Here is a 63,116-nt window from a genome sequence, read left to right on the forward strand (position 1 = left end):
AAAACTGTTTCAACAAATTTAGACCTTAGAATGAAGGCCTTACATTCAGAAACCATTCCCACCTCATAATTTAAAATTTTTAATTTATTACCAAGACGTGATTCATGAGGAATTCTTTTTTTTACTTTTTTATTGATTTTTACAGAACAAGGAAGGGAGAGGAAGAGAGAAAGAGAAACATCAGTGTGAGAAAGGAACACTGATCAGCTGCCTCCTTCATGCCCCCTACTGGGGATCAAGCTCACAACCTGGGCATGTGCCCCAATGGGGAATCGAACCAGCAACCTTTGGGTGTGCTGGACAACACCCAACCAACTGAACCACACTGGCCAGGTCTCATGAGGAATTCTTGATATAAAAAAAAATTTTAGGAATTTTTGTGATTATTGGTTTGTTCGAGGCATACTCTTCCACTGATTTTTAATAGTCTCCCACAAAAATCTCATGTTTCAGTAGTTTTTAAAATATGTTTTTATTGATTTGAGAGAGAGAGGTAGGGAGAGAGAGAGAAACATCAATGTGAGAGAGAAACATCGATTGGTTGCTTTTCATATGTGCCCCGACCAGGGATGAAACCCATAACCCGAGTATGTGCCCTGACTGGGAATCGAACTGGAAACCTTTTGGTACATGAGAAAAACTCACTTAGCTGAGCCACACCAGCCAGAGCTTGTGTTCCAGTATTTTCATAGAGTAAAAAGAAATTAAACTGAACTTTCAAAACAAAATTCCAACTACATTTGAAACTGTCTTTGTCCATAAAATTACAAAGCATTATATGAAGTCAATGGATCCTTAAGACTCTTAGGCTAACATGGAACAACATGAGAAAGTCTATACACCATGACATTTTTTTTAATCCTCATCCGAGGATATTTTTACATTTATCTTCAGATAAAGCAAAAGGGAGAGACGGAGGAAGGGAGAGAGAGAGAGAAACATCAGTGTGAGACACATTGACTGGTTGCCACCTGCACAACCTCAACCAGGGCCGGGGACAAACCACAACCGAGGTATGTGCCCATGGCTGTAATCGAACCCGGGACTCTTTGGTCCACGGGCTGATGCTCTAACCAGTGAACAAAACCAGCCAGGGCTGCCTTGGCATTTTAAAGGTGATGCCCATAGATCAATGGAAGAGAACAGAGAACCCGGAAATAGACCCAAGACATTATGTTCAAGTAATATTTGACAAAGGTGGCAAGAATATACAATGGAGTAAAGACAGCCTCTTTTAATAAACGGTGTTGGGAAAATTGGACAGCTACATGCAAAAAAAATGAAAGTAGACCACCAACTTACACCATATACAACAATAAACTCAAAATTGATAAAAGACTTAAATGTGACTCATGAATCCATAAAAATCCTAGAAGAAAATGTAGGCAACAAAATTTCAGACATCATATGCAGCAGAATTTTCACTGATACAATGCCTAAGGCAAGAGAAACAAAGGAAAAAAATAATACATGGACTACATCAACTTAAAAGCTCTGCACAGCAAAAGAAACAACCATCAAATGGAAAGGGAACCCACTATATGGGACAGCATAACTGCCAACGATACATCAGATAAGGGGTTAATTTCCAAAATATATGGAGTACTCATACAACGCAACAAAAGGAAGGCAAAGAATCCAATTTAAAAATGGGCAGAGGACCTAAATAGACACCTCTCCAAACAGGACATACAAATGGCCAAGAGACATATGAAAAAAATGCTCAACATCACTAATTATCAGAGAGATGCAAATTAAAATGATTATGAGGTATCACCTCACACCTGCCAGAATGGCCGCCATCAACAAATCATCAAACAACAAGTGCTGGTGAGGATGTGGAGAAAAGGGGACTCTAGTACACTGCTGGTGGGCATGCAGACTGGTGCAGCCACTATGGAAAACAATATGGTATTTCCTCAAAAAATTAAAAATGGAACTGCCATTTGACCCAGTGATCCCACTTCTAGAACTATATCCTAAGAAGCCCGAAACACCAATCAGAAAGAATATATGTACCCCTATGTTCATAGCAGCACTATTTACAATTGCTAAGATCTGGAAACAAGTGTCCATCAATAGATGAGTGAATAAAAGAGCTGTGGTACATATACACAATGGAACACTATGCAGCTGTAAGAAAAAAAGATCTCTTATCCTTTGAGACCTGGAGGGACCTGGAGAGTATTATGCTAAGCAAAATAAGCCAATCAAAGAAAGACAAATACCACATGATCTCACTTATTTGTGGAATATAACAAATAAAATAAGGTGATAAACAAAATAGACCCAGAGACATAGAAGTAGGTTTCAGACTGACAAACTTCAGAGGAGGGAGGAGGGGGGAGGAAAGAGATAAACCAAAGAACTTACGCATATAAGCATAACCAGTGGACACAGACAACAATGCTGGGTTGGGGTGGGAATGGGAGGAGGGTGTCAATGGGGGGAAAAGGAGAAACATCAGTAACAAAAATAAATTAAATAAATAAATCTGTGATATGCACATTTCAAAAAAAAGAAAAAGAAATAATAAATAATGGTAATGCCCATTAATCGTAGACTAGAAGCTCTGAGACTGAAGACATTTCTGAGAGAGCTTATGTGTAATTTTACTTACCTGATGGCATTGTGTGGAAAAGGTCTCCACAAACAGAAAGAAATCTTTATTGTTACCATCTTAGCAATATCAGCCCAACAAGAATTTCAAGGATTTCCTAGGTAAAGTAGTTCAGTACTTTTGATTTAAAAGCTCAGTCTAGTGCAAGAAAAGTCTAGAAAGAAATGTGTTGCTGTGAGAAAATTACAACCATGAATTATTAACGTTTGAAAGATCGCTTTCTTCTCAGTTGTTTTGTGATGGGTTTAAAAGTAGTTTTCAATGGAGCTGTGTTAGGATCTCATAATGCCACAAAGAAACTCGCTGAGCAGAGACAGGAGGGAAAGAAACCTAACCAGTTTCTGAAACATTAAAAAAAAAATACACTTCACATTAACCAGACTGTAAAGGGTTTTTGCATGTGATAGAATGAACAGAATGGGGAGGAAAAGGATCATCTTTCCAAAAGCAGAACAAACCCATGATTAGCATTACCATATCAAGCCAAAATGATCAATTCACCCAATTTGTGAATTCCTCGTTTCTTTCCAGGTTTAGCAGTTTCTGTGTCTGCTCAGGCTAAAATTGTGCTTCTCAAATAAGGAAGCTTGGATCTCCTGAGGTCATCACTGACCTCATTCCACAGGATGATAAATAGTACTCTAAAATTTTGGCCAATGGACCATTGAGGAATTGAGATGGTGTGTCTTTATCATCTTAGACTTGAGTTCCTCCCATGCCCCCTCACACTCCTGAAGCACTAAAGATCTTTTCTAAAGGACAGCAAGTTATTTCTAGGCCCACTTCAGAGCACCTGGGAGGGGCCAGGCACGTGGGTAATATAATAATCCTGGGGGAAAGAGTTTAAGGGAAAAGAGTGAGAAACATCACCTCTACCACACTTCCAACCCTAGATATTTGCCCTCACAGTCCAAAGATTAAACAGATTGCTCTGATCTGGGTTCCCCAGACCCTGTGAGTGCAAGTTCAACCACAAGTAGTTTATGTGGGGGTTGTCCCCAGGAACCAGCCATAGGTGAGTGAGAAAGTGAAATGGAGAAAGGAAGGTAGAAAATACATGGTGTATTATCAAATAAGTTACCATGGTGGGCAACTAGAGCTCAGTCCTACTGGGAAACTCTGAGATGGTATAGAACACACCTCAGAGTTCTCTAATCCAAGGGGCAAAGAAGCGGGGTGTTCATCCACCAATGTCCTGTCCATCAGTGGTTGAGTGCTGCCTCAGGGGCATTAATTCACTGGCACTTCTGGCTTTCTCTGTGTGCACAGTCAAGCATGGTCCAGGTCCACTAACCAAGAAAAAAGAAGCCCTAGGCAGAGTCCCAGGAATTTGCAGTAAGCAGCCTTCAGCATGAGAGATAAGGGCTTAAAAAATGTAGTCAGAGCACCAACACTGTCTGCTGTTCTGAAGGAGAAAAACTAAGATAAAGGTTAAAACAGAGTTCTAGAAAATTTATAGGTGGGGAGGTGGTGGGCAAGGAATTGGGTTCCACTTTACTATCAAAGAATGATCATGTAGGAATTAGTCAGTGAAATGTTCCAGAAGGGAAGAGTAGTATATACACAGGCATGAAGAATGAGAAAGCCTTGCAAGTTGGGGAACACCCAGTTCAGTATGACTGGATTGAGGTAGAAAATGGAGAAAGCAGGGAGGGCCATTAGAAAGAAAAGCAAGAGATGAAGCTTATCAAATGGACAGAAGCATATCGAGAAAGATCTTGATTTTAATACAGTAATTCCCTTGGATTTGTGCAGCATTGGATAAAAGAAAAGTCTAGTGCTTGGAAACAACCCTGTGGACTCAGACCTGGATCCCAATTCTAGGCTCCAGCACTTTCTAGCTGTTGCTACCTGGAACAAGTTGCTAACCCTCAGTAAAATAGGAAAATAATTGTTCCTCTCTCACAGAGTTATTGTAAAGACTAGATAAGGTAATTCATATAAAGATCTTAGCACAGGATCTGACATACAGCAGATCTCAATAAATGTTAGCTGAAAATAAAATCATTCCACTCAATAGATGACAAAAGTGTCATTGTAGTGCAATGGGGAAATGATGGTCTTTTCAGTAAGTGGCAATGGATCAATTTTGTGTCCATATGGAAAATAATTAATCTTGACCCCTACCTCACACCATTTGCAAATATCAATTCCATATGAAAGATGGGTCTAAACTACAAAGAAAAAAACAAAAAAAATTCTAGAACACAGGAGAATATCTTCATGACCGTGGGGTCAGTGAAGAATTTAAGAACATACAAAACACACGAAAAATGTATATACTATTGTGACTCCACTTACATAAAATTCAAAACTAGGGAAATCTGATGGATGTGGATGTCAAAAGAGTAGTTACCTTTGGAAGGGAGATAGTGACTGGTAAAGGGCTGGGGACGGGGGAAGGGTGCGGAATGTTTCAGGATACAGTAATGCTTTATTTCTTGATCTGGGTGATGGTGACATGAGCTGTTCACTGTATGAAAATTAGCCAACCTGTACATTTATGGTTTGTGTACTTTTCTGTAGGAATGTTCAACTTTAATATACAGTTTATGTTAAAACTCAGTGACTAAATATAATTAACTACAGTTCTGGCCGGTTTGGCTCAGCAGTTAGAACGTGGGCCCGTAGAACAAAGGGTCTCGGGTTTGATTCCCAGTCAAGGGCATGTACCTGGGTTGCAGGCTCAATCTCATGCCCTGGACAGGGTTGTTCAGAAGGCAACCAATTGATGTTCTCTCTCTCTCTCTCTCTCTCTCTCTTTCCCTCCCTCCCTTCCACTCTACCTAAAAAATCAATGGAAAATATCTTCTGGTGAGGATTAACAAATAAATAAATAAATAAAATTAACTGCAACCAAAAAGCCAACAACATTAAAATATCTAAGGGGCCCTGGCCGGTTTGGCTCAGCAGTTGGAGCATCGGCCCACAAACTGAAGGGTCGTGAGTTCAATTATAGTCAAGGGCATGTACCTCCGTTGAGGTTCAGTCCCTGGCCCTGGTTGGGGTCGTGTGGGAGGCGCCCAATTGATGTGTCTCTCTCACGTCGTTTCTCTCTCTCTACCCCTCTCCCACTCTATCTGAAAATAAATGGAAAAATATCCTCAGGTTGAGGATTTAAAATAAATAAATAAATAAAATGTCTAAGGATAAACAGCTTGGGTTGAGGCCCATGAAATAATTCCAAAATCTCAGGTTTTAGTGACAGAGAAGCTGGACTTACTTCAAGTTTATGACCATAAATTTCAGAAGGCTCTCAACACTGCCAGGTAATTCCCTTACACTTCCTTACTGCATCCATGTTCCCTCCCTGAGACAACATTAACACCTTCTTTTCTCACATTACCAATACCCTCTCAGCTGATGACCTCACCAGGTACTTCACAGAGGAAATAGATGTAATTGTATAAGAACACCACACCCTACCGCCAACAGTTCACCAGCCTACCTGCCTGTCTGCCCTTATCTTCCATCTTCCCTCCAGTACCCATCCATGGAAGGATACTTCGATCCCTTCCCCTCTCAGCTTCTCAAGGTCTTCCATAATTATCCAGTTCTTTCCCCAGCTTCATCAATTTCCCCTGCTCTGTGAAATCTAGATGTGCCAAAACATCAATACCTATTAAGAAAATCTCCCTTGACACTGTATTCCGCTCCAGCCACTGTTCCATTTCTCCACTTCACTTCAGAGTAAACTCCTGTTCTTTTTTTCATTTTATTTGGCCTTCATCTCCACCCCTTCACTTAAATGGCACCTATCAGGGCCATTAATTGATTACAAGTTATCAAATTCAATGGCCTTATCTCAGTGCTCATCTTACTCTTGGACACATCTGACCAAGTTGATTTCTCCATTCTCGAAACACCTTCTCCTGGTTTCCATCAGACCATACTCTCTCAATTTTCCTTCTAGCTTACTGGTTGCTCTTTCTCAGTCTTTCCCCTCCTCTACTCAACGTCTAAAGTTGGACTGCCCTAGGCTAAGTTCTGGCCCCCTTTTCTTCACTACCTACATTGTTCCTAGCTCCAAGGCTTCGCATACCATCTCTATGAGTATGTCTCCCAGTTCTCTCTCCAGCCTAGACCTCTCTCTTGAGTTCTGAACTCACACATCTAATGGTCTAAGTTTCAAGTCAACAAATAGAAAACTATTGATTATATCTTTCCACAATAAAATATCCACTCTTCCATTAGCCTTACTCATTTCTGGAAATGATACTACACGTTGTTGAAGCCAAAATACAAAAACAAAATAAAACTAGGAGTCATCCACAGTTAGTTCTTTTCTTCTCACACCCTGTACCCAAACCAATTAGTAAATACCGTCAATCTTAATTCCAAAATGAATTGAGAATCTCACCACTTCTCACTGTCTGCACAGTCCTAGTCTTGGCCACCATCACCAGTCACATCCACTGGTTCACCAGCCTTCAGACTTGCCTCCAGAGTGACTTTACTAAAGTATATGTCAAATAATGTTACCCCTGCAAACTGTCCTCCCTCCCCTGCCCTAAGCCTGTCTCAGGGCAACTAGCAGCATTCATCTAAGGATGAAGCAACAGGAAGACTACATGGGGAATGGTGATCCTGGTGAGAAGGCTATACAGGGAGTACGGAGCCACACAGACACCTTCAAAAGGAAAGGAAAGGGAATGTAAGTCACTTCCTTTGAAACTACTCTAGGCCATGAGCACGGCTGCAGGAAGATGCAAAATGTAGCAAATAGAAGCCACTGGTACTCTACCCATAGCCTCTCCCACAGGACCACTGCAGACTTGCCAGTATAAACCCCAGGCTTTTTGCATCTCTCTACCTGGCCTGGGAGCATGCTGAGTCCTATCATAGGGCAGGCCCCAGGAGCCAAGGAATTCATACTCCAGGTCTTACCTTCCGGCAGTCAGCAGTCGGTGAGGGGTGAAAGTTGGTGGATAAATATTCCAGCTTCCTCACTCCTCAGTAGAACACTTCTGAAGTATGTGCTGGATTGAACCGGGCTGCCCACAATGGTATCCAACCTCTTACCATGCATGAGCTTTTCTTCCTACACTGTCCCACTTCTGTACTTCCTCTCTGTGCTTCCTGGGTTGCCCTCTAAATAAACCGCTTACACAGAAACCCTTGTCTCTGCTTCTGCATGTTGCAAAACTCCAATGAAGACACATATTATTGTGCCTTTCCTACCAAACGTAATGCCTTCTATGGCAACAATCAAGAACAAGGCCATCCTAAATTCATAGGAACAAAAGAAGAGGGAGGTTTGAACACAAAGTATGGAGATAACATTTCAGAAGAATTTTTAAATAATAAAATTTTAAGACTATTTATTGGTATATAAATACACACAGAGTATATATTCATCAACTATATGCACACATTAAAAAGTTCTCTTTTCTCCATTAACCAGTAGTTTGTATTCCAAACAGTTAAAAGAACTTGAAAGGACTGTGCCAAATTCCATGTACCTAAGTGCCCACCGCTGCCTCTAAAGAAAGAGGGGAGAAGAGGACACAATCTTCTTCAGCACTGAGTTTCACTTGTGTGAAATCTAATTTAAAGAGCGGCATGTGCCCAGCCAGTGTGGCTCAGTGGTTGAGCATCAACCCATGCACCAAGAGGTCACCAGTTCCATTCCTGTTGGGGCACATGCCCAGGTTGTAAACCCAATCCCCAGTGAGGGGCATGCAGGAAGTGGCCAATCCATGTTCTCTCTCATCAATGTTTCTCTCTCTCTCTCCCTCTTCATTCCTCTCTAAAATCAATAAAGAAAAATTTTTTTAAAAGGAGTGTACACACACACACACACACACACACACACACACACACACACACACACGGGAAATGTATGCACCACTCAACAGTCTGCAAAACTTCCCTCCAGTTCTTTTGAAGTGAAATCACCACTCACCCCAACCGCACTCCCCAGATATCAGCGCGGTTGAAAGTGAAGGGGCTGTCCCTGCTGTGTGGTTTGAGGTAAAAAGGAGGCAGGATTAAAGCGCTCATTTCAAGTCTCAAAAGTAAAATACGACTTGGCCTACGGCAGTCCTAATTCTTTCCAGAACTCATCCCCGGAATTGCCCTTTTAAACAACCAGTCATTAACCCAACTCCGGGTCTTTCATAGCTGCGAAAAACGATCGCGCACATCATTTATTCATTACGCTTATTATTGTTGTTATTGCAAAAAAGCAGCGAATTCCCGGGGTGGGGTTCAAAGGGTTTTATTTGAGTGGGGGCAATGCGTGAGCTGGGTTGCAGGGCAGAAGTTCCAGGGAAGGATGAGGCGAGGGCGCCCCCGCCCCCACACGCTCCGGGCCACCGCGCACCGGCGCAGCTGCTGCAGCAACCCGGGAAGCTTCTTATGTAAGTCAGAGCCGCTGACATCACCTTCGCGCTGAGCTTCGCAGCTGGACTAGGCGCCCGTGGACCCAAGCACCGGCCTAGTGCCCCCGCCCACCTTTGGCTCGTTTCTAAAAGATTCTGCCGCCGCTTGATTTGACCCACCATGCGCCAGGGGACCCACCTGAGCGCTTCTCGGAAAGCAGATGACACAGAAGGACATTTATTGGAAGCCCTAGGGTGTCGCAAGAGTGAAGTTAACCGTTAGTAAAGATGCTTAGGGGTCTTCCATGTGCAAGTGGACTTGAGCGACAGTACCCAGTGGGGGTGGGGGGCGCCTTTGGGATCCCCGGAGGGCAGATGACACAGAGCTATTTAGTAGGAAACCTGTGTTGTTCAGGGCAGAAAAGATACCCGGGAGTCTCGTGGATCTCCCTAGGTCCCGGGACACTCCTCCTTCCACGCCCCTCCCCGCGGCCCCTCGGGGCCACAGGGTGGGAGCAGAGCGCTTTGGAGTTCACTCTAGTAGGCAAGCGGCGCAGTGCTACGTCGCACAGGAGCGCAAGTCACAAGTTCGGGGCTCCTTAGCCCCTGATGTCATGGTAAGAGTGACAAAACCATCACGGCGAAGCAGAAGCCCTAAAAAGACACTCACTACTCCTTGAGCCCCCAAGCATGAGTGGAGGTGGGGTCGGACTACAGGGCTAGGAGCTGGGCCGCTGAAAACCACTTAAGTTGCACCAACCTCCGACCACCCCCGGGGAGGTACAGGGAAGGTGAGTCCCAGAGGTGAATGGCAGACCCCTCTGCCTCCGGTGTTGCCATGAACGCTCCCTTTCAGCCCGCGGCTGCCTTCGAGTTCCGAGGCCGCCCCTTTAACTTTCTCCCCTCCGCGTCTGCATCCCTACACGGGAGTCCAGCTGGAACTCTCTGCGCTGGGAGAATTGGGGTGGGTCCCAGGAGAAGGGAGGGGTGGGGAGGCAAGAGTAAGGTGCAAGCTGCAGTGGGCGCGGCGCCGCGGGGCTGGGATTGCGGCGACCGGGGAGGGCGGAGAGTGCGGCGCAGAAGCGGTGCGCCGGGCGGGAGGCGCGGATACTCACGCACTGCCTCCTGCTTGGGGTCCAGCGTGCCGAGGACGCGCTGCACGCCGCCGAGCTTGCCCTGCAGAGCCCAGACGCGGCGGTGGGTCAGCTGGATGTCGCTCTCGAGCTCTTGGAACAGGCTGCACGCGTGCCGGGCCACATCCGAGAGCTGCCGGAGGACGCGAGCCAGCGCGGCGTTGCTGACCGCGCACAGGTCCAGCATGAGTAGCACGGCCGCGGCCGCCGCCGAGGACGCCTCGCTAGCCGCGGACGCCACCTCCGAGACCCCCGCCGCGCTCTCCTCGCCCGCGGTGGGCGCCTCTCCTTGCGGCGGCTGCGCCTGTTCGGTCGGATCAGGCAAAGGCGGCGGCGGCCCTGAAGGCGCAGGGGGCGCACGGGGAGAATCCTCTGGCCCCGGCTCCACGGCCTCGTCCCGTCGGCTGGGCGGCTGTAGGGGCGGCGGCGGTTCAGTGCTGCCTCCGTTCGAGTCCTCTGCCGGGCCGGGCAGCGGGCGCCGCTGCCGGCACAGCCACTGCGGCTCCACGATCCGCTTGGCGAAAGGCATCCTGTGCAGCCGGGCCGCGACTTTCTGGTCTCCTCAAAGCGCCCCTTGCGAGCTGGGAACCGGGCGCGCCCACCTGGGCGCACAGGGGGCAAGAGTCGGGCAAAGGCTCTCTGGGGCAATCCGGATACGCAGGGGGCTCCTCTGTTCACCTGGCCTCCTCCTCTTCCCCGCCCTCCCCCTAGCAAATCAGTCTACCCAGTCCTCCTCCGGGTGCACCTTTCCCTGGAGAGGATGACAAGCGCGGGGCACAGAAATCCTGGGGTGCGCCTGGGCTCTGCTCACTTGCTTCCAACCCGGGTCGGCTGGCTCAGCTCCATCATTCCAGCACTCGCCGCCGCCGCCGCCCCGGCTGCTGCCGCCGCCACCGCCTATATAAATGGGCGTGTGTGTGAGTGTGTGAGTGTGTGTGTGTATGTATGTGTGTGCGCGCGCGCGTGCGCGCGCGTGTGTGTGTGTGTGTGTGTCTGGGTGGGTGTGAATGTGTGTGTGTGTGTGCGCGCCTCAGTTTGAAAGTACCCGAACACAGGCCTCTCCCCGCGCGCCCTTCGGCCGCTCCTGGGAGCGATTGCACCCAGGCTCTCTCCCTCTCTGGGCTAGGAGGAGGTTTCAGAAAGACGCTTTGAAAACCCGGAGAGCGGAATCCGCCTCCAGCCCGGGCGCAGGAGGCAGCGTGGGGGCGGCGGGGCCGACGCAGGGCGGGGGGAGGCCAGGGCGAGGGGGGCGCAGCGCCCTATGCGGCCGCTGGGAGTCACTGGTGGCCTCGCTGGGCGAGTTCCGGCGCAAAAACACTTCCTCACATCCAAGGGGTTAGCATTGAGACTGTCAGCGTGGCGGGGCGGGGAATCCTCAAGTTAGGGTTGGGGGTGTGGGTAGCGAGCGCAGAGGTGGTGGGGTATTGGGGATGCGGCAGATTTGGCGTGTTGAAGCAAGTTGCTTCCCCGAATTCCAGCTCGGAGTAAGTCCTTTGGGTTCTTAGTGGGAGAAAATCGGGCTGTCCCTAGGAGTGCCCTGGGCTCTGTGAGCGCAGTGAGCCAGCTGGGAAGGATAATCGGGCGTGGGCGCACCCCTGTGCGGCCAGAGTGCCCAGGGTGCTGCTTATATCCACTTCCCAGGCATCGCTAGGCTGTCTGCTCTGGGCCAGGTCTCTACAGAATATCATGAATGAGACCTAAACAACCAATGAGCAAACCCCTCAGAAAACTGCTTGCAAGACTCATTGACATGTTAGGTGAGATATGTAGGACTACCTTTCTGTCACCCTACTGTGCTGATCATACACTGGAATTTTAAAGTTCTCCATCAGAGCGATGATTCACAGAAGAAAGTTTTCCCCTTCAGTTAACTGAAAGGTATAATTTCTAAAAAGCCATATATTTCTATTGCAGCAGGCTGGATGCTGTCAGCCTAAAACCTTTTCTAAAAAGAGTTTGGGAAATGTTAATAAAATACATGCTTTCATCCCTCCAAAAAGAATACTGTAAAAATATATATTTTTTTATTTTAAAGCCACAAGCCAGATCTTGGGAATGCAGCCTTCATTTCATGTGTCTAAAGAGAACATGGGGGGAAAATGTTTTATGGCAACAGTAAAGTCCTCCAGACCTGTGGTGGTGTCTCCTCTCCTCCCTCCCCGACTAAGCGGGAGCCCGCACAGGGCCCCACAATCAGCACTTTGGACTGGCCCACACTTTGGTTATAAAGGCTTCAACAGACCATTCTCTTATTCTACCTAAAAAAGTAAGATTTTTGGCAAGGGAATGTCCTTGTTCATAAAAGATCCAAGCTGGGGATTTGGGGGTAAAGGGTCATGATGTCTGCAAGGTACACATAAATGTTTCACTACCAACAACAATAATAATGATAATGTATATGTACAAAGAGAGAGAAAAAAGAAAATATAGCAAAATGTGCAACATAGCGAGTCTAAGTAAAGGGTATATTGGGATTCATCGAACATTTCTTGCAACTTTAAATTTGGTTTGGTTTCCAAATATAAAGTGAAAGAATATTTTGGAAAAGAATCTTTTAGGAGTTGTTCTTTATCGCACAAATTTAAAAAAAAAAAAAAACTTAGAACTGGCTGTTTTCAAATTTAGTTTTACTTTTTAATATGCTCAAAATTCTGAACATGAGTTCTGCTAGGTAGCCAAGCCACACACTCCTCCCTAAACATAGTGAGGTAAAGAACAAGGAAAGGATATTAAAAGCATCCAGTTAGCAAGTCTTGTAGCAAGTCTGCCCTGCCTCTCACTGCCCCTCACCCAGCACTGTCCTATTAATAGCATTCAAGGGGCCAGTGGAGTGGGCCCAGCTGAACCCTGACATGGGCAATGAGGGGTGTTGAGTTCTCACTCTTAATAGGAGGTTCCAATTATTGGCAAATTCCTTCCTGGGCCTGAGGGCCCCTATCCACCCAGAGAGGTGATTGAAGAGGAGGGGGAGTCCTCCAGGACCAGGAGGTAGAGGATTCCAGGGGGTTATTAAGTTCAATAAAAGGACCCAAAGTGGTCAGCACAGGCCCAAGTCAAAATTTCAAAATGATTCAAAGTACAGTTCAGCTATGTATAAAGAAAAACTCTCTTTGTAATAACATGGACTCCTAATCACATGCTAATAAATCCATTTGGTTCAAAATAAAGTTTGGTTTTGGTTTTTGATCTCCTTTGTTCTCACTGCCCTGCCCCCAACTTTGGTAGTCTCTGGTGACCTAAGGTCACTTTAGGTTTCTTTTTGTTTTGTTTTTAATTTTTGATGACTTTGAAAGACAGCTTCCTTCAGAATAATCAAAAATAAAACTAATACAAATAAACACATACATTGATATGGTTGGTTGATGTTTTCTCAGTTCACTGTAAGGTATGAATAAAGGCACCTTTAAAAATGTGATTGTTATACACCCACAATACTATCTTAATAAGAAATGCATACTAGCTATGCAAGGGCAGCTTCAGGACAGCCTCCTGGCTTCACTGTACCCCTTCCCACTTCAAGCCCCTCCTATGTGGCTTATCCCTGCCCCCACACAAGTATTTTAGTTTGGTTCCTACTTTGTAGAACTGAAATCAACAAATTGTAGCAACCATATGTAATCATGATGGGGTGGATGATTATTCTTTTTAAATTAAATTTATTGGTGTAATATTGGTTAATAACATTATATAATTCATGTGTACAAAATCTTATTGCTGATGAGTTTTCCACAGATCCAGGAGTTGTGCCTTTCTTATTCAAATTCCCGACTGTACCATTTTAGTCTGAGTTTTCCCACAGAAAGCCCTGATGACATCAAAATTGATATCTGAAGCCAGAATTTTATACCTACTTACGTGTGTTGATCTCTCCTGATCATATGCCTCCCCACCTATGCACACACATATTTATTACCTTGAACTTATAGCCAAAATGGAAAGGAAAGGCAGCATTGAAAAATGACCCTATTGCCTAATCCCCAGCAGTCATTCATGCGGCTCAAAGGCCGGCACAATTTTCCCATAAACTCTAATGTTCAGTCAGTATAAACCTTACGCCATTGTAAAATGAATGAAATATCCTGTCTATGTCAGCACGCCCCACAGTTACACTCGCACTCGCTTCAGCCCAGTAGGACTAAGGTCTTTGTTCAAGGAAAAGATTGGCATAGAGAGCACTACAAGGCACTTCTGCCCTCAGCCAGCCAGCCTCCTGCATCCACAGAATGGTATTCAAGTTTCCTCACAAGCAACAAAGCAGAGATCCCTGAAAGATTCTTCACCAAAAATGTCTATTGTGTTTCAAATACCCTAGCATTGATGCTGCACCATCATTATTTCTACTTAAAAATATTTGTTTTGTCTAAGAAATTCCAGGAAATACATGGGCTTGTTAGCATAATCATGTAATTATAGTGATTGAAGTCTCCCTCCACCCAATTGTACCGATTCCTCACTTAATCATTTTAATTCACTCCTAAAAGCCCCGCTACTAAGTAAAAGCTGTTAAATAAAAAAATATTTTCAGTAATTATATTGAAATAAATATGACTATTCCATCCCAACCTAAGTTACTCAAATCATTTCACAGATAGAAAAATATATCAAGTTCACATAAGTAAAAAGTAACAATTTGGAAGTAAATGAATATGGTTTGTCCATAAAATGTAATATCTTCTAATGGAGGTGCAATATACTTGCCAAAGGAAGAGCAGCAGATTTGAGAGTGGGTAGCAATGGCAGGATGGGCAGGGGGGGTACCATTCTTGGGAAACTTGGGAAGTCATATGGTTCATATTCAAGCAGAAAAGTTTTTGGAGCTCATGGTTATCCTATACTCAACTTGCACCCACGAATAAAGTTATAGCACAGAAAACACCTTTAGGGCAAAAATAAAAGCTAAAGACAAGAGAACCATGAAACATATGGGAAGAAGACTTAGCACAGCCAATGGAAGGACTATAGAACTTGTTATTCACCCCTCTCTTCCCCACAACAGGAGACCACCACCTCATCCTCCCCAAGAGGTTCTCCTAAATTTGATGTTAGTTGCTGACCTCTGAGATTCACCAGCTCCCCCTCTCCTTTAGCTTTGCTGGGTCCTGGGAGGAAGTCAGTAGCCCATAGTTGTATACCATCTTGTTGGAGGGAACATGCATTCTTCCAGACCTATGATTCACAGCAAAAACATTATGTCCAAAGCCTGCACGGCTTAGTTTTTGAAACTCAAAAGTCCCATTTCTCCTTAAATTTGGCTTTGTGTACCTGTATTCCCAGGAAACATCAGGGGAAAAATTCATTAGTATCTCAAACAATGAAGCCACAATACAGGTCAGTACAGGCACATGCATATTGACAACTGTCAAGTGTATAGTTTTAAAGGGAAAAAAGACTATATACCACTACTGAAAGTTTTCCTTTGTGTTTTTCTTCCTCAAAAATCCTCACTTAGTCTATCAAGTATGAAGGACAGGGGTTTCTTTCTGCACATTACTGACAGGGAAATGGGCAGAAAAAAAATAATGCTATTAAATGATTTCCCACAATGCCAAAGATTGTGAATGTAAAGATTGTTTCAACCAGCCTTTTTATCTTCTTTCCAAAGAACTGTTGATTACTCATATTGTTTCCAATGGGAGAAAGTTAGACTTCTTTCTTATCTTCAAAAATCTGAGCCTCACATTTTACAACTGAATATAATTTTAAACATGCCAAATCTGGATCTAGTCAGAACTGCAAATACATCAAAATAACTGACAGAGTTAAAGCAGATGGTGATAGCAAACAACAAGGGCATTTCATTCACTTATTCGTTCCTTTGCTTCCGAAACAAACATTTACCGGAAGCTTTATTTACTGAGTGCAAACATTTATTGGGTGCTCAGGCCTCTGTTAGCTGCCAAGGATATAAGCAAAGAAGACATAAACATGTCTCTCAAAGGGTGAAATCTAGGAGAGGAGATAGACATGTAAACAAATAATAGAGAAGAATTAAGTGCTGTTCAGAATCCCAAGATGATTAACACTGTCTGGAATGGGGGTGAGGGGTACAGACTGGAGCAGGGGTTCTGAAAGCAATTCAGGCTGCAGTACTGGTTCTTACAGCCTAGAAATGGGAAAGACTAAAAGCTGAGACCAAGTGTCACCACATGGTTAAAGTAAAACAGACTGGCAAAAACTGAGACCCCCCAACCAGCTGCAAGAGAAGATGTGCTATTGACTAGAATCATTAAATGCCATTTCCAACGTCTTTGAAAAATCCTGAAAACCAGTTGGTAGAAGAAAGAATGTGGAAATTATGTTGCTTTTTTTTTTTAACTGACTTGTAATTTTCACTCTTTGGCAGGGCTCAGTTTATAAAGAGGAAGTGGATTTTTAATATATTTACTATAAAGAAAAGTCTTCAGTTGGGTAAAATGAACCACAGTCTCTAGAGCACATGGCGCTAATAAAGCTAAACTGCCATTCCCCAAGGGTTCATAAGCTCCCCTCCACCAACCTCCCTTTTTTTTTCAACTGCTCAGAATTTGCTCTCCAAGCACCCTTCTGTGATGAAAACACCGGTGCTGGCCTTGACCCAGAGGAAGTGCTTTTGACTGTGGTGGTCCTGAAATAAATCAGCTCTTTTTGAGAGGAATTTGAGGGAGTAAAATCTACAACTCACATTATCAGTCTGGGATTGAGTCCTTGTGAACAGCAGAGGCAGCAAACTTCAAACTTTATCAAGATTGTAATGCTCATTAAGGAAGTGAAATTGAGCCAGATTTGAAGGAAAGCACTGTAGTAATTACAGAGTTATGAAGATTTAAAAGCTATGCGTCTGGGCACGCAGAGCACAACGTGTTTCCTTTGGGTTCAGAGACACCGCAATTACAGGGCTTAAGGGTAGCAAAGCACTGAATTAGAACTCCCCATTAGTTTGATTAATCACTGATGTGAATGCAGGCAGTGGAATTGGCTATGGCTCAGCCTGATTTGTGTCTTTTCCTAGTCTTCCTTCCCCTTTACTCCCTCTATTTCCTTTACAAGATCAGGGGATCCAGGAAGAATACAACCTTTGTATTAATGATAAGAAATTCAATGCAAGAAAGTTAAAGCTTCTTAAAGTTTAATGGTTTCCCTACACTGGTGTTGGCTTTGCCAAGAGTTGTATAATAACTTGTTCTTTCTTCTTCCCAGGCTGTTAAATGGTAATGGTACAACAATGACATGTTAGTAAATCTAATAAGAAACCAGTCAATAATGTATTTTATGTGGGTATAGAACAAGTTAACATCCTCATGGGAAGCTCACTGAGATAATAATATATGATATTGCATTAGATGGGATATAATAAACAAACAAGAAAACAAATGTCTAGCCAATTAGCAATAATGGGCGAGAGTCTGGTTCTTTAGAAGGAACTGTTACCCACTTCTGATCAACTTGACGAACAAATCTACTTGCAGAAATTATTTCTTGATCAGAAAATGGTGTTGCTGGTGTGAGATAAGTATTTTGGGGTCAAGATATTTGACTCAGTGCTTCCATGTCAATACCACCAAACACTACAGCCAATTTTTTTTAATGAATGGGGAACACACAGGCACAAAAGGGTCAACGCACTAATTCAAACCCAGCATGACCACTCGAAAAAAGAACTCCGTAAATGAAAATCCAGAACTCTTGACACAAAGGCACTTTACTGGATGAGACAGCCTTTAAATTATGTGCTGAGATGACCCTTAGTGGGAAAGGTGATTTTGTCAGCGGGAGATTTTTAAATAAAAAATGTCACCAAAATTTACTTATGTGGCCCTTTTCATATTTGCATACGAAGTACAGGGCTCCTGGGATCAAACATGAGACAACCAACCAGCCATGCCTCTTAAATTATTTTTCTGAGGGTATTTTCTTTTTCCACCTCCATTGTAAAGATCCAGGAATAACAGCCCAGTGCACAAAGTAGACATTTTTATTTCTCATCCTGTCTCAGTAGCCTCATAATGTGTTCAATAAGAGTCTGGAAATAATGGAAGCTTCTCCATGGAGAAATACAAGGCTCACCATGAGGAATGAGAGCACCTAGGAGTCTCCTATAGTAACGGTAACACTAGCAGAAACATTGCAGGAGTCTGAATTTCCTACTTAAGAGAAAAATAATTTTAAAAGTGACCATCCTACACACTCACTACTGTACAGATGGGATATCAGGACACTAAGATGAAAATAAACAGCTGTCCAAGAATTTTATTGAAATAAATGGTAAGCAAGGACCTGCATTAGAGGCTCATTTTGACCATGTAGAAACATGTTCAAGTATTTCCTACTGACTTTAGGGAGAACTTCATCCCTGGTTACTAGGAAAGTCATAATAAAAGGATGGGGAAAGTGAAAAACAAAAACAAAAAAGGGATTTGAGTTTTTAAAATTATTTTTCATTTTATTTTAATTTTGCCTTTCTTTGCTCTTGGGATACAGGGTCTTCACTTAGAACCACCTGTACATTTTGTGTAGTTTTGCTACAATAGCAGATACTGTCATTTGCTTACCCGTTGTTTTCTAACAGAATCTCGATTTTGTTTCAGGTGACAATGGCGCCAGTCAATCTGCTAACCTTCCTAGACTCCCTTGCATTCAGGATTGGCCAGATGATACAGTTCTGGATAAAGATGTCTATGTGTATATCTGCTAGTGATTTCTAGGAATATTTTTGCTTTCCCAGTATAGGTGCTGTCTCTTCCTGTTTCTTCCTTCTCCTTCTTTGGCCCTGGAGAATGGACTCGAAGTTGAGATGAAGGGGAAGTTGTATGCCTGTGACATACCTGAAGATAGAAACCTCATGCAAACGGATAAAGCTCCTGGAATACAAGAAAGCAGAGTGCTGTCCCAGATCTGGAATACTCCCCCTCTTCCAGACTTCTTGTATTATGAGAAAAATAACCCCCTATTTGGATCAGCTACTATACATGGAGTCAGATGCAGTTCTAGTAGATAAGTTCCTGGAAAAGTCCAGGAGACAACATCCCTGGGACTTGGTGACACATGCAGTACATGCCTGAGAGAGAAAAGGGGAAGAAGCCCAATTTCTAGGTCCCAAAATTTGATAGGTGATTCACTGGGACAAATAATGTGGGAAAAGACTCTCAGCCACCTCAGAGGCCTGTGAGGTTCTAGAGCTAAGGTGTATGAAATTGCAACCCCCACCCTAGAAAGAGATCAGGACAGATGAGAGACGTTAGCTAAAAGATGCAATGGCTCTCAAAGTCGTCATTTCAATACCTGGGCTGGGTCTTTGTGTAGCTAAAGGAAAGGCCACTAAAGAGCCTGTTCCCATAGGCCCAAAGCTGAACAACTTGAAAGGGAAAAAGTGAACAGAAGAACCTATTGTGATTGTATCATGATGTGAGGTACTAAGTCTACTGTGGGAGAGGGGGTCGTGCAAACCATTGAAGCACTCAAGGAAAAAGCTCTCTTCCTCCTTCTGGAAGTAGACTATGTTGTCTCTGAGAATTCATAGTTGTCCTTGGGCGACCTCTGAAAGTGAGTGTGTGTGTGTGAGAGAGAGAGAGAGAGAGAGAGAGAGAGAGAGAGAGAGAGAGAGAGATCCACACCCACCTAGGCATGCAGATCATGAGGGAGAGTGAATATAATACCACACCCCCCTCGCAAGACTGTGAAGGTATTTGTTTACTAACACACTGGAAGAAAGGTCCTCCTGGGGGAAAAGGGATGTATCCTGGGTGACAGCAGCTCCAGTGAATGAACATTTCCAAAAGGCAAAAGGCAGAGGTGGAAGGAGGGGATTCCACAGAGAGGAGCAGACATAAGGGCAGGGTTGCAAGGATAGGAACTGAGGTGTGCCTCTAAGAGTCCCCTTGTGAAAGCTTAAACTCCCTGAGGGTTCCCAGGGTTTCACATTCTTTCCTTCACATGTGGTTCTTCCTTTCTGATGCTCCTCAAACCTTGAACACAAACTTACAGATCCACAGAACTGGCTGTGTTAGGGAGGAAAGTGAAAGTTGTTACTCCCAATTACCCCTAAAGCTCCCAGATCCTTACATAGGGAACAGCAACTTACCTAAGATAAGGTCCTCCCACATTCCAGACCTGCACCCACTATGAAGTTTGTAGCGCCCCCTGGTGGAGTCAGGAGTAACACACGACTCAGAAAAACCGAGTGATGCAGGTGGACAACTTGAGAATGGATTGGGATTCAATTCTGTACCTTTCCCAAATACTATGGGGAAACAACCCTCAGGAGTAATATGGAAACTTCCATTTGATTTACAGAGGCAAAACACCAGGGACAGTGCCTGCTTCAGAGTTGGCACTCAGTAATTGGGCAGCCACTATGACGATTATGATTATTGAGATTCATTCGCTATAGATATCCTGTGGCCTCAAATGATCTGAAAATAGTTCACAGATTAAGTCCCACAGGCTTAGAACAAGTAGGTTGTAATGTGGAGAGTCCTTAGCCTTTCTTCCCGGCAAGAATATATGTGCTCATGATCGTCACACTTAGACCATAAGTCTGAAGACTCCTGAGGGTTGTGCTTCTTGCTCCAGAAAAGCTCATTCCTTTCACTGTGGCCCCTTTGGTGCTGTTTCCCAAAAGGTCAGCAGGTGTTTTGAAAGGTTCACTATGCATCATGCTAGAGGCCTGAGGAAGCCAAAAGATTCTGCGGAGGTTAGAGAAAAATCAGAGCAAAGTAGAGCCAAAGGGTAGGTGGGGGTGGAGAAGAAAGGAAGATAGGGCCAGACAGGGTCTCAACAGGAAACAGATGGCACATTCAAATGAGGATGATTTGAAGAGAGTTCTTTTACAAAGGGACTAATTACACAATGTCAGCTAGTGGGGAAATGCAGGCACTCAGGGCAAGCAGCAGCAAAGCTGTTACCACCCCTAGGGCTGAAGGGATGAAGGGGAGAGTCACCAGAAGGAGAGAGGCATTTAGGCTTCCTTGAAAGAAGCACTGATCTTAGGTCCATGGACAGAGTCAGTCCAAACAGGGAACTAAGCAGAATAAATATCTGAACCTTACCGTCCTCCTACACTCTGATTTACTTCCAGAATTCTCCACAGTTTGAACCCAACTGGAAGCCTGTGGACAAGGGAACCCTGTTGACATAGTCTACATATATCAAGCAACCCAGCCACACAGCATGCTGGAGAAACATGGAGAAGGGCAAATAGAATATACCTGACACAGTAGGGGAGGGACATCTAAAGATTGGTATTGGTGTGGTTTGATTTTTGTTTGTTGTTTGTTTTATTTTGGTTTTGTCAAGAAAACAAGACCATAGGCCCATTAGCAGAAGGATAGGCTAAGTATAATTATCCCCAAAATGATGATGGGTTTATTTTCACCATTCCAAACTCTTTCTTTCCTCTTGGGGTGAAAGACAGCCACATTTGGAAACAGTTGTGTCTAGGAATAGGAGTAGGAAGAGAAGACTCTAGCAAGAAATAGAGTTTTCCCTGTGGCTGATAACAGGACCACAGGGGACTAGAAAAAGATATAGTGAGGGCATAGGAAAAGGTGCCAGGGGTGAGAGTAGGGCAGAGTGAAGTGCTCATAAAGGAAAAGAAACCTTTGGCAGAGAATAGCACAGAGTAGAAAGTGAGCATACAAAGTGTAGTCAGGGGTCCTTAGTAAATGGCCTCAACCAGGAAATTGGAGGTGGGGGGGCAGGGAATGGGGTCCAGTTGAGACATCACATTTTTCATGGTCCAAGATTCCACTTCTCTTTTCACCCAAGAGAAGTTGTACAGACCTTTTCCTAACACCATAGCACGCGCGCACGGCAAGCACGCGCATATGTGTGTGTGTGTGTGTGTGTGTGTGTGTGTGTGTGTGTTTTCACTTGTCACTAAATGATCAGCATTCAAAGAAATGCTTCTATTTTGGGGTATTACCATCTCTAAAACAAGAGGCAGAAAAGCAGAGGGAGGCAACTAGGGGCTGCATTTAATCTTCTCTAATATCGCAGTACGAAGGAAACTGGGGAATGAAAACATAGTCATTTAGAAAATGGTTGATGAGTCACTGATTGGCACCGGGTGGAGAAAAAGAGAAGTCATTATTCATTCAGAGTATGCCTGGTCTTTTAAAAATAGGCTCCTCACTCTGCTGGAGGGGGCGTCTGGGCTTCAGAGACTGAGAGGATGGTGGCAGAGGGCAAGGGCTGGGATGGAAACTGCCCAAGGCAGGCAGGGCCCTCCTCCTCCATCTAGAATCTAGATGCATCTCAGCCCTTAAAAACTCTCCAGCTTTAAGAAGCAGAAAGACAGATTAATGCCGCCTTGTTCCTCCTGTACCTCATTCTTGAGGCCTTAATAATACTTTTGGGGAAACTTCAGCTTCAGGGGAACCAGGCCAAGTAGAAGAGACGGCACTTTTAGTGACCATAATTTTGCCAACAGACCCAACACTCCATTACTCACAGAGTTTCTTTTTCAGGTCCTGAGCTACACAGGTCTCTTTTCGTCTCCTTGCTTTTGTCCTCTTTGTTGTTCATTAATTGTTCTATAATTGAGTTGGTGGGGTGAGGGGATTCTAATCTGTAAATTAGAATATGGCAAAATTTTTGCTGGAGGAGGAAAATTAAAGTCCTGGGTAAGCAGAGGCTAAAGATTGCCTGGGAATTTTGTTTCTGCATGTGTTGTAGGAGAACAAAACAAAAATCTTGCCTGCTAAGGGTTTTGCTAAGGATACTTCTTGAGCCTGAAAGTGCAGATCTGAGCAACGGCTAAGGAACTGAACCAGAAATAGCTTGATTGGTTTACACTGAGACATGCAGAGAAAAGTATGGATCTAGAAAGTGAGAGATGGTGAAAAGAATGGGCAACTGTTGGGTTGTGATGACATGGGGCTTTGGAGAGCAAGATGAACAAAGAGGAACTTGGTTCTATGTTATAAATTGCTGCTTTACATTTTCTTAATACTACAGGAAAAATGTAGTTTTTCAGTTATTTGGGGCTGTTGCAGTGGTTTCTTCTGAATGTAGCACTGAGCTGAGGTGGATAACAGGGTGGCCTGAATTTATGCGGATTACAAGCTTTGCTTGTATCTCATTTATGCATGCGCATGTACCCCAATCCCACGTACACTTTACAACACATGCACAGCTTTCTTAAATTATATTTTGGCTTGTCACTTACTTGATTAGTTGTCCTTGCTCAAACTGGGATAAATTTACCTACTCAAACTAAAGATGAAAGAGAAAAGTCTGATGCTGGATCTAGTTTCCAAAGAGTAGGCAGATCTGCAAGGCCCAACTTTGTCTCAGTTTGGAATTCTATCCTGAATATTCAGATTTGATATTCAGAATCTTTTCCATTTAAGTCTCTATATTCTTCGAGAAACTACTAAGGGGCTGGAGGTAAAAGAAAGACTCAGTAGACTATGGACTATTGAGAATCCGCAACTACAATTACTTCTTCTACATCATTATTTTAAACATTACTGTGTATACAATAAATAATTGAACTCTTATACTTAGAGGGAGGAGACGGTGGGGAGGAAGGTGAGGCTGGGGCACTTTCTCAGTCTCCTGCTTCCTCTCCAGCAAGAGTCCTGCAGGTTGACTGGGCTGTGGTCTTGCCACCTTCTCTAAACAGCTCCCCAGTTCTGTCCTCTTGCCCCTTTCAGGCCTGATAACAGCTCCCTGCAAATGCTAACCTTGGATCCTGCACTATCCCTTAGCTGGTTTCCTTGAATCCTGTCCACACTTTTGTAACAGATATCTTAACTGAACTTTCCTCAAAATTACCCTGATACAGTGATATGTGAGTGACTCAAGTTTGAGAAGCCAAATGCTATTAAATCATCATAACAACATTTTAAGATGAATATCATTATTCCCATTTAACACAGGAGGAAAGTGCAGCTTAGAGAGTCTAGGTAGGTTAGGCAATGTCACCAAACTATTAAACAGGAGTAGTGGACCAGATGGGAAATCTGGTGTCTGTCTGCTGCTTTAACACTTCACCACACAGCCTGTCAGGTAAACCCAAAGCTGCGCCCATCCTTGCTACTAAACCATCACCTTCTTATAGTTTTTCCAAGTGAAATACAATAGTAACTCTGGCCAACTGTGATCTAAGTGCTCAGGTTTCTTTCTTTGGGCCAAATGTTTCAGAAGGCCCTGTTCTGAATAGTGGCTGGTTATGTATACTTGCATTTATTTTTTTTTATCCTCACCTGAGGACATTTTTTTATTTTTTGTTCAGGTAGAGTGGGAGGGGGAGAGAGGAAGAGAGAGAGAAACATCGATGTGAAAGGGACACATCGAGTGGCTGCCACCCGCACGACCAACCAGGGCCGGGGACAAACTGCAACCGAGGTACATGCCCTTAGCGGGAACCGAACCCGGGTCTCTCGGGACCACAGGCCAACGCTCTAACCGCTGAGCCAAACCGGCCAGGGCTGTATACTTGCATTTAAAACCTCTTTAACTAGCTGGTGGTTTGGGGGTTCGTGGAGGAAAATGATCCCTATATAGTAATCTTTAGGCTCCCACAGAATTGACATTGCTGTAGTTGGCTATGTCCCATTTGGGGTGACAAAAATAAAACATAGAAAGTCCACACCCACTGAAGATTGGCAGAATCCTCAGGTGATTCCAGCCCTTCTGACCCACAAGAGGTCTCATAAAACTTAAGCCAACTAATAATGACTCATGTTGTTCTCTATCTTTCCATAGCTTTCTTTTTTTAATTATTATTTTATTTTATTTTTGTTACAGATGTTTCTCCTTTTTTACCCCATTGGCCACCTCCTCTCCATCCCCCCCACCCCGTCCCCGGCTTTGTTGTCCATGTCCATTGGTTATGCATACATGCATATAGTTCTGTGGTTTATCTCTTCCCACGCCCACCACCCTCTCTTCTGAGGGTTGTCAGTCTATACTCTACTTCCATGTTTCTGGGTCTACCCTATTCCTCATACTGTTATATTCATTATATTCCATATATAAGTGAGATCATGTGGTATTTGTCTTTTTCTGCGTGGCTTGTTTCACTTAGGATAATACTTTCCAGGTCCCTCCATGTCATCTCAAAGGATAAGAGATCTTTCTTTCTTACAGCTGCATAGTACTCCATTGTGTATATGTACCAATGCTTTTTTATCCATTCGTCTACTGATGGACACTTGGGCTGTTTCCAGATCTTAGCTATTGTAAATAGTGCTGCTATGAACAGGGGAGTACATATATTCTTTCTGATTAGTGTTTCAGGCTTCTTAGGGTATATTCCTAGAAGCGGGATCACTGGGTCAAATGGAAGTTCAATTTTCAATTTTTTGAGGTAACACCATAGTGTTTTCCATAGTGGCTGCACCAGTCTGCATTCCCACCAGCAGTGTACTAGAGTCCCCTTTTCTCCACACCCTCACCAACACTTGTTGTTTGAGGATGTGTTGATGGCAGCCATTCTGGCAGATGTGAGGTGATATCTCATAGTCATTTTAATTTGCATCTCTCTGATGATTAGTGATGTTGAGCATTTCTTCATATGTCTCTTGGCCATTTGTATGTCCTGTTTGAAGAGGTGTCTATTCAGCTCCTCTGCCCATTTTTTAATTGGGTTCTTTGTCTTCCTTTTGTTTAGTTGTATGAGTATTCTACATATTTTGGAAATTAACCCCTTATCTGATGTCTCATTGGCAATTATGCTCTCCCATACAGTGGGTTGCCTTCCCATTTTGATGATTGTTTCTTTTGCTGTGAAGAAGCTTTTTAGTTGGATGTAGTCCCACGAGTTCATTTTTTCCTTTGTTTTTGTCGCCTTAGGCGATGTATCATTGAAAATTCTGCTGCGTATGATGTCTGAAATTTTGATGCCTGCATTTTCTTCTACAATTTTTATGGATTCACGGGTCAAATTTAAGTCTTTTATCCATTTTGAATTTATTTTTGTGTACGCTGTAAGTTGATGGTCTAGTTTCTTTTTTTCTTTTTTTTTTGCATGTAGTTGTCCCATTTTCCCAACACCATTTATTAAAGAGGCTGTCTTTACTCCACTGTATGCTCTTGCCAACGTTGTCAAATATTAATTGAGCAAATATTAATTGCCTTGGGTTTATTTCTGGGTTCTCTGTTCTGTTCCACTGGTCTATATGCCTGTTCTTGTGCCAGTACCAAGCTGTTTTGATTACAGTCGCTTTGTAGTATAACCTGATATCTGGTATTGTGATCCCACCTACTTTGTCTTTCTTTTTGAAAATTGCTGTGGCTATTCAGGGACTTTTTTGGTTCCATATAAACTTTTTTTTTAATTTTTTATCCTCACCTGAGGATACTTTTCCATTTTTTGTACAGATAGAGTGGGAGGGAGAGAGAGAGAGAAACATCGACGTGAAGGGACACATCGAGTGGCTGCCACCCGCAGGACCAACCAGGGCCGGGGACAAACTGCAACCGAAGTACGTGCCCTTAGCGGAAACCGAACCCGGGTCTCTCCAGACCGCAGGCCAACGCTCTAACCGCTGAGCCAAACTGTCCAGGGCCATATAAACTTTTGAAGCATTTGTTCTAGTTCTGTGAAATATGTCATTGGTATTTTGATGGGGATTGCATTGAATCTATAGGTTGCTTTGGGTAGTATGGACATTTTAAAGATGTTAATTCTTCCAATCCATGAACAAGGTATGTGCTTCCACTTTTATATATCTTCCTCTATTTCTTTTTTCAATGTCCTGTAGTTTTCTGCAAATAGGTCCTTTACTCCTTTGGTTAAGTTTATTACTAGGTATCTTAATTTTTTTTGCTGCAATGGTAAATGGGATTGTTTTTTCAGTTTCTCTTTCTGTGAGTTCAGCATTGGTGTCTAAGAATGCCGTCGGTTTCTTGATGTTAATTTTGTATCCTGTTACTTTGCCAAATTCATTTATTAAGTCTAGTAGATTTGTGATGGAGTCTTTAGGGTTTTTTATGTATAATATCATGTCATCTGCAAATAATGACAGTTTCACTTCCTCCTTTCCCATTTGGATCCCTTTTATTTTTTCTTCCTGTCTGATTGCTGTGGCTAAGACTTCCAGTACTATGTTAAATCAGAGTGGTGAAAGTGGACATCCCTGTCTTGTTCCTGTTCTTAAGGGAAATGTTTTTAGTTTCTGCCCATTGAGTATGATGTTGGCTGTAGGTCTTTCATATATGGCCTTTATTATGTCGAGATATGATCCCTCTATTCCCACATTGCTGAGTGTTTTTATCAGAAATGGATGCTGGATTTTGTCGAAGGTTTTTTTGGCATCTATTGATATGATCATGTGGTTTTTATTCTTCATTTTGTTTATGTGGTGTATCACATTTATTGATTTGCAAATATTGTACTAGCCGTGCATCCCTGGGATGAATCCCACTTGGTCATGGTGAATAATTTTTTTGATGTATTTGCTAGTATTTTTTTCAGGATTTTGGCATCTATGTTCATCAGGGATAGTGGCCTGTACTTTTCTTTCTTTGTAGTGTCTTTTTCTGGTTTTGGAATTAGAATTATGCTGGCCTCATAGAACGAGTTTGGAAGTCTTCCTTCTTCTTGAATTTTTTGAAATAGTTTGAGGAGAATGGGTGTTAGTTCTTTTTTGAATGTTCGGTAAAACTCCCCCGTGAAGCCATCTGGGCCTGGGTTTTTGTTTGCTGGGAGAGTCTTGATTACCTCTTCAATTTCCTTAGTTATTATTGGTCTGTTCCAGTTTTCTATCTCTTCTGGTCCAGTTTTGGGAGAATGTGCATTTCTAGAAAGTTGTTCATTTTGCATAGATTGTCGAATTTGTTGCCATATAGTTCTTCATTGTAGCTGTTAACAATCTTTTGTATTTCTGTGGTGTCGATTGTTACTTCTCCTCTTTCATTTCTGATTGTGTGTATTTCGGTTCTCTCTCTTTGTTTCTTGGTGAGTCTAGCTAAGGGTCCATCAATCTTGTTTATCTTTTCGAAAAACCAGCTCTTTGTTTCATTGATCCTTTGAATTGTTTTTTTTTTTGTTGCTGTTGTTGTTTTTTTGGTCTCTATGTCATTTATTTCTGCTCTGATCTTTACTATTTCCTTTCTTCTACTTGCTCTGGGGTTTTCTTTTCTTTTTTTCTTTTTTTTTTTTTTATCCTCACTTGAGGATATTTTTTCCATTTTTTGTATAGATAGAGTGGGAGGGAGAGAGAGGAAGGGAGAGACAGACAGAAACATCGACGTGAAGGGACACATCGAGTGGCTGCCACCCGCACGACCAACCAGGGCCGGGGACAAACTGCAACCGAAGTACGTGCCCTTAGCGGGAACCGAACCCGGGTCTCTCCAGACCGCAGGCTGACGCTCTAACTGCTGAGCCAAACTGGCCAGGGCTGGGGTTTTCTTTTTGTTTGCTTTCTAATTCTTTAAGTTGTGAGGTTAGACAGTCAATTAGAAATTTTTCATGTTTCTTGAGGTAGGCCTGTAGTGCTATGAACTTCCCTCTCAGAACTGCTTTCGCTGCATCCCATAGATTTTGTGTTGTTGTGTGTTCATTTTCATTGGTTTCCAGGAAGTTTATAATTTCTTCCTTGATTTCCTCGGTAACCAATTTATTGTTTAATAACATGCTATTTAGCCTCCATGTGTTCACATGTCTTTGCATGTTCTTGTTGCAATTGATTTCTAGTTTCATGCCATTGTGATCTGAGAAGATGCTTGATATGATTTCAATCTTCTTGAACTTGTAGAGATTTAGGTTGTGTCCTATCATGTAGTCTATCTGTGAGAATGTCCCATGTGCACTTGAAAAAAATGTTAATTCTGTAGTTTTGGGGTGTAATTCTCTGTAGATATTTATTAAATCCATTTGGTCTAGTGCTTCATTTAGAGTCTCTCTTTCCTTGCTGATTTTTGGTCTAGAGGATCTATCCCGTGGTGTCAACGGGGTGTTGACGTCCCTTGCTATGAATGTATTGCTGTCGATTTCTCCTTTGAAGTCCTCCAGAAGATTTTTAATATATTTTGGTGCTCCTATATTGGGTGCACATATGTTTACCAAGGTTATATCTTCCTGTTGGTTATATCTTGCTTTCAATATTATGTAGTAGCCTTCTTTGTCTCTAGTTATGGCCTTTATTTTGAAATCTATTTTATCAGATATGAGTATTGCTACCCAAGCTTTTTTTTTGCTTTCTGTTTGCTTGGAAGATTTTTTTCCATCCCTTCACTTTCAGCCTATGTGAGTCTTTTGTTGTGAGGTGGGTCCATAGCTTTTAAAGGTTTAACAAACAATACTACACTTTATATAATAATTTTGGGAGAGAGGAAGACTTAGAGGTAGGAGATACAATTTTTAAAAGAATTTTATGAAGCTTATTTAACTTTTTACGGAGGAAAATCTCAGTGATCTTAGCCTTTTATTTAATGTTTCCTTTTACTTTCTAGGAAGACAACTGTGCTTATAAATTCAAATATTTAATTGTTTTTTAAATAAAAATTATCTTTTAAATAAAAATGATTGTGGCTAAGAGCTTGAACTTAGGCATTAGCAGCCCTGAGACCAACTCCCCAGCTGTGTTATATTAAGCAAGTTTCTTAACTTCTCTGTGTTCTGGGTTCCTAATGTGTAAAATGAGACTAATTATGGTATTTAGTTCATATGGTTATTGATAGAAATAAATGAGCCAATTCATGTAAACCTTTAAATGTTGTGCTTAACATATAGTAAGCACTCAATAATTGCTAATTATTATTACTATGTTGAAGCTTCTATGAAAGGCACTGAGGAAGGTCAAAGATGAAAGAATTTCTGCATGCAAGTGGATTATAATATATTGAGAATAATGAGCATAAACAACTATAATACAAGGCAGAACTAATGGGTAGTCTGATAGAAATAGTGTCATAGCAATACAGAAGATGGAGAAATCATTTCCAGCTTTATTTTCTAGGGGAGGATGCATGACAGAATGCCATTTGATGGACCCTGAAGATGGTTGGGCCTTCGATAGTTAGATAGAAGGGAAAGGTATTTTAGACAGAGGAAACAATGGGGACAAAGGTCCAGAAGAAAGGGGACTAATGTTATGCTCAGGGAAGAGCTCAGCTGGAGCACAATTAGTATTAGGGTTGAAGGGAGACCAATGGACTAGAAGAGTGAACAGGGAATTGAAGGATGAACAGGAGAAAGGCAGAAGATAGGCTGCAGGTTGGTGGGCATGTGGGCATGTAAGAAAATGAAGCCAAAGAATGGAAGGAAAACTAGAATGGAGTCAGAACTCTGTCTTCCTAGTCCTGACTTTCTATTCACTGGGCCATGAGACCTCTGGACTCAGTGTTTTCATTTAGGAATGGGGGTCATTGGACCAGATTATTTCCAAGACCCTTTCCATCTATATCACTGGGAGACTAGTGAGCCATCTTCAGCCTGGGGCAAAATCCAGTAATAAAGTGGCAGGGCTACACTCATGCTAACAATGCCTGGAGTTCAGTGATCATGTCAGCTGTTCTTTATGAATGCTTAAACTCAGGCCACAGCACCCTTCCTTCTACCCAGTTTGGAATGGGACATCCCTTGTGACATCCCTCCTAAGAGAGCTGAAAGTCTATCCTTTCCCACAAAACAGGATGAGAACACTTTACAGAAAGAGGACCTCCTCATCATTTATATTTGAGCAAAAGTAAATGCTGCATGGTTTGGCCTTCGTAGTGATGCAATGAATCAATGGAGACTTGTTCATAAAGCATAATAAAGGCATTTGAAGGACTTCCAATTTCAGTAATGGGAAAATAGTAATATAGACCAACACTCCCATGGAAGACAGATAAAAAAAAAAATACTTAATGGAATATGTATCAATCAAGGTCTAGCCAGGAGACAGAACTGACACTAGTCATTTTAACAAATAATTTAATATAAAGAATTGTTAACTAAGTATAAAGTTATTAATTGGATAATTGAAAAGGCAAAAAGAGAACACTAAAGTTATCACAGAGCTAGAGGCAGCTACTACTTCTGGGGCTGGGGAACAAAGGAAAGAGGTTGGAATTATTAAAACACAGGGGTCCCCAGTCCCACAGGGTTGAGACCCAGACTTCTGAAGATGTGGCATCAACTACTAGGGCTGTTGTTTCCCAGGATAAGAGGGGAACAGGGGTGGGGTGGCAATGAAGTTTATCTGGAGTGTTGGAAAACTGCAAACTGGATTTAACTGCTATTGGAAGGAACTGCTACTGCCAAGGAGCTGTGCTTCTGCTGTGATGTTCATAGGAACAGGAAGCAAACAGAAAGAATGTCCTTCCATCCTCTACAGCTTTCTACTTTATTCTAGTGCCGCCTATTGGCAGAGTCTAATGGCTAACCAGCTTGAAAAGTACAAATCGGTTTGCACAGAAAGTGCTAATTATGTTTACATGGTTGTAAAACAGGTCTCCAAAACTTTTTTATCTTGCATTACTGAACCCCTATATCCATTAAACAACAACTTCCTTTTGCCCCATTTCCCCAAGCCCCTGGTAACCACCATTCTTCTTTCCATATCTATGAATTGGACTTCTTTATGTACCTCATATAAGTGGAATCACACAGTATTTGTCCTTCTTGTAACTGGCTTGTTGTATTTAGCATAATGTCCTCAAGGTTCATACATATTGTAGAATGTAACAGTATTTCTTTCCTTTGTAAGGCTGCATTATATTCCTTTATATGTGTATACCACATTCTGCTTATTCATTCATCCATGGATGGACATTTGTGTTGCTTCCACCTTTTGGCTATTATGAGTAGTGCTGCTATGAATATGAATGTGCAAATAGTTCTTTGAGACCCTGCTTTCAATTCGTTTGGCAATATATACAGAAGTGCAACTTCTGGATCGTATGGTAGTTCTATTTTTAATTGTTTTAGAAACCACCATGCTGGTTTTCATAGCAGTTGCAGCATTTTGCAATCCCACTAACAGTACACAGGGGTTCTAACTTCTCCACCTCACCAACAACACTTGTATTTTCTGGGTTTGTTTGTTTTTTGGATAGTAACTATCCTAATGGGTGTAAGGTGATATGTCATTGTGGTTTTGATATGCATTTCTCTGATTATTAGTGATGCTGAGAATCTTTTCATATGCTTATTGACCATCTATATATCATGTTTGGAGAAATGTCTATTCAAGTCTTTTGTCCATTTTTTAATTGGGTTACTTGATTCTTTGCTTTTGAGTTATAGGTTTTCTTTATATAGTCAAGATGTTAACCCCATACCAAATATATAATTTTATCTTATTCTTTAGGTTGCCTATTCACTCTGTTGATTGTGTACTTTGATGAACAAAAGTTTTAAGTTATTTTCAGTCTAATTTATCTATTTTTGCTTTCATTGACTGTTTTGATATCCAAGAAATCATTGCCAATCTAATGTCATAAACTTTTTCCTCTGTTTTCTTCTAGGAGTTTTATAATTTTGTATGCCACCAGACCATAACTTACCAGTTGTACAGGGCCTTAGAATGCAATGAAAGGCCAAAGGGCCCCAGGGGTAGCTGCAACAAGGACTAAGAGGGTCTAGATACCAGCAATAAGAGCAGTGTGGTAAGGAAGATGGTGGATGACACCTCGGGACAGAAGCACCAGCTCCAACACCCAGGCCCCAAGGCTGCCGTGCCTGCCATCATTCTTATGTTCCTCCAGGAGTCAGTTTTATATGTGAAGTACTGATATAATGAAACTTCAGAGTCTCTCTTGCTCTAAACAGCCTCTCATGCATTCATTCAATCTACATTTACCATGCATCATTGATGTAGGAGACATGGTTCTAAGCACCTTGCATGTTCTAAGTCATTTAATCCTCAGGTGCACTAACTAAGCATGTTCTATGTATCCAGCAAAACTGTACATACTAGACATTAAAGATGACAACTCTATATCCCTCATGCTCAAGGAATTCACCACATAGCCAAAGTCACAAGAGGTTTTTTTCACTTTCATATTTTTCCATCTCCCTCTCTTTCTTATACTCTGGCTTTTCTTTCTCTGACTGATCTTCCATGTAGCTCAACATATGTCAGGCTGTCAACATATGGCATGTTTTGCAAACAGATAAATAGTGGCACATATGCAACCATATATTCCTGGCATGCAGATGCCTCAGCTTGGCTTTGTCAGTCTCAGCATTTGGTAAGTCTCTCTCAGAAATTCCAGAATGTGCTAACCGCCCATGTATCTATCCTCTGACAAGTGGTTAAAATAAGATGTTCCATGTCTTCTTTGGTGCAGAACACTGTCTCCCCGCCCTTTTAATTTGGAGGCATTTAATACCAAAGGCTCTGTCCTTACTCTCGAGTATTTGAGATGTTCTGACCAGAGGTCAAGTTACCCATTAAAGATTCTTTTGTTTTTACACTTGGCAGTGATTCATTATGTCCTCTGTGCCAGTGGATCAGCCCTACTGGGACATGGATGGGCTGTGCTCTAAAAGTGTTAAGTCTATTTTGTCTACTTAAACATAAAAATAAGTCTGTGTAGCAGACTCTGTACACACCCCACCCATGTCTTTCAGCACTCACCATTTCCCTGCATACCAGTCTGAATGCCTGAATCTGCATTTCTTTGAGGACTTTGTCTGTGCATGGACACAGCAGGCCCAAGGCACTCCTATACCCCTTTCCCAATATCCCTCAAACAATGACTGATAAGAAATGATGGATCAATGTCCAGCTCTCTCGTCTTTCAATAGGATAGTTCTGAGGCAGGGGATCCCAGAATTTCCACTGGGAAACTTGCTTGATAGTATAGCCTAATTGATTCCTTCCTCTTCCTCTCTCTTCCCCACCACCCACTACTAGTGTTTCCTGTAGTTACCCCATAAACAAAGTACTTGCACTTGAATCTTTGTGTCAGGGTCTTCTTCTAGAAGTACCTAAATTAAGACTAAATGTAATTCAACTCTGGCAAAAAAGTGATCAATGATAACACAGGATTTCCTTAACCTCGGACTTTTGACTGGTGGCCCAGAAGACAATCTACACTGTAAAAATGCTCCTGGGCCCAGCTGATGTGGCTCAGTGGTTGAGCATCGTCCCATGGACTGAGAGTTCCTGGTTTGATTCCCGGTCAGGGCACATGCCCATATTGCAGACTAAATCCCCAGTAGGAGATGTGCAAGAGGCAGCTCATCAGTGTTTCTCTCTCACATCGTTTGTATCTTTTCTCCCTTCCTCTTGCTCTAACAAATCGATAAAAAATAAAAAATAAAAAAATGCTCCTGGATGTCAACAAAAGTAGCAGCATATCCCAAGTGTTGGAAATACTGTGCCCAAATTCTGCTTGGTCACTTGATCTGGTAACAATGTGTCCCAGGGAAGAATGTGTAGAAATGGGAGTAGGAAAGATTGAGAAAAATTAGAGTCTGTCACTTTTTCTATTCCTGTGTGTCTTCTTGCCACTTCCCTCTTAAGATCATATTTTCCCCCTTTTCCTTGTAAAGATTAAAATGTACACAAACAATAAGGTAAAGGAAAAAAGCAATCAAAGAAGAAAGTGAACATGTTTGTTTGGTTGTTCTAGCAGCTCAATGTGTACTGCTAAGTACAACATTTAACTGCTAAGAACTCAGGTTAGACCCAAGGAGTCAAAAGTCATTAACAAAGGTAACTCAAGACAGAAAGTTTAAAAGTATCTCTATACTATTGCCCTTTAACTAGATACTCCAAAATTTTCAAGTAAATCCCACTGGCAAAATTTGATTTTTTATAAACTGAGTATCAGGAAGAAGAAAACAAGAGTTTGAGATAAGAGTGAAGTCCATTACATTTCAACCCTTTATCCATTTAGGAACCTCTAGGCCAGCACTGTCTAATAGAACTTTCTGTGATGATGGATGTTCTAGAGGCTACACTGTCCAATACAGTAGCCACTAGCCACATGTAGCTATTGAGTACTTGAAATGTGGGTAGTGCATTCAATATGTATTGCAGTTATTTAAATAATTCATATATTACACATTATTAAATGTACAATATAGCTTTATAATTGTAATATAATTATAATAATGGTTATTGCAGGTCCAGCTCCCCACCCCATCCCTTTTTCCTTTCTCTCTGCAGTGAAGCCCTGGCTTGAGCTCATGTTTCTGTCTTGACACAAGTATCCCCTTTAGGATTTATTTTCTTTCTTTTTTTAGGATTGATTTTCTGTTCTTACACTCCAGACCTGATCACTGTCCCCTGCCTCCCAGACTTTGGGATCTGTTGAGGGGATTTCCCTCACAAGGGGAGAATCACAATTATCCATTTTCAAACCAAACTTCTCTTTAACCTCCTTTCTATTAACTCAACGTGGGGGCTGAGACACCAAAGAAAATATGGTGACTGCCTCAAACTTTCCATCACCTACATAGTACCTCCTTTTCTTCATACATACGCTTGCTCTCAATTTGTGGAGAGACCTTGACAAATTATCCCTTGTGTAATAGTGATGCAGATGTGGTCAGATGTCTGCACATATCCCTTTAGAGCCCTTCACGATCTTCATGCACATCTGTCACTCCCTATCCACCCTGAGCTGCCTTTCTAGGCATCTGTCCTCAGGATGTTAGAACCTATGTTGTCCATGCAAGGAGATCCAGAAGTACCTGGGAGTCTATGCTGCAGTGAGTCCTGATTCATTGATTATTATGGGGAGGGAGGTCTATAAATATTCCAGCTTCCTTGTACCCTGACAAGGACTTACACTGTCCCCAGAGCAGGACTGAGCCATTACCCTCTTGGGGACTTCACTTGTTATATCACCCTCCTTGGAGTGCTTTCCAGTTCTAGTTCATGAACCCACATTCTACTACCAAGGAATCCAACCTAAAACAAGTATTTCTTTTAAAAAATCTAAAATTCACTAAAGGTTTTCTTTTTGTAATTTCTTTTAAAAAGAAAGCTTGTTTTTAAAGGGGATGGTGGGTAGAAATATTTTCCAATTAAAGATTTAAAAAATATTTTGAGCTGAGCTAAACAGATCAGTATTACCTTAAACTCTTGAAAATTTTGTTATCTGTCCAACAGATAAGTTTGTAAATGTTCTCAATCCAAACATTTGAATCAGTAGTTCAGTGTGAGGCCCTCAAAATACAAAAGGAAGGAGAAGGACATGTTTAGATTCAGCAAATATTTGTTGCGGGTGTATAATATCTGAGGCATTTATTCCAGATGAAGAGATGAAAGTAACAGTGTACCCCACGTTGCTCTCAGTTTCACACAGGTCTAAAGGAGGAGTTCGCTAATCACACCATTGCTTTGCCAAACATACTTAGCAACAAGGACTTATTAAAAATGGAACTGGTTTCTTCAATATTTTTTTTAATTCAACAAAGGGCTATTTCATGACCTAGTTTCTTTATTAAGTAATAACGTATGGAACGTCTTGTTTTCAGTCCTCAGCCGCTGCCAAAACTTTAATGTATCAAATCCAACAGATCACAGTCATCCGGAAGCTCTATTAATAGCAAGATCACTTTCAAATCCACTGTACCAAGTAGCATTTTGTTTTTTGGTTAGGCACATAATACATTCCATATCATATCTGGTGAGTTATGTTTTGAGGTTGCATTTTAAAAAAATTAATCAGGCTTGTTTTAAATTAGGGCAACAAAAATTTCATCATTGTTTGGTATTTTGGCTTGGGACATTGTGGTACCACAGCTAATATCTAGGTTTGTGGACCCTAAATTAAAACACACTTGTCTCTTTATATTCTTGTGCTGTGTTTCTTAGTGCTTATGAGAAATCACAGAAGTGTAAGAAAGAAAAAAGCTCTCTGGCAAGGAAGCAAGTTGTGATGATCCCATGAAGCGTATCATTCAATATAGATTCTGGTCCACTTGGGGGCATCTCAAATGAGGGAGAAGAACTGCACAGGGTAAGAAAATAGAACATTTCCCCTGCATTTTAAATCATTTATCAAGTCCTTTTGTGTGTGTCTATGTCCATGTGTGTATGTCTTATTTAAAAATCCTTCCCTATCACAGAGTCATAAAGCTATTGTGATGGCTAATTTTCTGTGTCAACTTGACTAGGCTATGGTGCCTGGTTGTTTGGTCAAACACCAGTTCAGATGTTGCTGTGAAGGTATTTTATAGATGTGATTAACATTTACATCAGTAGACTTTGATAAAGTGTGTGTGGGCCTCATCCAAGCAGTTAAGGCCTTAAGAGAAAAGACTGAAGCTCCTCGAGGAAGAAGGAACTTGATCTCCAGACTGCCTTCAGACTCAATGCTATAATATCAACTCTTGCTGAACTTCCAGTCAGATGGTCAGTCCCACCCCTACAATCATGTCAGTCAATTTTTTAAAACCTCTATCTTCTCTCCCTCTCCCTCTCCCTCTCTCTCTCTACATATATATATAATATATATAAGATATATAGAATATATAGAATATATATATTTTACACACACACATATGTGTGTGTGTAAAATTTATCTATTATATGTATATATACATAATAGATAGACAGAGATATGTAAATATTAGTTCTGTTTCTCTAGAGAACTCTAATACATATATTCTTCTATGTTGGTGTGCTCCTGTAGTCCCAGGTACTTGGGATGCTGAGGCTGGAGGATTGCTTGAGCCCAGGAGTTCTGGGCTGTAGTGCGCTATGCCGATCGGGTATCTGCACTAAGTTTGGCGTCAATATGGTGACCTCCCGGGAGCGGGGAACCACCAGGTTGCCTAAAGAGGGGTGAACCGGCCCAGGATGGAAAGTTAAGTTTGGGATTTCATAACTAATTTTTACATCATCTGTAATTTATTTTGTAGATATATTCTTAATTTAGTATTTCTTCATTCAATTTCATGTGCTTTGGAAAGTAAAAGAGATAAATGTATGTATTTACCAGTTCTCCTGCACTGTAAGTTTGTGGAGAGAGAAACATCAATGTGAGAGAGAAATATCAATCACTTGCCTCCTGTATGCACCCCAAATGGGGATCTAACCATAACTTTTTGGTGTACAGGATGACACACCAACCAACCGAGCCACCTGGCCAGGGAAGTTTGGGTATCTTTTTATTATTTATTTATTTATTTATTTATTTATTTATTTATTTATTTTTGTTACAGATGTTTCTCCTTTTCCCCCCACTGATTTCCCCCTCCCCTCCCCTCCCTGCCCTGCCCCCAGCTTTGTTGTCCATGTGCTTGTGTATCTTATTAAAAGCATAAACATCTAGTCCTCTATGTAGAAATTCTAATTCAGTAAGTCTGCGATGGGGTCTAAGCATCTGTATTTTGTTAATACAGGCAATTCTGAAGTTCTATATAAAAGAAAATATAGGTAAATGCTTTTCCATCCTTTAGATAGGGAACATCTGGGAATGATATTAGAGACAAAATCTATTAAGAAAGAAGCTTGAGATATTTGATTATATTAAATATTTTAAACTATATAAAACTATCAGTTATAAGATGAATAAGTTGCAGGGATCTAATATATAACATGGTGACTATAGTTGAAAATACTGTATCATATAATTCAAATTTGCTGAGTCAAAATTGTGTTTTCAAAAAACCACAAAGGTAACTATTTGAGGTGATGAACACATTAATTAACTTGATAAATGGAATTGTTTCACAATGTTTACATTTATCAAATCATCTCATTGTACACTTTAAATATATGAGAATTTTGTCAGTTAAACCTCAATCAAGCTGAAAAAATTCATATAGAAAAGATTATTCGTAAGATTTTTAAACTCCTGTCCAGCAAGCAACACCATAAGGAAAGTTGAAAGTAGAAGGACTAACTAGGAAAAATGTAAAATACCTATTAAAAATTATTGTTCATATGTAAAAAGCTTTTATAAGTTAATACTTCAGAAATAATAGAATAAATCAGAAGATGAAGAACCTGAGTTATGGAATATGAAAGTCTCCATTGGAATCCTGGCCTTAGAACTTACAAACAAGATCCTGGTGTGCACTTTATTAAATCTTTGCCTCTATTTTCACATCTCTAAAACAGGAATAATAGTAACTTTATTGGGTCGTGGTGAATTTTAAAATAAATAATTCCTATTAAGAGCTTAGAATAGTGGCATATTGTAAGACATCAATAAATATTAGCTTTTTAATGAAAACAATAACATCCTAAAGAAAAATTGGCAAAGACATAAAGGGACAATTCATCAAAGCAACAATAACAACCCAATACAAATGCTAATGAAACATAAAAAAGTGTACTCACTTATGATTAGAAAAATACAAAATAAAAGATAGTATTATTTTTTTTGTCTTGAAAACAATGTTGTTTGTCAGATTGGCAAAGATTAGAAAGACAGACAGCCCTGACAGGTAGCTCAGCTGGTTGGAGCATTGTCCCTATGTGCCAAAAGAGTGAGGGTTCGATTCCCTGTCAGGGCACATACCTAGGTTGTGGGTTTGATCCTTGGTCACGGTGCACGTGGGAGGCAGCCAATCAGTATTTCTCTCTCACATCAATGTTTTTCTCTCTCTCCCCCTTCCTCTCTCTGTCAAAAAAATCAATAAACATCCTCAGGTGAGGATTGAAAAAAAAAAAAGACATCATCATCTACAGTTGGAGAGGGTAATGGGAAACATATTCCCACACAATTCTCTACGGTGAATACTTAGTATGGTTGAAAAGGTAAATAACAGTTATCCCTTTGCTAGTTTGAGTACCACCCACTACCCCAGCTTCCTGGCCCTCTCCCCTGGGACCTGAACTTCTGAATCAAGCAATAAAAAAATTACCCTCTGGTTTATGCTCTATGCTAACATCAGTATCCATTCTGCTGTTGAGTATTTTGAATATTATCTCTGGATACAATATTTCTGTAGAGCATTCTTACAATATGTCAGAGCTTAAAATAAGTACACCAAGGAACTAATGAGAAAAATGTATAAAAGTCTACAGATTCAGAAGATTATTGCAAAATTGGAAACAACGTAAAAGCCCTACAAGAGACTGGTTAAATTTGTCATGGTAAATCCATACAATGTAATATTATGCATATCTTAAAATGAAGACATTAAAATGCCCTCCAGTATGTAATTAATGGGGGGGGGGGAGTTACAAAACATCATAACCAATATGATTTCTTTTGTTTGGGTATGTTTTTTTCATGTATTTGTATGTGTAAAATATATGTGTATGTGTCTGTATATGTATACATATATGCACACATACATATACATATTTTATATATACATATAATTTTCATATTTATCTGTGGCAAATTACAAAAAATAGCCACAAATTATTCTTATCTCTGTATGCCTGTACCTTTGGAATGTGACTTTGGCCGTCCTCAGATCAGAAGGTGAAATCTATCTATTGCCACCTTAAATCTGTGCTTAGCTATGTAACTTGTTTGGCCAATGGGACATTAACAGATGTGGTACTGGCAGAGGCCTAAAAAAATGCTTGGGCTTTGGTGCTTTGTCTCTTATTGTGCTTGGAACCCTGAGACCATCATGTGAATAGGTGAACAGCCTATTGTCCAACAACTGAAGAGTCCACTGGAGAGGCCACACAGAGGAAGACTGAGGTTTCTTGGCCAACAGCTTGCCAACTGCCAGCTGTGAGTGAGGCCATGCTCCACCATCCAGCCCCGGCTAAGCCTCCAGAAGGGTGCAGAGATATGCTGAGCCCAACCTGCCAACCCACAGAATTATAAGGCAATAATTAATTATTGTTTCAAGCCACTAAGTTCTGGATGGTTTAATATATAAATTCAGGTAGTAGAATGTGTATACGTTAAAGTTCAAAAGCAATTTTTTATAACTCTGTATTTCCTAAACTTTTACAAAAAAATACACGCATTATTTTTAAAATCAGAAAAATTTGCTTTATCTATTTAAAAACTTTAAGTTACTTTTTAAAGTTTTTAAATTAAAAAATGAAATCCTCTACCTAATTTAAGCTATTTAACAGAATAATAATTGTAATAGCTAACATTTATTTTTTTAACTCATGTTTATTGTTGAATGTATTAAGATGTCCCCCCTTTAGATCACAATACCAGATTTCAGGTTATACTACAAAGCCACTGTAATCAAAACAGCCTGGTACTGGCACAAGAACAGGTATATAGACCAGTGGAACAGAATAGAGAACCCAGAAATGGACCCAAGGCAATATGCTCAATTAATATTTGACAAAGGTGGCAAAAGCATACAGTGGAGTAAGGACAGCCTCTTTAATAAATGGTGCTGGGAAAATTGGACAGCTACTTGCAGAAAAATGAAACTAGACCATCAACTTACACCCTACACTACAATAAACTCAAAATGGATAAACGACTTAAATGTAACTCATGAATCCATAAAAATCCTAGAAGAGACTGTGGGCAACAAAATTTCAGACATCATACGCAGCAGAATTTTTACTAACACATCACCTAAGGCAATAGAAACAAAGAAGAAAATGAACACATGGGACTACATCAAACTCAAAAGCTTCTGCACAGTGAAAGATACTATCATCAAAACGGAAAGGCTACCCACTGTATGGGAGAGCATAATTGCCAATGATATATCAGATAAGGGGTTAATTTCCAATACATATAGAGTGCTCATACAACTCCACAAAAGGAAGACAAAAAATCCAATTAAAAAATGGACAGAGGAACTAAATAGACACCTCTCCAAACAGGACATACAAATGGCTAAGAAACATATGAAGAAATGCTCATCATCACTAATCATCAGAGAGATGCAAATCAAAACAACACTGAGGTATCACCTCACACCTGTCAGAATGGCCGCCATCAACAAATCATCAAACAAAAAGTGTTGGCGAGGGTGTGGAGAAAAGGGGACTCTAGTATACTGCTGGTGGGAATGCAGACTGGGGCAGCCACTATGGAAAACAATATGGTGTCACCTCAAAAAATTAAAAATTGATCTTCCATTTGACCCAGTGATCCCACTTCTAGGAATATACCCTAAGAAGCATAAAACACCAATCAGAAAGAATATATGTACCCCCATCTTTGTAGCAGCACTATTTACAATAGCTAAGATCTGGAAACAGCCCAAGTGTCCATCAGTAGACGAATGGATAAAAAAACAGTGGTACATATACACAATGGAGTACTATGCAGCGGTAAGAAAGATCTCTTATCCTTTGAGACTACATGGAGGGACCTTGAAAGTATCGTCCTAAGTGAAACAAGCCAAACAGAGAAAGACAAGTTTCATATGATCTCACTTATTTGTGGAATATAATGAACATAACAGTTTGAGGAATGAGGTAGTCCCAGAGACGCGGAAGCGGGGTACAGACTGACAATCCCCTAAGGAGTGGGGAGGTGGGGGAGGGATGAACCACAGAACTTATACGCATGTATGCATGAACAGTGGACATGGACAACAATCTGGGGAAGGGGCAGGGAGGGAGGGAGAGGGGGGAATCAGTGGGGGGAAAAGGAGAAACATCTGTAACAAAAATTAATCAATAAAAAAAAAAAATGTCCTCCCTTTTTTCCCCATTGACCCCCTCCTGCCTTCCCCACACTGTTGTCAGTGTCCATTGGTTATGCATATATGCATAGAAGTTCTTTGGTTTACCTCATCCTGCCTTCCCTCCCCCCTTCCCTTTGAGGTTCATCAGTCTAACAACCCATTTGTACTTCTTAATCCCTTCATCTTTTTCACCCATCCCCCAGCCCCCACCCATTTGGCAAGCAACAAAATGTTCTCTGTATCTATGAGACTGTTTCTGTTCTGCTTCCTCATTTTTCTTTGTAGATTCAATTGTTGATAGATATGTATTAAGTGCCATTTCGTTGTTCATATTTTTGTTCTTCTCCTTCAAGAAGACCCTTCAACATTTCATATAATACTGGTTTGGTGATGATGAATTCCTTTAGCCTTTTCTTGTCTGGAAAACTCTTGATATGTCTATCGATTCTAAATGATAGCTTTGCAGGACAGAGTCGTCTTGGTTGTAGGTTGTTGTTTTTCATCACCTTGAATATCTCTTGCCACTTTTTTCTGGTCTGCATTGTTTCTTTTGAGAAATCAGCTGACAGTCTTATGGGAGCTCCTTTGGAAGTCACAAACTGCTTCTCTTGCTGCTTTTAAGATTCTCTCTTTGGAATTTTGATGATGATGTGTCCTGCTGTGGACCTCTTTGGGTTCATCTTGTGTGGGACTATCTATGCTTCCTGGACTTGTATGTCTGTTTCCTTCACCAAGTTAGGGAAGGTTTCTGCCATTCTTGTTTCAAATAGATTTTCGATTTCTTGTCCTCTCTCTTCTCCTTCTGGCACCCCAAGATGCAAATGTTGGCACACTTGAAGTCGTCCCAGAGGCTCCTTACACATCCTCATTGTTTTGGATTTTTTTTCTTTTCGTTGTTCTGATTGGTTGTTTTTTGCTTCCTCATATTCCAAATCGATGGTTTGCTTCTTGGTTTTACCTACTCTACTATTGAATCTATGTAAATTATTCTTTATTTCAGTTAGTGCCTCCTTCATTTCTGACTGTGCATCCTTCATTTCTGACTCCTCCTTTTTTATGCTCTTGAGGCCCTCACTAAGTTCATTGAGCATCCTTATAAGCAGTGTTTTGAACTCTGCATCTGTTAGGTTGCTTATCTCCATTTCGCTTAGTTCTTTTCCTGGAGTTTTGTTCTGTTCTTTCATTTGGAACTTGTTTCTTTGTCTCCTCATTTTGGCTGCCTCCTTGTGTTTGTTTCTATGTATTACTTAACAAGAGGTATGCGGCTAGCTGAGACCAGATGCTGCTTGTTTGAAAGAATTTAGGAAAACCTGAAGCAGGATCCAAAACAGGCCAATCCTATGGTAAAGCCACTGGAAACAGCTTGGGTGGGCCTGAAAGTTGGGTGGGGCAGGGCCTCAGGGAGTCACCTGGGTGGGGCAAACAGTGTGAGCCAGGTTGCTGGCGCCCCAGATATGGTGGCCATCTGCCACCCCAGGGAAGGGCTCACCAAAGGAACATCAGCCTCCGCCAGCACATCTGTCCAGGAGAATGCAGCCTCTCCAGCCCTCGTCCTGAGGCCAAACAGCTCAGTTCTTCCCTGTATGTCTCTAATGCCTGTTAAGCTGCCTCCCCTCCAAGCTTAGAAGGAGCACATTCGAGTAAGTCCGTGTGCGGGCCCTTTAACTGTGTGCTGGCATGTTTATAAGCCCATAATTGATGATTGGTAAATTATTGTGCTGCTCCCTAACTGATGATTGGGAAATTCATTGTGTGCCCTCTAGCTGAACCTCTTTAGTCAAAATAACCTCAATAAATTGGAATACTCCCTGAACCAAGAAATTGTTGGGAGCCAGCTATGTGTCTGACAGAGTCTATAAAGCCTGGAGGTCTTGAGTCAGAGACTCGACCTCCCCCACAATCTCAAGGAATTGGGCTTGCATTGTGTTTGTGCAGCTCAGGACTAAGTGTGACCCAATGTACCTTGAAATACCTGAAATACCTGGGTGTTCCTGGGTGTGCCTGGATGTGCCTGGGTGGGCCTGGGTGTTCCTGTTATTCGCAAGGCCAGCTAATAAATGGCTCTTATTTGGACTTCAATTCTCTAGTGGTCTTTCTTTGACTCTGTCGCACCACAACATTTGGAGGCCCCAGGGCTGGTCTTCAAGAACTCAGGATCAGTCACCGGCTGGCTTTTCTCTCTATTTGGCTTTGATTTGGCTCTGGTGGTCTCACGGTTCTCTCGCGCCACAACAAGAGGAACTGCCTGGGCTCCAGCAGCCTCAGCCTCCCTCAGCCTCAGTTCCCACTGGTTTTCCCAGGCCAAAGTTATGGGGACTTCACTTTCTGGCACTGGAACCCTGAGTTGGGGTCCTGGTATAGGATGGGGACCCTTCACTCCTCAGGGAGGATGTTCCCAGCCGAGGTATTCTCCTGATTTTTATCTGCCACATGTGGGTGTGGGACCAGCTCGTCTGCGCCTCCACCCCTCCTACCAGTCTCAATGTGGCTGCTTCTGTTTCTTTAATTTTGTAGTTGTAGGACTTCCATTCAGCTCAATGCCAGGCAGTTCTGAATGATGGTTGTGTTATAGTTTAATTGTAATTTTGATGTGGTTGTGGGAGGAGGCAAGTACCACCTTTACCTACGCCGCCATCTTGACTGGAAGTCTTTATTTATTTTTTAAATAACTAACATTTAAATAGCACTTACTGTGTGCCAGGCATTGTGTGGTTTACATACATTATCTTAATCATCATAATAATTCAATTGCAAAAATATATATACTGTTATCATATCATTTTTCTAGTTGAGGAATTGAGAGCCAGAGAGGTTTATTAACTTGTCCAAGGGTACACAGCTAGTAAAATAGCAGATATATGGTTGATCCCATGCAGACTGTTTCCTGAGTCTGTGCTTTTAACTGGAAGAAGACAGAGATAAAACTATATATAAACATGAAAGGTCATATCTCAAAGATGTGGTATCTAAAAGTTACAGCTGTGAGATATCCAGGATGCTCCCTAGGTTTCCTGGGTTTCCTAACTTCATACAATTTCATCAATAAAATGTGGTGTAGAAGATGTGCTAGGGCTCAAATTGTTCCATTTTGCCACTTGTTAGCAACTCTCTTATCAGGATTTGTTGAGGGAGGTGGAGGGTGTTAAACTTCTAACTAAAAGCAGGCTTGTCAATTGATTAGGTTTTTATAATTCATGCTTTCTGTCTTTACCAAGACCCCCAACTAGAAAATTGTGGGTTCTTGGGCAAGCTAATCTCTTGAAGCCACTGGTTTTTCCTGTGTCAAATAGAAATAAGAGGGTGTTGTGAAGATTAAATAATATTATTCTTGTCAAGAACTTGGTAAGAGCTGCTAGTCTCTAACATCGTTATCTCAATTTATCAATAAAAATTTTAGAAACTATAACTTCATCAAATTCTAAATTATCTGTACACTTCAATGTCATCCAAAGCAAAGGAATAGAACATCTTTGTCATGGAATGACAGAACCGAGAGACGAAAATACTTGGTGACCATCCTTTCTTGTGGTCTTAATAGTATAAAATCAGCACAAGAAGGTGGACCTAGGTGGTCAAATAAAATAAAAATTGGTAATCCCACATGGAGTCATCTGATGATCCTTGGCTTGCCATTTCCTGAGTGAAATTACCTCCAAGTACTGTTGTGACTTGGAGATGTGAGTCCCTTTCCAACTCAGAACGGTCACAGCCATAGATTGTCAATGGCTGAAGACAAGAGAAAGTAGGTCTGGGACTGTTCTGCCTTTTCATTATTGTCTCCTACAGCCATAATTACCCACATGACAGGCTTATTCTCTTTCAACAGACAGGGTTAATATTGTCTAGTCTTAGATAATAATTTGAAGTCTGCAACAGTTAAACTGTAAATAAGACACAGGTTGAAAAAAATGAAAAGATTTTGTTAAATAAAAACAAGTGAAACTAAAGGAAAGGTCATAGTTTTATTTCTGTAAAAATGCAATCTAAAGTTAATCCCTATCTGCTTAGAATCCCTCTGCTTTTTTAGATTATAATAAAATTTCTCCTTCAATAATCATCTTGCATACTTTCCTTAGGGGAAACTGTTTATATTTCATCATATCTTCAAAATGTAATAGATCTCTATGCTAATCAACTTTTCCTACTTGGATCATTCCTTTAAAATACTATTGAACAGGTTTGTTTTTTAAAAATCAACTTGGCAGTAAATTTGACTGGTATCAGAGGTATGATAAGTCAACACAGTTTTAGAGATAGTTTTGATAATGAATGGCTAGGACGCCAGAGGTACCTTTGGCAGATTGATGCTGTAATGGCTCCCAATTTGTTCAAGTCTCCCTATATCCATACCCTTGGGTAGTCTCCTTCTATACTGTCTCTAGACTTGGCCATGTGATTTGTTGACCGATAGGATAATAACAAATGTGCCAAGCAATGATTTGAAAAGCACTTGCACTCTGGGGCTATTCCCCTCTTTCTCTTGTTAAGACTCTTGTTACAGCTGCCATGTGAACAAGCCCATCCAGGGCTGCCTGATGGATGATGAGATAAATTCATGGCTGGAACTCACACCTGCCTCAGCTAACAGCCAGCCAATATCCTACCTGACCTAGTAGCTGTCCATAGACACATGAATGACACCCAGTTAAGACCAGCAGAAGGCTCATCCATTTGAGCCCAGTCCAAATTTCCAGAGCACAGAATAGTGGTTGTTGTTTTAAGCCTCTAGGTTTTGATGCGGTTTGTTCTACAGTAAAAGCTAAATGACATGGTGTCCTGGTGATAGCAGAATTGTAGCACCAGCATTGGGGCAGATGTTAGATCCCATCAGAGTGTTTTTGCTTATAGACGATTGTAATTGATATGGACATAAAACAACAAGAAGTGAGCAAATCTGGGGTGGTCCATCTATCTACAGACACACAGTTATGAACATGACACCTATGAAAACTAGAACAAACATAGCCAACGAGTATGGGAATGGATATGGGTTGACCCCTCATTATTCAGTGTTTGGAATCAATTGAGTAGACACTTGAAATTGAAATTATGAGGGTTTTAAGAATAGTGATGGCCTCCAAGTCAGCACCACCTACAACTCCATTTGTTTGCACCTTTGCATTTCATGCTTTGCATAAAGTTCCTGAAGCACTTGGTTGCACCAAATCAACTGGCTCGTGAAACTGGGACTTGCTTCATGATGTTTTTTCCATCTATTTTTCCTACATATATGCTCTGTAAAACATCCCTTAGGAAAAGTGTTCTGTGGTCACATAAATCATTACATAGTCTTGACCTTTCTTGGAATTTCACAATGTACCTTGGCATATTAAAGACCTGTTCATCTTCATGTATTCCAGTGCTGAAATGTATTTGACCATGGAATCATTTTGTGAGTAACGTATATTAAAATCTCAATAACTAATGTTTCTCAGAGAACACTTTGAGAAAGTTATTTTTAACTTTCTTATAATGAAATACAGCACACATATGGAAAAGTACATGAAGCACAAACATGCAGCATAATGAATTATTTTAGACCAAATACTCTTGTAACTACCCCCCTGGTCAAGAAACAGAACACTTCCAAATCTTCACTAGACCCCTGTGTACTCCTGGCCCATTACAAATTCCTTCCTCTTCCCTAGAGGTAACCATTTCCCTGACTTTATGGTAATAACTCCCTTGCAGTGTTTTATTGTTTTGCCATCTAAATATGCATGCCTAAACTATGGACTTGTTTTCTCTGTTTTTGAAAACTATATAAATGGAATTACACAGTATGTATTGAAGGGGCATAGGATATAAGTATCTTCAACTTCAACAGATAATGTCAAACTCTGCCCCAAATTGAGGGTACCAATTGACACTGCTACCAATAGTGTATGATAGTTCCAGTTGCTCCACACCCTAGGTTATATTTGGTAATGTCAGATGATTTAATTTTTGCCAATCTATTCAGTGTATAGTGGAGATGTGAATTTGCATTTATCTGATTAATAATGAGGTGGAATACATTTTATTGTGTTTATTCATCACTTGGATATCTACTACTCTTTTCTTAATTTATTTATTTTTGTTACAGATGTTGCTCCTCTACCCCCGATTCCCACCTCCCACTCCCTTTTCTCCCTCTCCCCAGCTTTGTTGTCCCTGTCCATTGTCACGCATACATGCATATAAGTTCTATGGTTTATATCTCCCACCACCCCCTCTTCTGTGGATAGTCAGTCTGTACCCCATGTCCACGTCTCTGGGACTACCCCATTCCTCACACTGTTATGTTCATTATACTCCACAAATAAGTGAGATTATATGATACTTATCTTTCTCTGTTTGGCTTGTTTCACTTAGGATGACACTTTCCAGGTCCCACCATGACTTCTCAAAGAATAAGAGATGTTTCTTTCTTACACCTGCATAGTACTCCATTGTGTATATGTACCACTGCTTTTTTATCCATTCTTCTACTGATGGACACTTGGGCTGTTTCCAGATCTTAGCTATTGTAAATAGTGCTGCTACAAACATGGGGGTATATATATTCTTTCGGATTGGTGTTTCAGGCTTCTTAGGGTAAATTCCTAGAAGTGGAATCACTGGGTCAAATGGAAGTTCAATTTTTAATTTTTTGAGGTAATACCATATTGTTTTCCATAGTAGCTGCACTAGTCTGCATTCCCACCAGCAGTGTACTAGGGTCCTCTTTTCTCCACACCCTCGCCAACACTTGTTTGATGATTTGTTGATGGTGGCCATTCTGACAGGTGTGAGGTGATACCTCATTGTTGTTTTAATTTGCATCTCTCTGATGATTAGTGATGATGAGCATTTCTTTGTATGTCTCTTAGCCATTTGTATGTCCGGTTTGGAGAGGTGTCTATTTAGTTCCTCTGCCCATTTTTTAATTGGGTTCTTTGTCTTCCTTTTGTGGAGTTGTATGAGCACTCTATATATATTGAAAATTAACCCCTTATCTAATATATCATTGGCAATTATGCTCTCCCATACAGTGGGTAGCCTTTCCATTTTCATGATTGTATCTTTTGCTGTACAGAAGCTTTTGAGTTTGATGTAGTCCCATGTGTTCACTTTCTCCTTTGTTTCTGTTACCTTAGGTGATGTGTCAGTGAAAATTCTGCTGCGTATGATGTCTGATATTTTGTTGCCTACATTTTCTTCTAGGATTTTTATGGATTCATGAGTCACATTTAAGTATTTTATCCATTTTGAGTTTATTCTTATGTAGGGTGTAAGTTGATGGTCTAGTTTCATTTTTTTGCATGTACCTGTCGAATTTTCCCAACAGTATTTATTAAAGAGATTGTCTTTCCTCCACTGTATGCTCTTGCCAACTTTGTCAGAGATTAATTGAGCATATTGCCTTGGATCCATTTCTGGGTTCTGGGTTCTGTTCCATTGGTCTATATGCCTGTTCTTGTGCCAGTACCAGGCTGTTTTGAGTAGAGTGGCCTTGTAGCATAACCTGAAATCTGGTAATGTGATCCCTCCTACTAGGTTCTTCTTTTTCAAGATTGTTGTGGCTATTTGAGGTTTTTTTTGGTTGCATATGAACTTTTGAAGTATTTGTTCTAGTTCTGTGAAGTATGTCATTGGTATTTTGATGGGGATTGCATTGAATCTATAGATTGCTTTGGGTAGTATGGACATTTTAATGATGATAATTCTTCCAATCCATAACCAGGGTATGTGCTTCCACTTTTTTTATATCTTCCTCTATTTCTTTTTTCAATGACCTGTAGTTTTCTGTGAATAGGTCTTTATTTCTTTGGTTAAGTTTATTCCTAGGTATCTTAATTTTTTTGTTGCAATGGTAAATGGGATTGTTTTCTTAGTTTCTCTTTCTGTGAGTTCATCATTGGTGTATAAGAATGCCATTGATTTCTTGATGCTAATTTTGTATCCTGCTACTTTGCCAAATTCATTTATTAAGTCTAGTAATTTTTTATGGAGTCCTTGGGGTTTTCTACATATAGTATCATGTCATCTGCAAATAATGATAGTTTCACTTCTTCCTTTCCAATTTGGATCCCTTTTATTTTTTCTTCCTGTCTGATTGCTGTGGCTAAGACTTCCAGTACTATGTTAAAGAACAGTGGCGAAAGTGGACATCCCTGTCTTGTTTCTGTTCTTAAGGGGAATGTTTAGTTTCTGCCCATTGAGTATGATGTTGGCTGTAGGTCTTTCATATATGGCCTTTATTATGTCGAGATATGATCCCTCTATTCCCACACTGCTGAGCATTTTTATCAGAAATGGATGCTGGATTTTGTCGAAGGCTTTTTTGGCATCTATTGATATGATCATGTGGTTTTTATTTTTCATTTTGTTTATGTGGTGTATCACATTTATTGATTTGCGAATATTGTACCAGCCTTGCATCCCTGGGATAAATCCCACTTGGTCATGGTGAATAATTTTTTTGATGTATTTCTGGATCCGATTTGCTAGTATTTTTTTCAGGATTTTGGCATCTATGTTCATCAGGGATATTGGCCTGTAGTTTTCTTTCTTTGTAATGACTTTTCCTGGTTTTTGAATTAGAATTATGCTGGCCTCATAGAACGAGTTTGGAAGTCTTCCTTCTTCTTGAATTTTTTGAAATAGTTTGAGGAGAATGGGTGTTAGTTCTTTTTTGAATGTTCGGTAAAACTCCCCCGTGAAGCCATCCGGGCCTGGACTTTTGTTTGCTGGGAGAGTCTTGATCACGTCTTCAATTTCCTTAGTTGTTATTGGTCTGTTCAAGTTTTCCCAGTCCAGTTTTGGGAGACTGTGTGTTTCTAGAAAGTTGTCCATTTTGCTTAGATTGTCAAATTTGTTGCCATATAATTGTTCGTAGTAGTTGTATCCTTTGTATTTCTATGGTGTCAGTTGTTACTTCTCCTCTTTCATTTCTGATTTTGTGTATTTGGGTTCTCTCTCTTTGTTTCTTGGTGAGTCTAGCTAAGGGTCCATCAATCTTTTTTATCTTTTCGAAAAACCAGCTCTTTGTTTCATTGATCCTTTGAGTTGTTCTTTTGGTCTCTATGTCATTTATTTCTGCTCTCATCTTTACTATTTCCTTCATTCTACTTGCTCTAGGGTTTTCTTTTTGTTTGCTTTCTAATTCTTTAAGTTGTGAGGTTAGGTAGTCAATTAGAGATTTTTCTTGCTTCTTGAGGTAGGCCTGTAGTGCTATGAACTTCCCTCTCAGAACTGCTTTCGCTGTATCCCATAGGTTTTGTGTTGTTGTGTGTTCATTTTCATTGGTTCCCAGGAAGTTCTTTATTTCTTCCTCGATCTCCTCATTGACCCATTCATTGTTTAATAACATGTTATTTAGCTTCCATGTGTTCCAATGTCTTTGCATGTTCTTGTTGCAATTGATTTGTAGTTTCATGCCATTGTGATTTGAGAAGATGCTTGATATGGTTTCAATCTTCTTGAACTTGTAGAGACTTAGTTTGTGTCCTAACATGTGGTCTATCTTTGAGAATGCCCCTTGTGCACTTGAGAAGAATGTGAATTCTGTAGTTTTAGGGTGTAATTCTCTGTAAATATCTATTAAATCCATTTGGTCTAGTGCTTCATTTAGAGTCTCTGTTTTTTTTGCTAATTTTTTGTCTAGAGGATCTATCCAGTGATGTCAGTGGGGTGTTGAAGTCCCCTGCTATATTTGTATTGCTATCGAATTCTCCTTCGAAGTTTTCTAGAAGATTTTTGATATATTATGGTGCTCCTATAATGGGTGCATATATGTTTATCAAGGTTATATCTTCCTGTTGGATAGATCCTTTCAATATTATGTAGTGGCCTTTTTTTGGCTCTAGTTATGGCCTTCATTTTGAAATCTCTTTTATCAGATATGAGTATTGCTACCCCAGCTATTTTTTCCTTTCCATTTCCTTGGAAGATTTTTTTCCATCCCTTCACTCTCAACCTATGTGAGTCTTTTGTTGTGAGGTGGGTCTCTTGTAAACAACATATAGATGAGTCATGCTTTCTTATCCAATCAGCTACTCTGTGTCTTTTTATCGGAGCATTCAATCCATTTACATTTAAGGTGATTATTGATGTGTGTTTATTTATTGCCATTTTTGTTTAGTGTGGTTCTATTTTTATTCCTACTTCTCTTACTAATTACAGCAGTCATTTTAATATTTCTTGCAGTGCTGCTTTGGTGCTAATATATTCCCTTAGCCTTTTTTTGTCTGGGAAGCTCTTTATTTGACCTTCTATTTTGAATGATACCCTTGCTGGGTAGAGTAGTCTTGGATTCAGATTCTTGTTTTTCATGACCTTGATTACTTCCTGCCATTCCTTTCTGGCCTGTAGTTTTTCTGTTGAGAAGTCAGCTGAGAGCCTTATGGGGTTTCCTTTGTAGGTAACCTGTTGCTTATCTCTTGCTGCTTTTAGGATTCTCTCTTTGTGTATAATTTTTAGCATTTTGATTACTATGTGTCTTGGTGTGGGCCTGTTTGGGTTCTTCTTACTTGGGGTTCCCTGTGCTTCTTGAACTTGAATGCCTTCTTCCTTCACCAAATTAGGGAAGTTTTCTGTCAGTATTTCTTTGAATATATTCTCTAACCCTTGCTCATTTTCTCCTTCTTCGGGGATTCCTATGATGCAAATGTTATTACGTTTCCAGTTGTCCCACAGTTCTGTTAAGTTGTCTTCCTGCTTTTCAATTGTTTTTTCCTTTTGGTTTTTTGATTGGTTGATTTTTTTTTACCCTATCTTCTAATTCACTGATCCAGTCTTCAGCTTCCTCTACTCTGCTATTTAGACCTTCGAATGTGTTCTGTATTTCTGATATGTCATTGTTCATTTCTTCTTGGTGGTTTTTAATTTCCAACTGGTTGATTTTCCACATTTCTGTGTCTTTTCTCATGGTGCTCATGTCCTTACTCACACTGTTGAGCTTCCTCAAGATCATGGCTCTGAATTCTAGTTCTGTTAACTTGCTTAACTGCACCTCATTTATCTCATCTTTGGTAGAGGTCTCTTGTTCTTTTATTTGGCTTTTGTTTCTGTGTTTCACCATTTTGGCTATCACAGTGGGCTTTGGAGCCTGCCAAATTTTCACTGTGGGTGTTGGTGTTTTGCTGTTTGTGGCTCTCTCTCCTGAGTTTGGATGATGCAGGGAGGACCCACGTTAGACACCACTGTCAAGTCTTACTTTTCTGGTTAGAGTTGCTAGCCCAGGGAATGGTCCTGTTATCCTCTAGCTTTTTGCCTGGAGGCTATTAGTAGTGGTCACCTGAAGAACCTTGGTTTCTGAGTTGAATGAAAAACTCCCTCAGGTGCTCAGTGTAAGAGGATTTCCCGAGGGTGGAGCAGATGCTGGTTGTTAATGGGACCCAATTAGCATTTCAATGGCCACCAGGTGGGGTTGAATCTCGGAGGAAGGGGCCACTGCCTCTCTCTAGGGCCCAGGGAAGGAGTAAGATGACCTCAGTCCTGCGTGGGTGCAACTCAGCAAAAAGCTCTGAGCGCCCTCCAAATCCCGAGTGTCCCCACACAGTTTCAGTCCAGTCTTCCCTCCCTTTTCCGGAGCCCAAGGTGAGTGGCTGCTGCTATTTTAGCCTCTGTCCCAGCTCTGCGCTGTGGAGCACCTTGGGAGTTTAACCCGTGGATGCCGCTCCCAGCTATGGCCGTCACTCCAGGCCAAGTCCGCCGCTGCTCCCAGCCGAGGGCACAGCTCCCAGCTGAGGCCACTGCCAACAGTAGGTTCCCGGCCCCCTGTCTCCACAAGCCTACCAGAATTGAATCAGTGTCCCTGGTTATGTGGTCCTCCAAGCTGCTTTTCGGCTGCCTTTTTTTTGACGATTTGTCTTTATTTTCGTTGTAATTCCAGTTTGGTCCTGGGAGATGGTCTGTGTAGCTTCCATTCACTCCACCGCCATTTTCCAGCCCTCGAGAATTATTATTTCTAACAAGCTTGTATCAAATATCGCTGCTAAAATCAGAGGTGATGGGAGGCTCCTAAAGACAGATGATATTCCAGCTTTACTAGTTATCACCCAGAGCTTGGGTTTCCAAACCTCTTCTTTTCTCTGTAGCTTAACCCCTGGCACTATCAGGCGAAGATTGGCATCTTGCAGAGCACACGATCCTGGATATCTACTTTTGTGTAGCTCATGTTCAAGCCTTTTGATCATTTCTCTACTGAGTTTCTATTTCTTTCTTAATTTATAGAAGTTCTTTATTCTAAGTAAAAGTCCTTTGTTAGGTGTAGGAGTTGCAAATGTCTTCTCTCACTCCAAGGCTTGCTTCAAGTTCTTCATTTAAATGTAATCAAATCTATCAATTGTTTTCCCCTTATGCTTAGTGCTTTGTGTGTGTCCTTTAATAATGGCACCTGTAACCATGTCAGCAGAGCTGGATTTTGAACGGTCAGGTTTTTGGCCAAAAACTGAAGTCTCAAGGAGAAAGGAAGAGTGGGTGGGAGGAGGAATGGCTGAAGGCCAGAGGAAGAACAATGGGGATTAGCAGGGAAGTGACAAGGGTCATGCAGGTAGATGGAGGGTATAATTGAAGGTGAATGAGATGTCTTCATCCAGCTCCTTATGCATGGAAAGAAAGTTGACTGTATCATCAGAAAGAAAGGAGGATCAGTCAAGATGCTGTGTGGGGAGAGAGGTTCACATACCAACATCTCAGAAGGAAATTATGCTGAGAGAATTACCATTTTGCCTAGACCCACTAACACCGTCTTTAAAACTTTTGCTATAAATATGGACATAATGGAAGGACATCAGCACAATAGCACAGCTGCCACTACACCCTGGTCACCCCTGAGCCTGGTGGTCCCTGCTATCAGTGTGGCTTTCTCATTGGGAGGGAAAGGTGGTTTTGATGTCAAGGATATCTGAAAAGAGAGTACAGGGGCTCAGGTCCAGCTGGCAGGACATATGCTTCCCAACTTAACTAAACAGACCATTACAACTACTGGCATGTGAAATTCATCACTGAGTGTGAAAAACATTCCAGTCTGGTCATGTTGGAGTCACCCGGACCCTGAAGGCCATTCAGCTCTCTGCTCATTTTGCAAGTGGTCAGGACAGGTACAGAATAGGCAGCAATGTGTGAGCTTTCCCCATACCACAACATACATGTGCCTCAACACTGACCTGAAATTATGCTGAGAGAATTACCACTTTGGGTAATTCTGAAGAGACTGAAGACCTGAAAAGACTCCCTTTGGAGGCCTATACCATTAAAGGACAGCATGCCATTCTACAGCCACATTTGACCAACCTGCCCTTGTGAGCAATGCAAAGGTCTTATTTTTCTATAATGCATGGCAACCCTGGGTTCAATGACATTGAATCCACTCACCAGAGGTGAAAGGCTATTGGGTGAGTGGTGAGTTTGGATGCATCCACTAAGACTATTTGTAAACTCACCACCCCAAGCATTTTATTTTATTTTATTTTTTAAATCCTCACCCAAGGATATTTCTCCATTTGTCTTCAGATAGAGTGGGAGGGAGAGGGAGAGAAACAGTAATGTGAGAGAGACATGTTGATTAGTTGACTTCCCCACAATCTGACCAGGGCCGGGGATGGAACCACAACTGAGGTACATGCCCTTGGCTGGAATTGAACCTGTGACTCTTTGGTCTGTGGGCCGATGCTCCAACTGCTGAGCGAAACTGGCCAGGGCCACCCCAAACATTTTAATTGGTTGCATAATGGGGCGTTAGGGTGCCAAAATCAGTAAGATCTACCAGATGTCTAGGACACAGATCAAAACTGCAAACCCAGTGGGAAGGATCTAGTAATAAGCAGGTTACCATCATTGGATCTGCTGCCAGCATTAGCCTGATTCAATATCTTTCAGGCTTCTTTCATAACTGGGTGGCAGGGGGAGCAGTTAAAAAAAATGCAAATTCATCTATAATCCTTATTAGCTATTCACCACCCTTAATCCATCTGTATAGTTTTTGAATAGTCAGCAATTCCAGGTTTTAAATAGTCTGTAAATTTTCCATTTCTTTATACTTTATCATCCACTTAGGATTTTTAAATTATTTTAATTCCTTTCTCCATTCAGCTATTAGAGCTGAGTTCCATATTTAGTTTTAAGCTTTTCCCTATTTTGTTTAATTTTGGTTGTTTTTTGCTTATAATTTTCTGTTTGTCATAGAACTATGAGTGGAATACTAATACAATTCAGTTTAGTTCTAGTATGTCAGAAATTTTTAAAAAAATAATTAACAAATGGACTGGAAAAATTTTTTAGCCAAATAAGGTTTTCCTCACAGCTATTTTTATTACTGTTTTGAAATCACATGAAGCTTGGAATCTTGATATAGTCTTGCTCTGTGTATCTATTTGCTTTATTTTCCCATGACAAAAGCTACAAGGACAAGAACATTACATTCTATCGGTAATGACTGTGGAGCAATGCATCAGAGGTCAAAGAACTGACATTTATTGGTTTGCTACTATATGCCAAGCTTTGTACTGAGCTGTTGACGTACATTATGTAGTTAATTTTCTTAACAATTGTGGAGGGAGGTATTATTATCCCTCTTTTATAAGTGGGGAAACTGAGGTTTACTGAGGCAAAATAACTTGAGCAAGATCACACAAGTCAGCCAGTGGCTTTCCCAGGATAACATGCTGCCATCTGGTAAGAGCAAGAGACTTGGCAAAGTTGTTCTGTGAGAGGGAATTATAAAATGTTGCCTTTGCTGCATCATAATTGGTGAGGAAAAATCTTCATAATCATTTTCTGTCTTGGTGTGAGTTACCCTAGAAGCAGAACCTAGGAGAAGGCTTTGAGTGAAAGTTGTTTCTTTGGATAGTGATTCTAGGAAACAACAGTAGGGGAAAAATGAAAGGCAGCCAATAAATAGAACATTATCAAACACTGGGGGTCACTGGAGCTCAGTCCTGCTGGGAAACTCCCAGAGCCCACTGTTGCCCCATACCCCAGAGTTACCTCACCTCATCATTACTCCAATGGAAGAGTGAGGCAGCTGTGTATTTATCTACCAACTCATAACCATCATTAAATGAGGGCAGCCAGGGTGGGATTAATTACCAACACTTTAGGTTTGCCCTGAATGTGGTCCCACATGCTCCTAGGACTAGAAAAGGCTGTGTAGGTGTTTGCAGGAAAGAGCCTTTGGTGTAGAGGTGGATACCAAAGGGATGTGGCAGAAAACCAATATACTGTCTGCTGCACCCTCTACTAATAAAAGCCAATGAAAAATAGAATTAAGCATGAGCTCTGGTAAAGGAGAAAAGGCTAAAGGCTATAGAAACGTTTAAAATCCTTCCAAAGGGCTGTGCAATGTAATATTCCTGAGACATTCACACTGGCACTTTCAAATCTAATTTGCCACACTAAGGAAGTGACACCCACCACACTACAGTTTAATAATTTAGCTATTATTTGAGAGCGATCCTATTAACAGTTCATTCATTTTCTCCACAGCAGCTCAGTCATTGAAATTCACCCACCGTGTCTTGTGACTATTAGTGATACTCTGGGAAGTATTATTTATGAGCGTGTACAAAAAAAGGTTTGACAAAGATTTCACATGCAACCTGATACTAAAGACACGATTTCCAAATCTGATTGGGGAATGGGCTGGCTGGGTTCCGTCTCAGACACTCTCTTATAGCTCGAGTTTTTTTAATCTCACTTTCCCATTCACAAAACGGGGGTAGGGGTGGATAGCAGAGGCAGTATTTAGAGATTTTAAATACTGACTAAATAAAGGGGCTTTTTAATGCTAATTAACCCACTTAATCCCTTTCAGAGACTAGCATTTTCAACAGCTTTAAAACAGAAGAAAATGTAATAAATGGGGGAGGAGGGAGGAGTTGACTATTTAAGAAAGTGACAGCTGAAGTTAACTTGCACTAAGTATACAGGGCTGTGATGCTGGGTAGATTCAGAAAAAGCAAACATTCAAAAGAAAACACTACAAAATTAAAATAATTTTCAGCTTCTGGCTCAATTCCTTGTTCAATGATGTACAACTGGTGCCCTGCTTTGTACAAAGGGGTTGTAATTTAATTCATTTGTTTTTGTAAAAGTAGTTTTACACCAAGGAATAAAAGAAAATTAGACTAAGTAGTTATCAAACATTCACTCTTCTTGCCTTTCCCCACCCCCAAATATATGGACACACACATACCTTTTTAAAAACAACATTTTCTTTCTTTTTTTTTTTTTTATCCTCACCCGAGGACATTTTTCCATTTTTTGTACAGATAGAGTGGGAGGGAGAGAGAGGAAGAGAGAGAGAGGGAAACATCGATGTGAAAGGGACACATCGAGTGGCTGCCACCTGCACGACCAACCAGGGCCGGGGACAAACTGCAACCGAGGTACGTGCCCTTAGCGGAACCGAACCGGGTCTCTCAGGACCGCAGGCCGACGCTCTAACTGCTGAGCCAAACCGGCCAGAGCAACATTTTCTTTATTAAAGGTGAAACAGTTTCTAAGATATTCTGATGCTTGGCATGTATTTAAGTCTCAGGACATATTTTTCTTAGGGTCAGCTAAATTGCTTGCTCATCATAGCACTAATGATAAAATCAAACTGCTTTGGATTAGAGTTAAGGTTCTAGCACTTACTGGTCTTACTTTTTATACTTGTAAAATGGGGCTAATAATGGTATGTTTGTAATCAGCTGTAGGAAAAATTGCTTCAGTGGAAAACTACACACTGTCTGGAGCAGGGAGGTCAAGAAACATTCCTGTAAAGGGCCAGGTAGTAAATACTTTAGGCTTTGAAGGCTACATGGCCACTGCTGCAACTACTCAATTCTACCACTGTAGCATCAAGCAACTAAAGAAAAAACACAGATGAAATGTGTGCGGCTGTGTTCCAATAAAATTTTATTTACAAAAATAGGCACTGGGCTGCTTTCGGCATATGGGCAGTAATGTAGAGCACACCTTTCTTGAGGATATGTGATTCTAGTCTTTCATTGCTTTCAAGCCATTTTACAACTCTGTATTTGCAAAAATAATTCTTGCCCTGGTTGGTTTGGCTCAGCAGTAGAGTGTCGGCCTGTGGACCAATGAGTCACGGGTTCGATTCAGACCAATGGCATATACCTCAGTGGAGGTTCGTCCCTGGCCCTGGTTGGGGTCGTGCGGGAGGCAACCAATCCAAGTGTCCCTCTCATGTCGATGTTTATCTTTCTCTCCCTCCCACTCTACCTGAAGATAATTTTTTAAAAAATATCCTCAGGTGAGGATGAAAAAAAAAATCATAATAATTTGTGTCTATAAATGCGCAAATTCTGTCCAGTAGATGTTCAATTGACTTCCTTCCCAGACTATGGAATAGAGCAATTTTGCTTTCATTTGCATACCCATTTAAACATTTCTGATCTATAAATGTGTCTATTCTTTGGGTTCTCTCTTGAACTGGTTGTAATATCTTATCAGTTCCCTCATTAATGAGTTAAATACTTAACATTGTTAAAGAAAAAATTATTCTGATGCTTGTAAAAATGGTAAGAAAGACTTTATTCAGGCCTATTGCAAAAGATGTGGAGACTTTCACAATAGGAGAGAGAGATAGTGTTAAACTCTGAATACCACAAAGACAGCTGGGGATTTATGGCCAACAAGCAAACTGCGGGGGGTCAGAGGATAGTAAATTACTAGTAAGAGACATCAAGAGTAAAACAATTCTTGCTAAACGGAGTTAATAGGATTCTTGCTGAAGGCAGTCCAGGATGATCAGATATCCAAGATGAGGGGTGAGGAATTCGATCAGATATCTTGGGTGATCAAATACTGGATGGAGAGAGGGGTTCTCACTAACCGGATTAAGAACTTTTCTCGCTGAAACTGGGCTAAGTAGGCCAAATATAAGGCCTGAGGATGAAGCCTAGTCAAAAAGAGAACTCAGAAGAGTTTGTCTAAAGTTTGGTTAATGAAAGAGTTTTTGTCATGTTAAAAACTTTTTCATGACATTTGTTTAAGGCAGACCTCATTCAGGGGGATTACTACAATGAGGTTTTGCAGATGGGGAGAGAGATGAGACTCAACTCCAAATACAAGGACAGGAGGAGATTTATAGCCAAAGGGGGTACAGTTAGTGGAAAGAAAATTACTAAAAGAAAAGATCAGGGATGAGGGAGATTCTGGCCAAACTGACTTGATAGACTTGCTAGGATTCTTGTTGAAGGAAGTCCTGGGAAATAAGATATCAAGGGCAGAGTTATGAGAAATTTGATCAGATATCAAGGAAAGTTAGATACCAAGGATGGGGGATTTTGCTAAACTGACTCGGTGGGATTCTTAAATAAGCAGGTCAAGGACAGAGCCCAAAGTTGGGGTCTTGAAGGCTTAGAGGAACCTGACCAGAGTTAGATTAAGGAGAGAGTCTTTGTCAATCAATGCATGTTAACTTTACATCTCTATGTAAGTCACAGTTGTACCTTTTTTCAAAATTAACCTTTAATTTAGCCAATACTTTTGAGGGAGTTAACAGAGCAACTGGCACATGGTAAGCACTTAAAAAAAGTTGTTGAATTGTTACTGCTGCTTTTCTTGATATGTTTATATGAATGAGAATGCCAACAACAAACAGCACTCAACCCAGAGGTTCAAATGAACAGACTCCAGCCAAGAGACTACTTTGCGGGCAGGTGAAGGGAACCAATAAGGAATATTAAAGTGCTCAGAGTCTATGATAAGGAACAATTAGTATTCCTGTGCTGAAGGGAACAAGAGGAAGAAATAGTGTCGCTGGACTACAGCAAGAGCTGGGGTCATGGACAAGGGGCCACCTATCAGGATCTGTAGTCATAGAGAGACCCAGCACTTGCCAGAGATGGGGAGCTCAAGCAGGAAGGAACCAGGGAAGGTATATCTCAGTCTTTCTTTCCTCCTGCCTTCTGACCTTTTGCTGGGCCTTGCCATTGGCTGAACTCAATCAGAATTCAGCTGACAGGGAAACCTGGGTGATGCAGTCTGTTTCTTGGAGAACAGAGCCAGGCAAAGAAGGGTGGAGAATGTATCTTGGGGGAGTAGGGGATGGTGAAGAAGAACCAGCACAATTATTACTATTATATTTTTATAATGCTCAAAACCCACAGAACGTACAACACAAAGAGTAAATCCTAATGAAAACTATAGACTTTGGGTGGATTGTGATGTATCAGTGTAGGTTCATTGATTGTAACAAATATACCACTCAGGTGAAGGATGTTGGTAGCAGGGAAGGCTGTGTTTGTCAGGGTTGGGGTGCAGAAGGTACATGGGAAATCTCTGTACTTGCTACTCAGTTTTGCTGTGAACCTAAAACTATAAAGTCTATTAATATTTTAAAAATATTTTATAATGATTTATATTTTCTATAACCTTTCCATAAAATATGTTGTGAGGAAATGAGGCAAATATGGTATACCCATATTACAGAAAAGGAAAGTAAAGCTTCAAGTACTTCAAGTTCACGTACAAGTGAAAAAGCCTTCTAAGTTCAGTGTGCATAGGCAGAGGTCAGTCTTTTGTGGGAGGAAATGCTAGGGAAGCTAAGAAAACAAAGAGAGCCCTGGCCGGTTTGGCTCAGCGGTTAGAGCGTCGGCCTGCGGTCCGGAGAGACCCGGGTTCAGTTCCTGCTAAGGGCACGTACTTCAGTTGCAGTTTGTCCCCGGCCCTGGTTGGTCGTGCAGGTGGCAGCCACTCGATGTGTCCCTTTCACATCGATGTTTCTCTCTCTCTTTTCCTCTCTCTCCGTCCCACTCTGTCTGTACAAAAAATGGAAAAATGTCCTCAAATGAGGATAAAAAAAAAAAAAGAAAACAAAGAGAAATTTTCCTGTTGTGTACATTTTGTCCCTGATAGAAATAGGAATGGATCTTACTTATAACTCTTATCCCAGAGTGTATCCAAAGCTCAAGGGTGGTGTAGTGTGTCAACATCAGAACCTCACTGGCAATGTGTTTCCTCCACCTGAAAAATCTCTCTCACCTCCACCCCTGCCTAACTAAATCTTCCTCTTTAGGGCCTCAATGTAAAGGTTACCCCCCCCCCCCACTGACGAAATGCTTTCTCTCACCCTCAACATAAATTGTTTTCCCATTATTCCTTTTTGTATGCCTTGTTTTCTCTTCAGAGAACTTATCACAATGTATACTTGTTTAGATATCCGTCAATCTGTTTATTGCTAGAGTTTCTCTCTATCTACTATAAGGTTCATGAAAACTAAAACATTATTTACTACTAATCCCCTGGTGTTCAGTATAGGCCCTGACATGGAGGTGATAATATATAAATGTGTGTTAAATAAATAAATGCATGAATAAGCAAAGTAAATAAATTAAGTGAATGAAACTAGTCACCCTTTCTAACCTCATGTAACAGCCTTTTCTCTACCTCCACCTAGACCACGGATAGCAAGATACCAGAGGGAGAGTAAAGGATTTGGTAATCAGGACAGATTTTACAGATGGTTATAAGGACTTGAGTTTGTATTCTGAGTGAGATGGGAAGTCACTGGAGGGTTTAAGCCATCTTTTGTTCCACTTTCTATTTCACCTAGCACTCTGTCCTAACCCTAGTGACTCATAGAAGGCACTCAATAAATTTATTGAATGAATAAATGAATTAAAATATGATCTCTATCCCTAAATAACTTATGA

The 63,116-nt window shown here is 41.1% G+C and overlaps 1 protein-coding gene and 1 pseudogene across 2 annotated transcripts in view; one reads left to right on the forward strand and one right to left on the reverse strand.

Annotated features, from left to right (window-relative positions):
• Positions 1-10,947, reverse strand: part of NHS (NHS actin remodeling regulator) — a 358,867-nt gene extending 347,920 nt beyond the window's left edge. Inside the window, exon 1 of one of the 2 annotated variants that reach the window (XM_036271754.1) lies at positions 10,059-10,947. In XM_036271754.1, coding sequence (XP_036127647.1) covers positions 10,059-10,605 — 547 coding nt within the window. In that variant the 5' untranslated portion in view covers positions 10,606-10,947. The remainder of the gene's footprint in view (positions 1-10,058) is intronic. The other variant, XM_036271753.1, reaches the window with a different exon arrangement.
• Positions 10,948-55,007: 44,060 nt separating this feature from the next.
• LOC118635553 lies at positions 55,008-60,606 on the forward strand (annotated as a pseudogene).
• The last annotated feature ends 2,510 nt before the right edge of the window (positions 60,607-63,116 follow it).

This window comes from Molossus molossus, unplaced genomic scaffold (genome assembly GCF_014108415.1).
Source record: "Molossus molossus isolate mMolMol1 unplaced genomic scaffold, mMolMol1.p scaffold_m16_p_2, whole genome shotgun sequence".
NCBI lineage: Eukaryota > Metazoa > Chordata > Mammalia > Chiroptera > Molossidae > Molossus > Molossus molossus.